Source organism: Oncorhynchus clarkii, chromosome 30 (genome assembly GCF_045791955.1).
Source record: "Oncorhynchus clarkii lewisi isolate Uvic-CL-2024 chromosome 30, UVic_Ocla_1.0, whole genome shotgun sequence".
Lineage (NCBI taxonomy): Eukaryota > Metazoa > Chordata > Actinopteri > Salmoniformes > Salmonidae > Oncorhynchus > Oncorhynchus clarkii.
In genome coordinates, this window is record NC_092176.1 from 27853276 (window position 1) to 27925364 (window position 72089).

Here is a 72089-nt window from a genome sequence, read left to right on the forward strand (position 1 = left end):
TCACAAAGAAAGCTTTTCTTCAAGACTTCCTAGTTTCCGCTTAGCTTATTAAGTGATCCTAGTAGTAAGAACACAGTAAAAACAATTAAGGAATTTCCCATGGTGCATTCAACAACTGTACCAACCTCTTTGTGTTAGTTTTACTGTGTCTTCCTCTTGTGACCCTATGATCAGGCAGAAACCATTTGAGATAACAGAATAATTAACAAAATCACTGTGGAAGTAAATGCTATTTATTCTATAATTAATCAGATGTAACATGATTGAACTCCATCAATGAATGAAAAACAAAATAATAGAATTCTATAGCAATTGAAACTGGCCCAAATTCCCAATACATCCTACTCGTCTAAAATACAATTATAGCTCTAAACCACATATCTACTGATAGGACTCTGGGGGGGGGGGTCCATAAAATTCTCTTTAATTGGTTTTGTTGATTAAAAACAACATTAATACAGTCATATGAAAAACAAAAAGGAAAAGATGTTCAGTAGGGATGACAAAAATAAAACAATAAATAGCCTCAAATTAACCTCATTGTTACACTACTGGAATGGTTTAGGGCCCCATGTGGGTGCTTTACAAATGTATATACAGGTATGATAACTATATACAAGCATGGGAGTTAACTCCTTGACCTCCCCAAAGCATGGCTGGTATTGTAACATTGGAGTGGACAGTGAGATGAGTTAAAACCCACAAGTAGTTAAAGAATACAGGTGGGCCTACCAAAAGCTACTATGCAAAGCTATGAGATGGCCGACAGTAGTCCTAGGAGCTATGACACTCATTTGGACCAGCAAGGGGAGTTGTTAGCTGTTCAATTCCACCTCTCTCACAACAGGTTGTCTGGAGTTAGCCAGAGTTTCCAAGGCCTGAGTACATGGACCATGAGAACCCACATTAAGTCATGACATGAGTTCCCGCAGTTTGTGTATGATGGAGTATCAGGTCATGGATAGAGGTCAAAAGGCTCTCATGCTTCTTCAGACTCTCTATTCCCTCTTTCTTTCACTATACCATTGCAGCTAAGTTCTCCCCATCTTTCAAAACAAAAAAACCCACTGACATCCTCTCTAGCAACCAGCTCAGCTAAAACACAACACAGTGGGGAAAAACATGACTAGTTTGGTCTTTTAGTAGGTTTGGGAAGTGGGGGAACAGGGGAGCTGGTTGGGATGACGCCAGTGCTGAGCAGTACGATGATGAGGATTATGACGAGGACAATGACCACGATCACCACCCACAGCTTCATGTTCTTCCACCAGTAGGAACGAGCCACCTTCTGGGACGTGTGCTTGAAGTCCTCAGCCTGAGGGAGAGATGAGACGCTACTAGGTACACGCTCACAGAAGTTCTACCATTTGCAACGTTTTGCAGTAATCAATGCTTTGTAAACTGCAGATATGTAGTCTACACATTTCAGAGAGTTTGTGGCCTGCAATTTGATTTTTTTTTTTTAAATACATTTTTTTTTAAATGTACACCTTGAACAAACCCACATCATGGTTCACTCTTTAGGTCCATTAAATACTTTAGGTATCAATAATTGGATGTACTATGACGTTATAGTAGATGTTAAGTGAGGACAAATGAATGCAGTGAGGAGCACATGATGAGGAGAGAGACAATGTAGAACAGAGATGTATAGAGATGTGGAGCAGTGTTGCAGGACTGACTGACCCCAGCCTGCAGGTCCTCTGACTTGCCCATCAAGTCGTCCAGCCTCTCTCCCCGGGCCAGGATCCGGTCCACGTTCTGGGTCATGATGTCCTTCACTCCCTCCACCTGAGACTGCAGGGTCCTCACCTTGTCCTGCTCCACCACCTCTCCCTGCTCCTGGACATCGACAGACAGCGACAGAGAGGCGAGAGAGGTCAATGACGAAAATACACTTCAGCAGTCATCCAGCACGTGTTTTCATAAACTGAGGATATCTGTGTGAAATATAGACCATCAAGACAATAGTAAAGGACTCAAGTACTCAAATGCTGCTAGTGGGCTGACTGGGGTTATGGTGTAGATTATTCCTACAAAGCTTTATCAACAATCCATTAACAGTAGTAAGAAGAGAACCCTGTGGGGAAGTTTTACACCTGTATCACTTCTCAAATAACCATTTACGGTCTAGTCAGAAGAATATCCATATCTTTATGTCATAGCTGCCTTTGAATGATCACGTAAGACCTGCACAAAAATAACAGATGCATACAAGATCCAATGAAAATCTATGTCAGGAATATATATTTTAAATAGGCACATTTAATTGATAGTACATGTCTGAACGTAAGCCAGGAAATGCTATTTTTGACATCCAGAGCCAGTTCGTTTTCTGAGGAACTTCACTACACTCAAAAGTGCAAAAGAATCGATTAGACGTTGCTGACGTGTTAGGCTTTGTATGCGAGACAAAGAGAAAGGAGTGAGTGTGCATGTTGCAATTATTTTCTTCTTTCTCCAAACCCCATGAGCAGGCTCACCGGCCTAAAAAACACAGGCGTCTCCAGGAAACGGTAAGCTTTGCTGCGTCACAACCTGGCTCCCTCCCTCCCCCTCTCTCCTCAGTCTCCGCCCTCGTTCCTTCACCACCTGCTTTCCCCTGACACAGGGCTTTGCCTGTATGAGGCCCACTAAATGGTTGACTGCTATCAAATGACAAGTCCCACCAAGAGAGAAACATTACATACTGACAAAGGAAGTTCACTGGCGTTAGAGAGTTTAGTAGACTACACACAGCATCTTATTCAAATACTTGAGAAACGGGCCTTTTGAAGCTTTGAAAGTCCTTCAACTGGCTAGAGATCCAAACTCACAACACACAGCACTACCTCGGCATGACGGCTGTCCTTGACAGAGATACATCAAACAGATAACCACTTTGCTGACATAAATGAGGAAATCATGTAGATTAATTATGGATCTTTGGTCAGTAAATAAGTGCCAATCTGTTTGTGATATGACAACTCCTTGGCATGCCAAACATGTTGAACAGGGGTTAAGCACTTGATTTGTGTTCCACTTTGCTCTAAAAAGTCCTTGTAAATACCAAGTCATTTCCCTCACATTTTGGTCAGTTACAATATGCAAATGAAAATGTATCAGGTTTTAATTTTTGTTCTAAAGTGCATCCTATGGATATTGTGGACGGACTCATGAATCCGACATTTATGTTTAAGTAATCACTGAACCTCAACCCAGAACCAAACTCTTGGGTACACGCTGGCCTGTGTCTAGCTAATGGATTTTGGATAAACTAATTCTGAAGAGCCTATCAAGTGGTCTGTCTACAATCTACCCTCCAAGACCATACAACCCAGGCAACTGACACCAGGCAAGCAATATTAGGCATACCAACCTGCCCACTTCCTTGTGAATGGTCTAAACTCAGCTCTAGCTCAGAAGTAGAAAATAGCCTAGGTTCCATCCTGTGCATATACGTTTCTTCATTTGGAGAGTATGATGAGTCAACAGGCTGATGAATTACCAAACAAATAAACCATTTACTGTAATAACTGTTTCATGTTAACAGAGATGAAGGGAAAGAACAATCCAGGTACAGGCAAGAAAGGCCAAATGTATGTTTGTGTTAGTTTAGCTGAAGTCCCCCCTGTAGTGGCAATTCAAAACTTGACATCCACTCCTGATGGGAAAGTACAGTACAGTAATCCACACTAAATTCATTACGGGTTTCTCCAAGTATTCCCCCATAGAGCCCATAAAAAGTAAGGTGTAGTATTTGAGTTTGGTATATTTGACTATCCTCCTATATTTTCCAGCTGACGACTCAAGCGAAAATCGTTGAAGTGTTACATAATGACTCTTTATATGCTCTGACAGGGGTATACTTTCACCAATTGTTGTCGTTATGGAATAGATAGGCTACAATTAGTGGTGATTATCAAAACAAACACCCAAAGTAACAATTGGTGCACAGGCGCCATGTCAAATACACAAACGTTACAATTTAAATAATTCAAACGCAATCTTCCTCAAAAGCGATACTGTTAGCGACCTCTTGGTCAGATACAATGTGCGCAATGAATGAAGGTAAAACAGAACAATTTCACAAACTAAGTAAGCAAAACAGGCGACTGTTGACCTGTTACATGTATTCTCAAGTGAGAAAGCTAGGCTATTAATGTGTGGACTCGATTGAGCCTGGTTCAACAACACATCAGAAAAGAACAGATCGTTCCGTGATCGGCACCTACCAAATCATTATCCATTGTCTTCGATCTTGGTTTATCGTAACCGGAGAGTTTATTTAAAATCCCGATGTATCCAATTTGTATAACTGTTCTTTATGGATAATGCGAGATTGATGTTCTTGCTGAACAGCCTACGTTGACTCCTACTGCTCATGAACTTTTTTTTTCTTCCTTAAAGTAAAGTCCTTCGCCTTGACCCACCTCTTCGGGTCTTCTGCTTCCACTTTGCATCCTCACGAGGGCGTTGGAGCACGCCGTTCTCTGGTGCACCTGCAGCAGGTAAGATAATGGACCCAAATCAGAATGTCGTTGTGCTGGTTAGCCCACAAACTTTCACATCAGGATTCTTGATCATCGTTGGCATGTGCTGGGTGCTACAGTAAGGAACGGTTTCCTTTTTACCTGTAACTTCTGTGTGCAAGAACTGTATAAAATACAGCAGGTCGATTGACGTCAGCACCTCTATCTGCCGTCTGGACCGATGCCGCGTTCATAACTGGGAACTCCGACTTCACTACGTTCAAAACAACTGGGAACTCAGGAAAAAAACGAGGTCAAATCATGACGTCAGCGATCTTCAGGTCGGAGCTCTGAAATTATGTCCTACATTTTCCGACTTGGAATTCAGAGTTAGATGACCATTAAACTACGCTTTCCAGTCGGAACTCCCCCCCCCCCCTAGTTGTTTTGAACACAGAATAATGTCCCAGTGAAAGATGGATCTTGTCTAAAAGGATTGATCTCACATGCTGACAGATACTACATATCTGATGCAGTTCAGTCTCAGACATGCCTTTAGGTCGACAGTATTGTGTGGTTGCTTGTAGGCAGTTTGCTGTAAGCTTTTGATGCCAAAATACAGTAGGCCTATATTATATGTAATACAGTGTTAATGCTGGGAGTGGACCTATGGAAAAAAATATCTGCTTTACATTCCAAATGTAGTGTGTCATTCAAGATAGGGAAGGGGGGGTGAGAGATTGAGGCGGTGTAACAACATACAATACATTCTCAGACAAGTCAGGCTGTATCAAGATGCAAACCTCCCTCTACAGCCACCAGATCAATAAGTGAGTGACTCCACCCATCCCAGCAGCTCCTGTTCTACCACTCATGCTGACGCGGTATCAACCAGCCCGCACACACTGTTAATAACCTTGACCAACTGGTTTAGCCTGCGTCTGCATCCCAAATGGCACCCATTCCCTTAGAGCTCTGGTAAAAAGGAGTGCAGTTTGGGACATTCGTGACAAGGCTGCAGGGAGTACACTACAATCCAATGACGCCAGTTGAATGTATAACAAGGTAGAGCATAAATAGCCATTACCTACTACCTTGTAGTTTGTTTGTACCGGATTCCTGTGTAATGTAGAAAAACAAACTTTTATTTATTTTTGGTATGTACACATTACACAGTCTTGAGGGAGGCAGGAGTGAAGCATTTATATTATTTACCAGTGGAGGCTCCTGAGGGGAGGACGACTCATAATAAATGTCTGGAATGGAATGGTATCAAGCACATGGTTTTCATGTGTTTGATACCATTCCAGACATTATTATGAGCCACTCTCCCCTCAGCAGCCTCCACAGTTATTTACACACAATAGATGTAGAACAAAAAAAAGGACAGGTTCTACTGAATGTACAGGTAAATATGTTAAAAACACTATTCAGGTAATAAACAGATGAGTCATTTTTAAGGGACACTTACTATATATTTCCTAGAAATAACATATTTCACCTAAATGTGATGGCGCCTTTGACACGAATGGCCGGGAATTCATCATATACCAAGAAAAAGTGAGAATAAGGAGTTTGAGGAGAAAAGGAAACAAGTCTCTGTTTAAATCCCATAGTTTAGCCCTTTTCATTGACCTTGCTTGATGAGGATATCTGACATGTCGTCCACCTTCACGAGCTCCAAATTCTTTTGAAAGAAAACAGACAATGAATGACAAAAAAAAAATTGAGTGGCGTGGTTAACTCTTCATTCACACTCAACTACCAAGTGGAAACAGTCTTGATACTGACGACTATCTGAAAGATTCATATCAAGTTTATATTTAACACAGACAAAATAAATAGTGCAGATTAAAAGGGTTTGTGAACCCTTCCACACACCCACTCAATTAATAAAAGCTCTAAATGTATTGAGTTAATAATGTAGATATGTACTACCACTACATGCCAACATAATAGCCATGTCTAGAACCAACTTATTTTAGTAATAACATGGTGCAATAGGTCAGAGAAGTAGCTACTCACCTTCTCATTGGCCAAGTGCAGCAGGGCGACGAACGCCAGGGGCACAGACAGGTTCTGAGCCATGGTGGGGGGCAGGCTGAAGTGACAGGAGAGGGAGAACAAGACATGGCTTTTATTACATTATTTATCTGCACGTATGTCCCATCCACATCCCTTTTAGCAAATGAATGTTTGGACCATCACCATCCAAAGTCCCTCAGTTGGCAGCAATGTATAAATAAATGACGCATGTCTATCTCGCTACTAGTTTAATGAAAAGAAGAAGCAAAACAACTAGAATTCTCTTCAATGGCAGCTGAGAAAACACTATAGCCATTTAAGAATGGGCCCAGCGGTGATACTAAGGCTTGGTACCTTTGAAGCAGGGTCTTTGTGGTCTGACTGAAGACTTTCTCCCCAGACACCACTGAAGTCTCAGCATTCTCCACCTCCTGCTGAGAACAAACATAACACTGTCAACCACAAGGATGCAGTCCTGGGTTCAAATACTATTTGAAATATTTTAAAATTTAATTTGTGGTAAATTAAGCTTGGCAGTTGGAATGGAACCAATCAAAAAGTGCAAACCTTGCAGACCTGGGACTCCTGGCAGACCTAAGCAAACGCTCAAAGTATTTGAACGATTTTGAATACTATTTGAACCCAGGGAAGATTCTCAATGGCGAAAGGTGCATAAAGATGGAGCAATTCAGATTAAGTTATTGTTTTAGCAATACCCACAGTTTAAAAAAAACTACGGCACACAACATGGTTCAATGTGCCAATAAATTTGCAATCTACTTTTTCGCTTTTTAAAATGGTCTTGGATCAAGAATCTGGATCAAGTTTACTGTGCTAATGCAGATACAATACAAGAGTAAATGGGGAGCACTGTATAACACAGTGAAATTAGGCATTTGTAGTAAGTACAGTGGGGCAAAAAAGTATTTAGTCAGCCACCAATTGTGTAAGTTCTCCCACTTAAAAAGATGAGAGGCCTGTATATTTTCATCATATGTACACTTCAACTATGACAGACAAAATGAGAAAAAAAATCCAGAAAATCACATTGTAGTATTTTTAATGAATTTATTTGCAAATTATGGTGGAAAATAAGTATTTGGTCAATAACAAAAGTTTGTCAATACTTTGTTATATACCCTTTTTTGGCAATGACAGAGGTCAAACGTTTTCTGTAAGTCTTCACAAGGTTTTCACACACTGTTGCTGGTATTTTGGCCCATTCCTCCATGCAGATCTCCTCTAGAGCAGTGATGTTTTGGGGCTGTTGCTGGGCAACACGGACTTTCAACTCCCTCCAAAGATTTTCTATGGGGTTGAGATCTGGAGACTGGCTAGGCCACACCAGGACCTTGAAATGCTTCTTACGAAGCCACTCCTTTGTTGCCCGGGCGGTGTGTTTGGGATCATTGTCATGCTGAAAGACCCAGCCACGTTTCATCTTCAATGCCCTTGCTGATGGAAGGAGGTTTTCACTCAAAATCTCACGATACATGGCCCCATTCATTCGTTCCTTTACACGGATCAGTCGTCCTGGTCCCTTTGCAGAAAAACAGCCCCAAAGCATGATGTTTCCACCCCCCATGCTTCACAGTAGGTATGGTGTTCTTTGGATGCAACTCAGCATTCTTTGTCCTCCAAACACGACGAGTTGAGTTTTTACCAAAAAGTTCTATTTTGGTTTCATCTGACCATATGACATTCTCCCAATCTTCTTCTGGATCATCCAAATGTGATTTTCTGGATTTTTTTTCTAATTTTGTCTGTCATAGTTGAAGTGTACCTATGATGAAAATTACAGGCCTCTCTCATCTTTTTAAGTGGGAGAACTTGCACAATTTTTGGCTGACTAAATACTTTTTTGCCCCACTGTACATGGGGGTCGCCATCTTTATGCATGTCAGCTATTGGGCAAGTCTGTCCACTCCTCCATGACCTGGAAACTCCATGGTCAAGGAGTGTGTCAAATTGTTAGTAGGCGAACAGAGGAGTGCTTACCTCCTTGATTAACTAGTTCAGCAGAGGATGCACAAGAGTATCCTTTCAGCTTCTATCACGGAAGTGTTTTAAAATCTGCCACACCCCCATTGAATCAGCTGTTTTCTCATATGAGAAAAGCATGCACACATTTAAAAACTATATGCTACTCATCCTTTTATCTATAAAATGTCTTTCACATCCAGCCACATTTGATGTTATCACAACACATTTATTTTGGCATTCCACCCCTGTATACACAATTTGCCCGATGAAACGTGATTGGAGCAGTCTCACTTCATACAAGAACATTTGTTTCTTCTCCTTGACTACCTTTGACCTTTTTCAAGAGCAGGTGAGGAGAGGACAGAAGTGATAGGAGTCGAGCAAAACCTATTGATATTCTACCCAGGTCTGCAAGGAAGAGGCACGGAGGGAAAAAAACAACATATTAGCCAACTATAGAAGTCAGTCAATGAGACCTCGGAGGGGAAAGAGAGGCATGAAAACACTTTAAAATTGACCTTGGCTGTTTTTTCCAGACTGCCAGTCAGAAGATTCCACATGATGTTCTTGAGCCTCTTCATGTCCATCTTCTTGGCTGTTTTGGCATAGTTTATCTCAATCTTGTTCACCTGAAATGAAAGGCAAAGCTGGGCTTTAACAACATTTCAAACATGATGCTGCCATTTCAGAGCATTTACAGTGGGGCAAAAAAAGTATTTAGTCAGCCACCATTTGTGCAAGTTCTCCCACTTAAAAAGATGAGAGAGGCCTGTAATTTTCATCATAGGTACACTTCAACTATGACAGACAAAATGAGAAAAAAAATCCAGAAAATCACGTTGTAGGATTTTTTATGAATGAATTTGCAAATTATGGTGGAAAATCACCTACAAGTCACCTACAAACAAGCAAGATTTCTGGCTCTCACAGACCTGTAACTACTTCTTTAAGAGGCTCCTCTGTCCTCCACTCGTTACCTGTATTAATGGCACCTGTTTGAACTTGTTATCAGTATAAAAAGACACCTGTCCACAACCTCAAACAGTCACACTCCAAACTCACAAGAACGGTGAGCAAAAATCCCAGAACCACACGGGGGGACCTAGTGAATGACCTGCAGAGAGCTGGGACCAAAGTAACAAAGCCTACCATCAGTAACACACTATGCCGCCAGGGACTCAAATCCTGCAGTCCCAGACATGTCCCCCTGCTTAAGCCAGTACATGTCCAGGACCGTCTGAAGTTTGCTAGAGAGCATTTGGATGATCCAGAAGAAGATTGGGAGAATGTCATATGGTCAGATGAAACCAAAATAGAACTTTTTGGTAAAAACTCAACTCGTGTTTGGAGGACAAAGAATGCTGAGTTGCATCCAAAGAACACCATACCTACTGTGAAGCATGGGGGTGGAAACATCATGCTTTGGGGCTGTTTTTCTGCAAAGGGACCAGGACGACTGATCCGTGTAAAAGAAAGAATGAATGGGGCCATGTATCGTGAGATTTTGAGTGAAAACCTGCTTCCATCAGCAAGGGCATTGAAGATGAAATGTGGCTGGGTCTTTCAGCATGACATTGATCCCAAACACACTGCCCGGGCAACGAAGGAGTGGCTTCGTAAGAAGCATGTCAAGGTCCTGGAGTGGCCTAGCCAGTCTCCAGATCTCAACCCCATAGAAAATCTTTGGAGGGAGTTGAAAGTCCGTGTTGCCCAGCAACAGCCCCAAAACATCACTACTCTCGAGGAGATCTGCATGGAGGAATGGGCCAAAATACCAGCAACAGTGTGAAAACCTTGTGGAGACTTACAGAAAACATTTGACCTCTGTCATTGCCAACAAAGGGTATATAACAAAGTATTGAGATAAACTTTTGTTATTGACCAAATACTTATTTTCCACCATAATTTGCTAATAAATTCATAAAAAATCCTACAATGTGATTTTCTGGATTTTTTTCCCTTCATTTTGTCGGTCATAGTTGAAGTGTACCTATGATGAAAATTACAGGCCTCTCTCATATTTTTAAGTGGGAGAACTTGCACAATTGGTGGCTGACTAAATACTTTTCCCCCCCACTGTATACCCTGAAGGCGGCACTGGGTCCCAGTGTCGGGGCAGGCCAGGGCAGAAGTTGGCTGTGTCGTTGGCGTTGTTGCAGTCTTTAATCCTTTCTACACAAATTTTAGAGCATGACACTTGCTGAACACTGGCTCCCCATAACCATTCCCCTTCCCACCCGGTGTGGTTCTGGCACCAGGTCGTCCTCGCCATAGGTGGACACGTAGTCATGGTCTTGTGAGGAGGCGAGGTTACTGTCTGCGGAAGGCTGGGTGTCATCTGCACCTCTACTGAAACCTTCACCATCATCACTGTCCCCACCCTATAGAGAGAGTCGGATAGATATGTAGAGAGAGGACGAGAAAGAGATTAGCCAAATAATTACAAAACCAGCTACTAACAAAATAGGGCTGAAGCTATAGAATTAGTGGCGGTAATGATACACTGGCAAGTTCGATATCTCTGTAGTGGTCTTATTGACACATAATGGAAAGTGTATAAGACTGACACAGGAGTTACAATACAGACCTGCAGGCCAGGGCAGAAGTTGGCTGTGTCGTTGGCGTTGTTGTAGTCGTATTCTCCGATGCCTTCCAGCTCTCCAGACAACCTCTCCTGGCCCTCTTTACACAACTGACATGGCGCACACACACGTTTACTGACATGGCGCACACACACACACACACGTTTACTGACATGGCGCACACACACACACGTTTACTGACATGGCGCACACACACACACACACACACGTTTACTGACATGGCGCACACACACACACACACACACACACGTTTACTGACATGGAGCACACACACACGTTTACTGACATGGAGCACACACACACACACGTTTACTGACATGGAGCACACACACACACGTTTACTGACATGGAGCACACACACACACGTTTACTGACATGGAGCACACACACACACACACACACACACACACGTTTACTGACATGGAGCACACACACAAGTTTACTGACATGGAGCACACACACACACACGTTTACTGACATGGAGCACACACACACACACACACGTTTACTGACATGGAGCACACACACACACACACACACGTTTACTGACATGGAGCACACACACACACACACGTTTACTGACATGGAGCACACACACACACACGTTTACTGACATGGAGCACACACACACACGTTTACTGACATGGAGCACACACACACACGTTTACTGACATGGAGCACACACACACACGTTTACTGACATGGAGCACACACACACACGTTTACTGACATGGAGCACACACACACACGTTTACTGACATGGAGCACACACACGTTTACTGACATGGAGCACACACACGTCAGTGGCATCACAATCTTCACTTTATCAGTTGCACCAGCATATCAGTTCCATTCAGCTATGGTGATGAAGCCTGACTGTATCTGGTGGCGGCTGCACATTGTTTTAGCACACCACTGTCCCCTGGTATCACCATGGAGACGCAGGACAGGGTCAACTAGTGTGTGTTACATTCATTTCACCCAAAATGTGTTTATTCCATGCTGGTTGTTGTGTACAGAAGGTCTTACTGTGCTGGCAGGTTTGAGGCTGAGTTGGGACAGGGTCTTAAGGGGGAACTGGAAGTCTGCAGCTAGAGTGGTTTTCTTGTTGCTGGTACTGAGGGCGGACTTGATGATAGTGGTAGCAGCCTGGGAGAACACATTAAGCAGAGGTGAGAGAAAGGTTTGAATCAATGTGTGAGCGGTGAGGAAACTCCTATAGCCACTAAAACCACATTTCCTCGGGTGAAGAAATTGCATAACTGTCTTATACATAGGCAGGGATTGTCAAGACACTTGACCCCTGTATTAGCATCAAAAGTGATTTACAGAAGTGACTAATACAGTAATTGACAACGGCTCAGAAAACGGGCACTTTAACTTTAGAATGTGACTGCCTACTAGTGATTATAAAATCAAATTTAGTCACATGCGCCGAATACAACCTTACAGTGAAATGCTTAAGAGCCCCTAACCAACAATGCAGGAAAACAAATAATTGAGTAAGAATAAGAAATAAAAGTAACAAGTAATTAAAGAGCAGCAGTAAATTAACAATAGCGAGACTATACATGGGGGTACCGGTACAGAGTCAATGTGCACCGGTTAGTTGAGGTAATATGTACATGTAGGTAGAGTTATTAAAGTGACTATACATAGATAAGAGAGTAGCAGCGGTGTAAGGGGGAGGGGGGGCAATGCAAATAGTCTGGGAAGCCATATGATTAGATGTTCATGAGTCTTATGGCTTGGGTTTTTTATTTCACCTTTATTTAACCAGGCTTGTTGAGAACAAGTTCTAATTTACAACTGCGACCTGGCCAAGATTAAGCAAAGCAGTGTGACAAACTGAGTTACACATGGAGTTACACATGGAATAAACAAACATACAATCAATAACACAATAGAGAAAAAGTCTACAAACATTGTGTGCAACTGAGGTAAGATAAGGAAGGTTGGCAATAAATAGGCCATAGTGGCAAAATCATTACAATTTCGCAATTAAACACTGGAGTGATAGATGTGCAAAAGATGAATGTGCAAGTAGAGATACTGGGGTGCAAAGGAGTAAAAAATAAATAACAGTATGGGGATAAGGTAGTTGGATGGGCTATTTACAGATTGGCTATGTACAGGTGCAGTGATCTGTAAGCTGCTCTGACAGCTGGTGCTTAAAGTTAGTCAGGGAGAAATGAGTCTCCAGCTTCAGTGATTTTTGCAAATCGTTCCAGTCATTGGCAGCAGAGAACTGGAAGGAAAGGCGGCCAAAGGAGGAATTGGCTTTGGGGGTGACCAGTGAGATATACTTGCTGGAGCGAGTGCTATGGGTGGGTGCTGCAATGGTGACCAGTGAGCTGAGATAAGGCAGGGCTTTACCTAGCAAAGACTTATAGATGACCTGGAGCCAGTGGGTTTGGCAACGAATGTGAAGCGAGGGCCAGCCAACGAGAACATACAGGTCGCAGTGGTGGGTAGTATATGGGGCTTTGGTGACAAAATGGATGGCACTGTGAGACTGCATCACATTTATTGAGTAGGGTATTGGAGGCTATTTTGTAAATGACATCGCCGAAGTCGAGGATCGGTAGGATGGTCAGTTTTACAAGGGTGTTTGGCAACATGAGTGAAGGATGCTTTGTTGCGAAATAGGAAGCAGATTCTAGATTTAATTTTGGATTGGAGATGGTTAATGTGAGTCTAGAAGGAGAGTTTACAGTCTAACCAGACACCTAGGTATTTGTAGTTGTCCACATATTCTAAGTCAGAACCGTCCAGAGTAGTGATGCTGGATGGGCGGGCAGGTGCGGGCAGCGATCGGTTGAAGAGCATGCATTTAGTTTTATTTGCATTTAAGAGCAGTTGTAGGCCACGGAAGGAGAGTTGCATGGCATTGAAGCTCCTCTGTAGGTTAGTTAACACAGTGTCCAAGAGAGGGGGCAGAAGTATATAGAATGGTGTTGTCTGCGTAGAGGTGGTTCAGAGAATCACCAGCAGCAAGAGCGACATCATTGATGTATACAGAGAAAAGAGTCGGCCCGGGTAGAAGCTGTTTAGAAGCCTCTTGGAACTAGACTTGGCGCTCCTGTACCGCTTGCTGTGTGATAGCAGAGAGAACAGTCTGACTAGGGTGGCTGGAGTCTGACAATTTTTAAGGCCTTCCTCTGACACTGCCTGGTGTAGAGGTCCTGGATGGCAGGAAGCTTGGCACCAGTGATGTACTGGGCCGTACACACTAAACTCTGTAGTGCCTTACGGTCGGAGGCCGAGCAGTTGCCATACCAGGTAGTGATGCAACCATGGTGCAGCTGTAGAACCTTTTGAGGATCTGAGGACCCATGCCAAATATTTTCAGTCTCCTGAGGGGGAACAGGTTTTGTCGTGGCCTCTTCACGACTGTCTTGGTGTGCTTGGACCAGGGCTAGGCGATATGATGATAAATATTGTGTGACGATAGAAAATCGTCTATTGTTTCATATTATGCTCTCGTTTATTCCGTTGTGTCGCAAATCACACTCTTTATGGCAATATTTGGACATTTGCAACACAAGCAAAACATGGAGGAGAGTGAACGTGATACAGAGCACGGAAACTGTACCTAAAAGAGAGGCTACTTCAGTCTCAAGGGCGTCGTTTGGGTATGTAAAGTCTGACACACACCAGAAAACCACCCTCTGCAAATTATGCCGCAGGCCGGTCCCGACAACAGGCTCAAACACCACTAACCTCTTTTACCACCTACGCAAGAATCATGTGAAACAGTATGGAGAGTTTACGGATGAGACCCAAAAAAGTACAGTTGAGTGCTCAAAACAAACCCCCGACTGACAAGAGGCTTTTGCCCGCGGCACACCATATGGCAAAGAATCACGAAGATGGAAGGAGGTAACAGCTGCCGTCATAACTTACATTTGCAAAGACATGGCCCTAATTTACACTGTCGAGAAACAGGGGTTTCGTGAGTTGGTGTTAACACTCGACTCAAGATACCAAATGCAAATACCTTTTATTTGTTGAGTATAATTAAAAATGTAATAAGAAATAGGCCTTTACACGTGGTCACTTTATATAAACTATTTATTCATTGAATTTACAGAATGTCTATCGTGATATGTATCGATATCAGGATATGAGATTTTGGCCATATCGCCCATCCCTAACTTGGACCATGTAAGTTTGTTGGTGATGTGGACACCAAGGAACTTGAAGCTCTCCACCTGCTCCACTACAGCCCCGTTGATGAGAATGGGGGCGTGCTCGGTCCTCTTCTTCCTATAGTCCACAATCATCTCCTTTGTCTTGATCACGTTGAGGGAGAGTTTTTTGTCCTGGCACCACCCGGCCAGGTCTCTGACCTCCTCCCTATAGGCTGTCTCATCGTTGTCGATCAGGCCTACCACTGTTTTGTCATCGGCAAACTTAATGATAGTATTGGGGTCATGCCTGGCAGTGCAGCCATGAGTGAACATGCAGTACAGTAGGGGACAGAGCACACACCCCTGAGAGCCCTGTATTGAGGATCAGTGTGTTGGATGTGTTGTTACCTACCCTTACCACCTGGGGTGGCCCGTCAGGAAGTCCAGGATCCAGTTGCAGAGGGAGGTGTTTTGTCCCAGGGTCCTTAGCTTATTGATGAGCTTTGAGGGCACTATGGTGTTGAACACTGAGCTGTAGTCAATGAATAGCATTCTCACATAGGTGTTCCTTTTGTCCAGGTGGGAAAGGGCAGTGTGGAGTGCAATAGAGATTGCATCATCGGTGGATCTGTTAGGGCGGTATGCAAATTAGAGTGGGCCTAGGGTTTCTGGGATAATGGTGTTGTGAGCCATGACCAGCCTTTCAAAGCACTTCATGGCTACAGACCTGAGTGCTACGGATCGGTAGTCATTTAGGCAGGATACCTTAGGGTTCTTGAGCACAGGGACTATGGTGGTCTGCTTAAAACATGTTGGTATTACAGACTCGGACAGGAAGAGGTTGAAAATGTCAGTTAAGACACTTGCCAGTTGGTCAGCGTATGCTCGCAGTGCATGTCCAGGTAATCAGTCTGTGAATGTTGATCTTAAGGATCCACCCCTATTTTTCAATTTTCACCTAAAAAGACATACCCAAATCTAACTGCCTGTAGCTCAGGCCCTGAAGCAAGGATATGCATATTCTTCGTTCCATTTGAAAGGAAACACTTTGAAGTTTGTGGAAATGTGAAAGGAATGTAGGAGAATAACACACTAGATTTGGTAAAAGATAATACAAAGAAAAAAAGTGTTATTTTGTACCATCATCTTTGAAATCCATAATGTATTATTCCAGCCTAGGTGCAATTTAGATATTGGCCACTAGGATGGTAGCAATGTATGTGCAACATTTTAGACGGATCCAATGAACCATTGCATTTATGTTCAAAATGTTGTATCAAGACAGCTCAAATGTGCCTAATTTGTTTATTAATAACTTTTCATGTTCAAAATTGTGCACCTCTCCTCACTCTTTCACTGTAATAGCTACTGTAAATTGGAGAGTGCAGTTAGCTTAAATTCTTGTTAATCTTCCTGACTATATCAGATATCTAAATTATGTTCTGGGAAATTCTTGTACTTAGAACCTCATGCTAATCGAATTAGCCTGTGTTAGCTCAACCATCCCGTGGAAGAAACACTGATCCCAAATAAGTTTTAAAGGTCTGACTCACATCGGCTGCTTAGAGCATGATCAGTCTTCCGGAACAGCTGGTGCTCTCATGCATGTTTCAGTGTTATTTGCCTCAAAGCGAGCATAGAAGTAGTTTAGCTCATCTGGTAGGCTCGTGTCACTGGGCAGATCTCGGCTGTGTTTCTTTGTACTTTAATGGTTTGCAAGCCCTGTCACATCCAACGTACATCAGCGCCTATGTAGTACAATTCGATCTTAGTCCTCCATTGACGCTTTGATGGTTCGTCGGCGGGCATAGCGGGATTTCTTATAAGCTTCCGGGTTAGAGTCATGCTCCTTGAAAATGGCAGCTCTGGCCTTTAGCTCAGTGCGGATGTTGCCTGTAATCCATGGCTTCTGGTTGGGGTATGTACGTATGGTCACTGTGGGGACGACGTCGTCGATGCACTTATTGATGAAGCCAATGACTTGTGTTGTGTACTCCCCAATGCCATCGGAGGAATCCAGGAACATATTCCAGTCTGTGCTAGCAAAACAGTCCTGTAGCTTAGCATCTGCTTCATCTGACCACTTTTTTATTGATCTTGTCACAAGTGCTTCCTGCTTTATTTTTTGCTTGTAAGCAGGAATCAGGAGGATAGAATTATGGTCAGATTTGCCAAATGGAGGACAAGCTTTGTATGCGGAGTAAAAGGTGGTCCAGAGTTTTTTCCCTCTGGTTGCACATTTAACATGCTGATAGAAATTTGGTAAAACTGATTTAAGTTTCCCTGCATTAAAGTCCCCGGCTACTAAGTGCACCGCCTCTGGGTGAGTGTTTTCCTGTTTGCTTATGGCGGAATACAGCACATTCAGTGATGTCTTAGTGCCAGCATCGGTCTGCGGTGGGATGTAGACAGCTACGAAAAATACAGCTGAAAAGTCTCTAGGTAGATAGAGTATCTCATGATAAGCTGTAGACCACACTACCTCAGGTGAGCAAAACCTTGAGAATTCCTTAGATATTGTGCACCAGCTGTTATTTACAAAAATACTCTGCCACCCCTTGTCTTACCAGACGCCCCTGTTCTGTCCTTCCGATACAGTGTATAACCAGCCAGCTGTATGTTGATGTCATCATTCAGTTTTGAATGACCCGTTGGGAGTTTAATCTTCCGCATAGTTCATTGATTTTATTTTCCAAAGATTGCACGTTTGCTAGCAGAATGGAAGGAAGTTGGGGTTTAGTCGATCGCCTACAAATTCTCAGAAGGCAGCCCGCCCTCAAGCCCCTTCTTTGCCTTCTCTTCACGCAAATGACAGGGATCTGGGCCTGTTTCTGGGGAAATTTCTATTCAATTTGGGCTTGTCGGGACTAGTTAAAAGAAAAAAAAGGATTCTGCCAGTCAGTGTTGAGTAATCGCAGTTCTGATGCCCAGAAGTTATTTTTGTTCATAAGAGACGGTAGCAGCAACATTATGCACAAAATAAGTTCAAAAATAAGTTACAAACAAAGCAAAGAAACAAACAAAAAACACAATTGGTTTGGAATACATTAAACGTCATCCATGTTCTCCGGCGCCATCTTATTTCCAGTTAATGCTCTTGGGTGCAGCTCAAACAATAATCAGAGAACTGGGGGGGTTACCAAGGGCTTACTCTAGTGGTGCAGAAGTAGGTTTCAAAGTTGACATGGTCGTTAAAGTCAATTGCAAAGGCATTCTTAGACTTCCTCTTGGGACCCTCCTTCTCAGGCATGTTGTCCTCTACACACACACACACACACACACACACACGAGCGAGACAGAGGAATGAACAGGTGATATTTAGTGGCCAATGCTGTTAAGGAATTCTCCCAAACACAGATAAACTACATATACAACATGGCTTTGTCCGTACAACCTCCACTCACTCTTGTGCAGAGGTTTGAAGCGCCAGTAGCCAGGACCTGCCCAGGTAGCCATGGTCCTAGGGCTGAAGTAGGAGTACTCTCTGGGCTGGTTGGACAGCTGCATACACATGGTGGCTATGTCCCCCTCTCCAATGGGAATCACATCCCTGTGGACAGTCAACCACACCACAGAATGACATTAAAATACATGGCCAGCAGCATACCACCCTGCATCCCACTGCTGGCTTGCCTCTGAAGCTAAGGGTTGGTTCTGGTCGGTCCCTAGATGCGAGACCAGATGCTGCTGGAAGTGGTGTTGGAGGGCCAGTAGGAGGCCCTCTTTCCTCTGATAAAAATAAATAAAAGCCAATCCCCCTGTGCAGTGATTGGGGACATTGCCCTGTGTATGGTACCATCTTTCAGATGGGACGTTAAATGAGTGTCCTGACTGTGGTCACTAAAGATCCCATGGCATTTATTGTATGAGTAGGGGTGTTAACCCCGGTGTCCTTGCTAAATTCCCAATCTGGCCCGCATACTATCATGGCCACCTAATCGTCTAATTGGCTCATCCATCTCTCCTGTAACTATTGCCCAAGATGGAAAAGAAACATCAGTTTCATTTTTAAACCTAGACTGGGAAAACTATGGATTTAATAAACATCTTCAGTTAATCCAATTACTTTTGCTCGAATAAGTAACTAATTCTAAAGCCTGCCTGGACATAAATTAAGGAGGTCAAAGTCATTAGTAGAGCTTTTTCTGTCGAGTCAAATTGTTTCCGTTCATTCATCCAGACATCTAAACTGGATATTTAAAGGGTTTGGGTGTGTTACCGTCATAACAGTTTTGAAACACTCAGGACATCATGGTACACACAACAACAAAACTAGAGACAGAACAAGGTCAATTACAACTACCGGACAGGTTTCCTTGTGGGATACCGTTCCTCATGAAACATCTCTGGGATCCTCCATGGCAAGTATTCCCAAACTGGGGTATGCATAATGCTGTCAGGGGTGTGTGTGTGTGTGTGTGTGTATATACAAAATATAAATTGGCTGTTTGAAAATGTGAATGTGTATACACACACACACACATAAAAATCTTCACATTTTCAAACAGCCAATTTATATTTACGAAAGGAACTACACATTTAGGTGAGGTTTTTCCCCCCCTCGTTTAAGTAGCCTCATTTCACTGCCGAAAAATCTAATTAAACCATCTAGGGTTCAGCGAAATAACAATGTCAAATACAGGTAGCCTAGTCAGAAAATGTACATATAATCAATCACATTAACCGTTGCTCTCCCATGGGTGAAACCTTCACTCTTGCGCAGATATTTAGAAACAAAACATGCCAATTAGAAAAATACACCACAGGAGTTTAAGCGAAAATTAAGATGACTTTCGAGTAGTAAGACGTGTATAAAAGCAACAGATACCATTAATAAGAAGGGGCTAGAAGCATCTTATATGGTGAGCTACCGAGTGGCTAGGACAGGCAAGTCCCATACTATTGTGGAGGACTTCATTCTTCCTGCTGCAATGGATATGGCTGGGGCAATATTGGGGGAAAAGGCAAATAAAACTATACAGACAATGCCTTCATCCAACAACACTGTTTCATGACACATTAGTAACATGGATGGAGATGTTTTGAAACAATTACTGCTTCGGCATACAAGCCAGTGAATCCTAAGCGTTACAGCTAGATGAGTCAACAGACATGGCGGGCCTGGCACAGCTTCTGGCATATGTCCGTTACGTTGACGGGGGGGGGGGGGGGGGGGGGGGTTCAATTAAGGAAGACATCCTCTTCTGCAAACCAGGTCAACAGGAGAGGATATTTTTAAAGTACTGGACAGCTTTGTGACATCAAATGGACTTGTGTTCAAGATGTGTTGGCATCTGTACTGATGGCGCAAAAGCCATGACAGGGATACATAGTGGAGTGATAAAACGCGTGCAAGCAGTTGCTCCCAATGTCACTTGGGAACACTGCAGTATCAACCGAGAGGCTCTTACTGCCAAGGGAATGCCTGACAGCTTGAAAGAACTTTTGGACACAACAGTGAAAATGACTAACTTTGTTAAAGCAAGGCCCCTGAACTTGTGTATTTTCTGCATTATGCAATGATATGGGCAGCGACCATGTAATGCTTTTACAACATACAGAAGTGCGCTGGTTATCAAGGGGCAAAGTATTGATATGTTTTTTAATTGAAAGGCGAGCTTAAAGTTTTCTTTACTGACCATCATTTTCACTTGTCTGACCGCTTGCCTGATGACGAGTTTCTCACACGACTGGCCTATCTGGGTGATGTTTTTTCTCACCTGAATGATCTGAATCTGGGATTACAGGGACTCTCCGCAACTATATTCAATGTGCGAGACAAAATTGAGGCTGATTAAGAAGTTGGAGCTCTTCTCTGTCTGCATTAACAAGGACAACACACAGGTATTTCCATCATTGTATGATTTTTTTGTGTGCAAATGAACTCAAGCTTATGGACAATGTCAAATAGCGAAGCAGCTGAGTGAGTTGGGTGCGCAATTATGCAGGTACTTTCCCGAAATGGACGACACAAACAACTGGATTCGTTATCCCTTTCATGCTCTGCCTCCAATCCACTTACCGATATCTGAACAAGAGCTTCATCGAAATTGCAGCAAGCTGTTCTGTGAAAATTGAATTTAATCAATCATAAGCCACTGCAGATTTCTGGATTGGGCTGCACTCAGAGTATCCTGTCTTGGCAAATTGCGCGGTTAAGACACCGATGCCCTTTGCAACCACTCACTTATGAGAGTGGTTGCTCGGCCCTCACTAGCATGAAAAGTAAATACAGGCACAGACTGCGTGTGGAAAATTATTTAAGAGTGAGACTCTCCAATTCAACATTGCAGAGTTACAGTGCCTTGCGAAAGTATTCGGCCCCCTTGAACTTTGCGACCTTTTGCCACATTTCAGGCTTCAAACATAAAGATATAAAACTGTATTTTTTTGTGAAGAATCAACAAGTGGGACACAATCATGAAGTGGAACGACATTTATTGGATATTTCAAACTTTTAACAAATCAAAAACTGAAAAATTGGGAGTGCAAAATTATTCAGCCCCTTTACTTTCAGTGCAGCAAACTCTCTCCAGAAGTTCAGTGAGGATCTCTGAATGATCCAATGTTGACCTAAATGACTAATGATGATAAATACAATCCACCTGTGTGTAATCAAGTCTCCGTATAAATGCACCTGCACTGTGATAGTCTCAGAGGTCCGTTAAAAGCGCAGAGAGCATCATGAAGAACAAGGAACACACCAGGCAGGTCCGAGATACTGTTGTGAAGAAGTTTAAAGCTGGATTTGGATACAAAAAGATTTCCCAAGCTTTAAACATCCCAAGGAGCACTGTGAAAGCGATAATATTGAAATGGAAGGAGTATCAGACCACTGCAAATCTACCAAGACCTGGCCGTCCCTCTAAACTTTCAGCTCATACAAGGAGAAGACTGATCAGAGATGCAGCCAAGAGGCCCATGATCACTCTGGATGAACTGCAGAGATCTACAGCTGAGGTGGGAGACTCTGTCCATAGGACAACAATCAGTCGTATATTGCACAAATCTGGCCTTTATGGAAGAGTGGCAAGAAGAAAGCCATTTCTTAAAGATATCCATAAAAAGTGTTGTTTAAAGTTTGCCACAAGCCACCTGGGAGACACACCAAACATGTGGAAGAAGGTGCTCTGGTCAGATGAAAACAAAATTGAACTTTTTGGCAACAATGCAAAACGTTATGTTTGGCGTAAAAGCAACACAGCTGAACACACCATCCCCACTGTCAAACATGGTGGTGGCAGCATCATGGTTTGGGCCTGCTTTTCTTCAGCAGGGACAGGGAAGATGGTTAAAATTGATGGGAAGATGAATGGAGCCAAATACAGGACCATTCTGGAAGAAAACCTGATGGAGTCTGCAAAAGACCTGAGACTGGGACGGAGATTTGTCTTCCAACAAGACAATGATCCAAAACATAAAGCAAAATCTACAATGGAATGGTTAAAAAATAAACATATCCAGGTGTTAGAATGGCCAAGTCAAAGTCCAGACCTGAATCCAATCGAGAATCTGTGGAAAGAACTGAAAACTGCTGTTCACAAATGCTCTCCATCCAACCTCACTGAGCTCGAGCTGTTTTGCAAGGAGGAATGGGAAAAAATGTCAGTCTCTCGATGTGCAAAACTGATAGACATACCCCAAGCGACTTACAGCTGTAATCGCAGCAAAAGGTGGCGCTACAAAGTATTAACTTAAGGGGGCTGAATAATTTTGCACACCCAATTTTTCAGTTTTTGATTTGTTAAAAAAGTTTGAAATATCCAATAAATGTCGTTCCACTTCATGATTGTGTCCCACTTGTTGTTGATTCTTCACAAAAAAATACAGTTTTATATCTTTATGTTTGAAGCCTGAAATGTGGCAAAAGGTCTCAACGTTCAAGGGGGCCGAATACTTTCGCAAGGCACTGTATGTGCTTCCTTTCAAGCACACCCTTCATTAACCCGTGGTGAGTTATTCACCATTTTTGATGAACAAATATGTTTTTATATGCAAGATGGCTAAATAAAGAGCAAAATTATTGATTATTATTCTATAATTATTTGTGCCCTGGTCCTATAAGAGCTCTTTGTCACTTCCCACGAGCCGGGTTGTGACCAAAACTCACACTCATTCTTATGTTTAATAAATGTATCGTATAGTGTGTGTGTGGTAGGCTTATCATGATGGCAAAAAAACAACATTTGAGAATGTTATGCTATGCTATGCAACTGGAGGTTGAATGTTTGAAGGGGTACGGGACTATAAAGAGTTTGGGAACCACTGCTCTACAGGTATAAACAAGCAGAGTACCAACAAACACCCCCAGGTTGTTACCACCCTGTAACAAACACCCTCAGTACACTCACCTTCCTCTCCCCGGCCCTCCAGCCTTACAGCCATCCTTGTGTTCCTTGGAGCCCTCTCCACCATAATCCCCCTGACCCTCCTCATAGTCTCCATCAAAATTATCCCCAAAATCCTGACACTCCTCCTCAGCGTTCCGGTCAAACACGTGATCCCCCTGCTTCATCTTCTCCAGCATCTGGGTCATGGTCTGTAATAGAAGAACGATTTATATAGGGCTATATGTAGGGCTATATATATAGGGCTATATGACTACTGTATCAAAACAATACCTCCAATCTGTATCATTTCCAAACTAAAATAAAGACGTGTGCTTCCCAAATGGCACCCTATTCCTTATATCGTGCACTATATTTGACCAGGGCCCATAGAGTCCTGGTCAAAAGTAGTGCACTATATAGGAAATAGGGTGCCATTTGGAATGGAAGCTGTGTATATTGCAAGTGTATGTTGCGCTCACCTGGTCAGGGTTCCAGCTGGTGAAAGAGAAGTCTGCCAGGGAGGGGCAGATGGAGCTCTTCTCCTGGGTCTGCTGGAGACCACCTGTCCAATCACACATTTCATGAATGATACCATTAAATTGGAATATGTAGGCCAACTGCCAATAATTTACAGCATCGTTTCTTAATCCTGGTTCTGGGTGGGTGCACATTTTTGTTTTGTCCTTGCACTACATACCCGATTCCACTAACAGACTCATCGTCATACCTTAGATTAGTAGAATCAGGAGTGTAGTGCTGGGGCAAAACAAACATGTGAACCGTTTTGGGTCCCCAGGACCAGGATTGAGAAACACTGCCTTACAGCATCACTCAACAATTAACACAACCAGGCTTTGAGAAAATCTAGAGATACTATGCCAGACTACAGCAAAAACAGCCCAGGGGTCATATGTATTCATGTGTCTCAGAGTAGGAACAGTGCTTAATTTAATCTGGATTCTGCTGCAACAGGATCTGGCACTTCACCGTTTCGTTTCGGAACCTATTTGCCGGGATTCAGTACCTGTCGTGGCATGAAAAATTATTTTCACTGTTTTCAATGTAAAAATTAAAGTTGACTCCACCAGATTTATTCTGCCCCCTAACATATGTGATGTGAAAACATGCCTGATATTCTAAGAATTGATTTGTGTGGGCCAGCCTGGGTTTTTGCGCAACATTGTAGCCTATATAGACCAACGCACGTGGCCATTGCTGTGGTGAGAGAAAGAAACACGCCTGTATCTTGCACTACATTATTTATTTCCTTATAGAACCATAGCCACAAGAATTGTGCTGGAGGTGCCGCAGCACCCCTGATAAATGTCCATATATTTACCAAAGTTATGGAATTATTGCCGTCCGTTCAGAAATAAGGAGTAGGCCTATAATTTAGCTACAGAGGATCAATAACTTTTTTTGTTTGTTTAATAGCCTAGCTGTGGATTGTGTGTAGCTCAATCACAACTCAAGCCAAAAGACTGCGGAACAGTTCATCAAATGGCTATCCGGACAATTTACATTGACCATTTTATTTATTAATCTTAATTGTTTTGCACCGGCTCTATGCACACTCTATAGACTCTACCCACACACGTTCACATGCATATTGATGCCACACACACACACACGCTGCTGCTACTCTGTTTATTATATATCCTGATTGCCTAGTCACTTTTACCTCAACCCACATGTACATACTGTATTACCTCAACTACCTCGTACCCCTGCACATTGGCTCGGTACTGGTACTCCTTGTACATAGCCCTTTTGTTGTTACTATTTTCTTTTTATTTAGAAAATATATTTGTCTTACTTTTTAAGTTTTGCATTGTTGGTAATGGGCTTTTAAGTAAGCATTTCACTGTAAAGTCTACACCGGTTGTATTCGGCGCATGTGACCAATAAAATGGGATTTGATGACTACAGTCGGGAACGAGCAGTAAATCTGTAACTGAACAGCATGCAGCCAAAACAGGCCTTTAGCAATAATTTCAAATACAATCTCGGGAAAACACAGGTTGTAAAGCAAATGGATCCTGCTGAAAAGACTAATATGTCTACCAAGTTATCAACTTCCAAATGGACCTATTGAACTTCATTGTTTTACAAAGTAAAACGGGAGAGATAAGCTTTTGGCACGAGCACATCAACCATCACTGGTGAGTGAGCTGCACATCATTGGGTGAGTCAGTGAAACTGGAAAGCTTTTTAAAGACTCATTTCCTTTTCATATTGTCATATTCATATTGAACAATATGTTTGTCTCCACACACCTAGGCCATTCTTAGTTTGTCAGTGTCATCCAGAAATTCCGATTACTTGTTGGGTATTAAAAAAGATTCTGCTAAAGTCTCGAGTCATCTAAAATGATATAGAATTGCATGAAATTAGTTTATGCAAGACCAAATTTTCCTCGGATCCCAGGCTACAAAAAGGTCCCCCATGAGTGCAACTTCTACAAATCGCCTCTACTGCGCTATGCCAGTACGCAAAAGCGATAATGCATCCGATGCTTTATTATGAAGGTGAAAGCATTTTTTATACGCTCCGGTACCTCAGAGCCCCCAGGTCACCCCTCTCTCAGGCTCACTTTGTTCAGGCACCTCCCAATTGACAAAGTAAGCACTGAGTAGGAGTGCTGTTCTAGGATCAGACTCCCATTGTACACAATCATATACATTGTGATCTAAAAAGGCAAAGCTGATCCTAAATCAGAACTTCTACTCTGGGGTACTTGCTACATATGTCCCGGGTCAAAAAGTGTGATGCTGACGTGACCCAGTCAGTGTTACCTGTGAAGGGCAGCGAAGGGACGTGCTGCAGAGGAGACTGGGAGCAGGAGTGAGTGGAGTGCAGCAGGGTCATGTGGGAGGGGAAGAGCAGCTCACAGCTACTGTCTTCACTGAACAGCACCGACAGGAATACGCCTGCTGTGCTGCTCTCATCGAAGGACGACGCCATGCGCTGGAACATGGGGTCGACCTGGAGTTGGAGGGGTGGGATGATAACGAGGAGAATATTGGTGAGTTTACCATGTGTGAGCTTTATAGGAACTGTAGGATCCATACTCTCAGTAAATATCATAATAAGTCCTCTGGCTTTGTATTTATTATGGATCCCCATAAGCTGCTACCAATGCAGCAGCTACTCTTCCTGGGGTCCGGCAAAAGGCAGTTATACAATTTTAATAACATTACATTCATAACAGATTACACAAATCAAATTTCATTGGTCACATACACATGGTTAGCAGATGCGAGTGTAGCGAAATGCTTGTGCTTCTAGTTCCGACAGTGCACGAATATCTAACAAGTAAACAACAACTACCTAACACACAAATCTAAAGGGATGGAATAAGAATATGTATATATAAATATATGGATGAGCGATGACCGAGCAGCATAGGCAAGATGCAATAGATTGTATAAGATACAGTATATACACACATGCGTTGACTTATGTAAGATAATGTAAACATTCCATTGGCATTATTTAAAGTGACTAGTGATCCATTTATTAAAGTGGCCAATGATTTGAGTCTATGTAGGCAGCAGCCACTGTGCTACTGAGGGCTGTTTAGCAGTCTGATGGCCTTGAGATAGCTGTTTTTCAGTCTCTCGGTCCCAGCTTTGATGCACCTATACTGACATCGCCTTCTGGATGGTAGCGGGGTGAACAGGCAGTGGCTCGGGTTGTTGTTGTCCTTGATGATCTTTTTGGCCTTCCTGTGACATCGGGTGCTTTAGGTGTCCTGGAGGATATGTAGTTTGCCCCCGGTGATGCGTTGTGCAGACCGCACCACCCTCTAGAGAGCCTTGCGGTTAAGGGCGGTGCAGTTGCCGTACCAGGCGGGGATACAGCCCAAAAGGATGCTCTCAATTGCCCATCATTAAAAGTTTGCCAGTGTTTTAGGTGACAAGCCAAATTTCTTCTGAGGTTGAAAAGGCACTGTTGCGCCTTCTTCACCACACAGTGTGTGTGGGTGGACCATTTCAGTTAGTCTGTGATGTGTACGCTGAGGAAATTAAAAACTTTCCACCTTCTACACTGCTGTCCCGTCGATGTGGATAGAGAGGTGCTACCTCTGCTGTTTCCTGAAGTCCACGATCATCTCCTTTGTTTTGTTGACATTGAGTGAGAGGTTGTTTTCCTGACACCACACTCCCGAGTGCCCTTACCTCCTCCCTGTAGGCTGTCTCGTCGTTGTTGGTAATCAAGGACACTACTGTGGTGTCGTCTGCAAACTTGATGATTGAGTTGGAGGCATGCATGGCCACGCAGGTAAGGTGGAGATGATCCTTGACTAGTCTCTCAAAGCACTTCATGATGACAGAAGTGAGTGCTACGATAGTCATTTAGTTCAATTATCTTTGCCTTCCTGGGTACAGGAATAATGGTGGACATCTTGAAGCATGTGGGGACAGCAGACTGGGATAGGGAGCGATTTAATATGTCCGTAAGAACACTAGCCAGCTGGTCTGCGCATGCGGCTAGGGATGCTATCTGGGCCAGCAGCCCTGCGAGGGTTAACACGTTAAAATGTCTTACGTCAGCCACGGAGAAGGAGAGGCCCGCAGTCCTTGGTAGCGGGCCGCGTCGGTGGCACTGTATTATCCTCAACGCGGGCAAAGAAGGTGTTTCGTTTGTCTGGAAGCAAGACTGTGTCCGTGACGTAGCTGGTTTTCTTTTTGTAGTCCGTAACTGCCTGTAGACCCTGCCACATACGTCTCGTGTCTGAGCTGTTGAATTGCGACTCCACTTTTTTCCCTATAACAACATGTCGGTTGTTTGATTGCCTTGGAGGGAATAAATACATGGTTTATATTCAGCCATATTCCCAGTCATCTTTCAGACAGCAGCTCACAACACACCTAGTGTGTGCCCTCAGGCCCCCACTCCACTACCACATATCTACAACACAAAATCCATGTGTACTTGTGTGTATAGTGCATATGTTATTGTGTGTGTATGCATGTGTCTGTGCCTATGTCTGTGTTGCTTCACAGTCCCCGCTGTTCTATAAGGTGTATTTTTATCTGTTTTTTAAAATCTGATTCTACTGCTTCCATCAGTTACCTGATGTGGAATAGAGTTTCATGTAGCCATAGTCGGTTCTGGACTTGGACAGTGAAGAGACGTCTGGTGCCATGTCTTGTTGGGTATGCATGGGAGTCTGAGCTGTGTGCTAGTCATTTAAACAAACTGATTGCTTTCAACATGTCAATACCTCCCACAAATACAATTAGTGATCAAGTCAATCTCTCCTCCACTTTGAGCCAGGAGAGATTCATGTTTGCTCTCTGTGTACATCCAAGGGCCAGCCATGCTGCCCTGTTCTGAGCCAATTGCATTTTTTTTTTAAACTCCCTCTCCGTGGCACCTGACCACACGACTGAACAGTGCAACAAAACTAGGGCCTGTAGGACCTGCCTTGTTGATAGTGCTGTTAAGGTAGAGCAGCTCTTTATTATGGACACACTTCTCCCCATCTTAGCTACTGTTGTATCAATATGTTTTAACCATGACAGTTTACAATCCAGGGTTACTCCAAGCAGTTTAGTCACCTCAACGTGCTCATTTTCCAGTGGCATGTCGTTAGTAAAGATTGAAAAAAGTAAGGTGCCTAGACAGCTGCCTGTGGAATTCCTAATTCTACCTGGATTATGTTGGTGAGGCTTCTGTTGAAGAACACTCTCCATGTTCTGTTAGCCAGGTAACGGTTTATCCACAATATTTCATTGGGTGCAAAGCCATAACACAGACGTTTTTCCAGTAGCAGACCATGATCAATAATGTCAAAAGCACACTGAAGTCTAACAAAGCAGCTCCCACAATATTTATCATTAATTTCTCTCAGCCAATAATTTGTGTAAGTGGTGTGCTTGTTGAATGTCCTTTCCTATAAGCGTGCTGAAAGTCTGTTGTCAATTTGTTTACTGTAAAATAGCATTGTATCTGGTCAAACACCATTTTTTTCCAAAACTTTATTTAAGGGTTGGTAAGAGGCTGATTGGGTGGCTATTTGAGCCAGTCATTCCTCTATTCTTAGGTGGCGGAATTACTTTTGCTTCCCTCCAGGCCTGAGGGCATACACTTTCTAGTAATACATTAACAACAATTATTTCACCTATTCCACACTCACTTTACAAAATTCAAAAGGCTTTCTGCACCAATTCCATTTATATTCAGAGTTTGGCTATGTGTCTCAAAAATGTCCAGGTGACTCCACATCAAACCTCACAGGCATAGCTTGGTCCTTTACCTCAGGCTATTCCTGGAGCAGGAAAACCATCACTTACCTCACACTTCCTCTCCGACTCAGAGCTGTCGATGTTGCTCAGGTTCTGCTCCACAGTCTTTTTGGGAGGCCTCTTCTTCTTCTTCACCACCTGCTTGGCAGCCAGCTCTCCTGCAGCACCCTCCGCCATCTCTCCCCCATCTCCTGCTCCATGCGCATAGGAAAAGGTCAGAGCCTGATTATCTTTTATTGACAGCAAAAAAATTACAATTTTTTACAACAGAGCAAGTCACAGTATGGCACCATAGAATAGTTTGCCATTTGGGACACACAGACAGTGTATGGATGTTATAGTTAAGAGGCTCTCACCTTCCCCAGGCTTGGTCTCAGCACCCAGTCCTCCCAGTACTCTGTAGGCATCAGCATGGACAGCATCCACTCGGACTGCGTAAATCTTGGTGCTGGCGTCCAAGGTACCCGCTGCCACCTTGGCAAGGACAGAGAAAAACACATCATCTCATACAGCCAACAGATGCTAGGCCCATAAAGTGAAATGACCAGTCTGTCATCAATATACTCCATTAGTTTGAAATAAGCCTATAAAAACAAACAAACAATGTATATCTTAAGTGGTTGCGCGACAAGTTTATTTCTTCATTAGTAGATTACACTTTAATCTCCTCAATTTGTAGTGGAAATCTGAAGAGAGTTTTGTGATGAGTAAATTTAAAGAGATATAAGAAACAGAAACTACAATAAAAGGAATAATTATTGTATCAAGCCATACCTTGAAATTTGTGAGCTCAGAATCCTTCTGTTTGAGGATGTCAGCCATGTAGTCAATCAGGTGGAGACCAAAGGCATTTTTGGTGGTAATTTTCTACAAAAATAGGACAAGGCTTTGTGAATCTGAGACGTCAGTTTCCAATAACCTGCATGGCTGGAGATACAGTGCCTTCAGAAATTATTCACACCCCTTGACTTTTCCCACATTTTGTTCTGTTATAGCCTGAATATAAAATTGATTAAATTGAGATTGTGTGTCACTGGCATGCCTACAGACAATACCACAATGTCAAAGTGTTTTTATTTTTGCAAATTAATAACAAAAATTACAGCTGAAATGTCTTGAGTCAATAAGTATTCAACCCCTTTGTTATGGCAAGCCCAATGAAGTTCAGGAGTAAGAATTTGCTTAAGCAGTCACATAATAAGTTGCATGGACTCACTGTGTGCAATAGTGTTTAACATGATTTTTGAACGACTACCTCAATCTCTGTACCCCACACATACAGATAACTGTAAGGTCCTTCAACCGAGTAGTGAATTTCAAACACAGATTCAACCACAAAGACCAGGGAGTTTTCCAATGCCTTGCAAAGGGCATTTATTGGTAGATGGGTAAAAAATAATATCCCTTTGAGCATGGTGAAGTTATTAATTACACTTTGGATGGTGTATCAATACACCCAATCACTACAAAGATACATAAGTCCTTCCTAACTCAGTTCCCGAAGAGGAAGGAAACCACTCAGGGATTTCACCATGAGGCCAAAAGTGACATTAAAACAGTTAGAGTTTAATGGCTGTGATAGGACAAAACTGAGGATAGATCAACAACATTGTAGTTACTCCGCAAACACTAACCTAATTGACAAAGTGAAAAGAAGGATGCCTGCACAAAATAATATTCCTAAACATGCATCCTCTTTGCAACAAGGTACAACTGCAAAATATTTGGCAAAGAAATTAGCTTTATGTCCTGAATATAAACTGTTTTGTTTGGGGCACATTGAACACAACATATCACTGAGTAGCACTCTTTTTTTTCAAGGCTGTATCATGTTATGGGTATGCTTGTCATTGGCAAGGACTATGGAGCCTTTTAGGATAAAAAGAAACAGAAGAACTAAGCACAGGCAAAATCATAAAGGAACAGAGCTGAAAAATAATAATGTGCAAATGTTGTACAATCCAGGTTTGCTAAATTCTTAGAGATTCTTCCAGAAAAAGACAGCTAAAATTGCTTCCAAAGGTGATTGTAACATGTACTGACACAGGGGTGTCATTAAAAAAAACTTTGTCATTATGAGAGTGTGTAAATGGGTGAGAAAAAAATGTATGTTATTTATTTTGAATTCAGGCTGTAACAAAATGTGGAATAAGTCAAGGGGTATTAATACCTTCTGAAGGAAACACATGATGCCATAAGCGATGACTCGGAGCGAGAACATATTCTGCCCCTCTTAGAAGAGTGCCTTTTAATGGCAGTATATGCATGCACATGCTGCTTACATTTTCAGTGGAGAGCTTGATGCAGGTGGAGTAATGCTCTGAGATCTGTGCATTTGACAGTTTGGGCACAGCAGCAGGGGTCCCCTTGGTGCTGAACACAAACACAAGGATTGTCTCTTACAAAGGTCTAAATCAACAGAACACCTGTCAAGATGTAGTACTAAAGGAGATTACTGGCAGAGAGAGGGCTTGTCCTACCTATGAGAGGTAGATTCATTAAATGAGGAGTCAGCGGCAGCTTGCAGGCCAATGACCCGGGACCTGCGCCTCTGACGCCGCTCTAGCTCATCATTGTTTCCCTCAAAAGATGCGAAGAGCGGGGTGCTGCTCGCGACAGGAGAGGCGCCCCTGTGCTTCAGGGACGGTGAGGCCCACTGACGCACCCGGGAAAGGGGTGAGGACGATGAGCTCATCGTGACTGCCTGTGGGGAGAGGGGGACACAGATGCACATTAAGTTCTTTATTCCTCTCTGCTTCCTAAAGTTACATTTATTAAAATTAGTTATACTGTCGGTAGCTAACAGTAACGTTAGCTGTTGGATATTTGATCATAGGAGCATAGCTATCTAACGTTACCAAAGGAAAGGCGGCTTGATTTTTTTCAAAGCAATCCTAAATTAACACAACGTTTTTGTTATTGGCCACCTGTAAACAAAGTAATTTTAGTTGGCACTTGGGCTGGCAAAGCTCAACCTAGCTAGCCTAAATACAGGAAGGTATCGTTTGATTGTCGGTAGCTGTGATACTAACGTTAACGTTACCTAGTTAGCCAACTTTTTAGCTAGCTAAAAACACAACTGGATTAGATAACTTGCTACTCTAGTTAACTATATCTGATATCAATAAACTAGTCAAGTTAGCTAAAGTTAGTGAAGGTTGGGTGGGTATGTTTTGTGTAACGTTCCAACAGGAATCCGTTCCAAAAACTTCGTAAATAACAAGGATGCCAACAACAAACGCATAGAACGTAAGTTAGCATGATCAATTCACCTAGCTAACTAGCTGCCGAATAGGCATCAACTCACCACGTAGTTTATTCTTAATGTTCTTAATGACAGACCTATTTCGGAATAAACGTGGTGAATGAAAAATTTAACAAAATTGCCCAATCCCTACCCGGTATCTTATTCTACCGCTATACAACATTGTATGCGGTGTTTGTTGGCAACCTTGTTGTTTTTGGAACAGATTCCTGTTGGAAAGTTCCACAAATTATACCCACCCGCCTCCTGTCTCAGCCTCCAGTATTTATGCTGCAGTAGTTTGTGTTGGGGGCTAGGGTTAGTTTGTTATATTTGGAGTACTTCTCCTATCCTGTGTGAATTTAAGTATGCTCTCTCTAATTCTCTCTTTCTTTCTCTCTCTTGGCGGACCTGAGCCCTAGGACCATGCCTCAGGACTACCTGACATGACTTCTTGCTGTCCCCAGTCCACCTGGCCGTGCTGCTGCTCCAGTTTCAACTGTTCTGCCTGTGATTATTATTATTTGACCATGCTGGTCATTTATGAACATTTGAACATCTCCACCCTGCACAGCCAGAAGAGGACTGGCCACCCCACATAGCCTGGTTCCTTCCTAGGTTTTGGCCTTTCTAGGGAGTTTTTCCTAGCAACCGTGCTTCTACACCTGCATTGCTTGCTGTTTGGGGTTTTAGGCTGGGTTTCTGTACAGCACTTTGAGATATCAGCTGATGTATGAAGGGCTATATAAATTAATTTGATTTGAATTAAAGGTTAACTAAAATGTGCTAACTTGCCATCCCCAGATTTTGTTTATGCTAGCTAACGAGTATGAAAACAAAAGCTGTAAATAGATTGAATTCGTACATTACCTCGATTATTTCCAGCTTCTTTATATATAGCTACATTAAAATGAAAACAAAGCGTATTTTGCTTAGTATGAATGCACTTTTGTTCCTGATCAGATTTGAACATGTGCGCCGAAGGGTTTTACGTAACGACAGTGGGAATTACCATGTTGAATCGACCCCGCCCCATTGAGGTAGCTCCGGCCATACCAGATTTTGTGTTTAGACACCCGATTAGCCACCAATCACCCAATTAAAAGGTGGAAACATCTTACCAATCACACCATTGTTTCCACCTTTTAATGGGGTGATTGGTGGCTAATTGGGTGGTTTAGAAGATGACAAACTGGGGGAGTGTTACCGAGGTGCCGAAAAACTTTGAGGTGACATTTCTTCCATTACATATTTTCTCTGGTGTTTTATCTCCAGAGTGGGTGACCCACCTGCGGTGCAGAGTCCTCTCTCTAATTAAAATATTTGACCAAGTTGTGTCCCAAATGGCACCAAATTCCAGAGCATATTCACCCTTTAAACAGAAGAGATAAGGTCTTTCAAATCAAAATAAAATTGTATTGGTCACATACATGTGAGTAGCAGATGTTATTGCGGTGTAGCGAAATGCTTATGTGATTGTGACAAGTCTGTTTATATTTGGCTTGGCTAGCTAGCTATCTTGCTAATTGTGATTTGAATGATGCAGCAACACCAGATAAAGAGCATCTGCTTTTTGGCCCCCTGCCCCAGTTTCTCGAGGGAAGTGGACTGCAGTGAGGAAATGCTTCGGCTCTTCTGGACCGCTGCTGATGTGTACTACCGCTTTCTCTCTCCTCTCAAGATAGTACCTTTCTCAACTGCTTATCATCTAAAGCTGTGCAAGACCATCAACCAAGAACTGCCATATTCCTTTGAAGCGACTTTGAGATTCTACTTGTAAAGAAAGCGCTATATTAAAGAAATGGATTATTTATTTTTAAATAATTTAGAAAAGATCTATTCAGAAAAGATAAAGGTCCCTGGTTTAGACCAGAACCTTATCATTGTAATTGAGTTTAGGTTTGCATATTTAAATATTACCCTATTTCCGTCATAAAAACATTGGTAACCTATGAAAGAATTGCTAGACTTATTCAAACATTTTCAAATAGTGTACTGATGATTTATCCATAAATGACACTAGATGGCGGTAAATAGGTCTAGAAGAGAACAGAATCATTGCATTGGGTAGGTTTGTGGCCTTTCCAATATAAGTATTTTATAGTTCTGTATCAAATGGTGATCAGGACTATGTATTATGATGTAGTAATAGTTAGTGAAATTGTGTGCACAGATATTTGGTTTTAACATTTCACCCCTTATGAATAAACACACAGCCATTGCACATGTGTACTCTTTCAACAAACCCTATTTCCTATCAATGAGTCTCACCATATGTAGTCTATTTGTCTATTCCATTTGATCTAAGCTACTCTAGTGCCAATTATCTCTCCGTCAGCATATAATCTCTATGTTGTTTTTCTCAGCCAAAGCCTACCTATTCCTGGAATACCTGCATTGAGGAAGCATTCACGCCTTCATTGTTTACTCCCACAGTCAGTCTAAATGCCCTGGCTTGCACTACTCCCTTGCCCTCCCTCCTCCTGGAGAGATGTGATGTATAATCTGGCTAATGCATCTGCAGAGAAGTGCCCCAATGATATATGGTTATGGTCTATAGAGGAAACTGGAAAATAAACACACACACACCATGAGTAGAAAGCGGATAGAGTGCCTGGGAGGATGGGATGAGGGGGAGAAAAAGAGGCCATTTATCTTTCCAACGGATATTTGAATCCACCCCTATTCTTATTATTGAGTGTTGATGTTCTTGGGAGTTCATATAGTGATTACATGTACTGATAGTTAAGTCTACCATCCCCGTCTGTGTACACCACTGTCATTAGTTCACTATATCAGCAGTCATCGGCTGACTATCTCCCAAACAGGGCAACCAGCAGCAATGGGGATACTGGCACTTTTCTCCCAATAAAATTGCAAAACTGGCTGGTACGATGTATTGGTAAGGACTTTTCTATTGTCTATGTATGTATGCTGGTCCTACGAGCAAGGGCTTGCATCCCTATATCAATTTCTCTCATTCTCCTGTCATCATTTCATCTGTAACAAATGACCTGTGGGACACTCCAATCACCTGCTTGGGCACTTTGTTGACCTTATAAAAGGTTGACATCCAGATATTATTGGGTATTTTTGGTAAGCCCATCCTGCTGTTCCATTGGCCATCAGAGAAAGGCCTTTGGAAAAGGACAATGTTGGGGAGTGTGGGTTATACAAAATCTTATAGCCTATGAAAACATTTGTTTCAAACATACTGTATATACAGTAGACTATCTTAAGATATGTTCTTCCATATTTTAAGAGGGATACTATTCATTACACATACAGCAAGAGTAAAGAGAGACATCTTAAAAAATATGAGAAGCTATAATTGTAGTAAGGAGCTCCGTACCCACAGGGAAGCCATTACTTGGCAGGAGCTTGCATCCATGGAAATGTAAATTACTTACATTTAATGCATAAAATCCTTTATACTGTTATACTGTTATTTACCAAAGGGAAAGTTAAATCAGGTAGTCACTGCTAAATGGCCCAGCAGTGTTGCCACACCAACATTTTGAATTTCCTTGTGGCAAATATATGAATACTGATAGCAATTACTGAGAAGGTGGGACTTTAAATATTTGTTTCATTGACTTTTTCTTGGACAAATTCAGTAAAAAAATGTGTGATTAGCAAGACTGACATCCACTTATTTACTATGGGAGCCCAGGAGAGCCCATATGATCTTCTTAATGGACTAGCTACAGGCCAGAAGATATGGGCTTGGCCTTCAGGGTGTGAGACTTGTTGATTTTTTGACAGATGTATGATAGAAATCAATACTCTATATTGGATATTAAGCCTGTCTGTGTAAGGGTAAATACTCTTGCAGACAAAATGTTACCAACGTTGATTGCTTTCATTCAGTAGACTGCTCCATTCACAGGTTCTCATTTGATGTAGTCATGTGAACAGTCACGTAGTATCAAAGATAAACTGCTGGTCTACTTAATACGAATATAGCCTTGCTATCCGTCTACTGTATGTAGCTTTGCTAAGACCAAAATTGCACACTTGGAATCTGACTCCCCTGCCAGTTGGTTTTGGAATTTAACAGTGACGGAATATATTTCACAGCTGAAGAGGTGAATGAAGAGAGGGATGCCCCCCGGGACTATGTAAAGGGTTTGTCAAAAACTAAAGGTGGGAGTGAGAGAAGGGGGAGAGAGAGAGAGAGAGAGAGAGAGAAGGAGGAGATAAGGTTGAGAGAGATACAGAGAGCGAGAGAAAAAGGGAAAGAGAGGAACGGAATGGAACAGGTGGCTTGTGTGGAGCCACAACCACAGACATAAACAATGCCTTTGTCTCGTTCAGCAGAGAGGTTTTAATTCACCACAGGGCTTGCATGCATTGTTGTGTTGCTGCCATTACATATTTTCTCTGGTGATTTATATGCCCAGAGCGGGGTGATCCACCTGCGGTGCAGTCTTCTCTCTAAATTAAAAGATTTGACTAAATTTTTGTCCCAAATGGCACCGTATTCCCTACAGGACCCATAGGATAGTAGTAGTACACTATATAGGGAATAGGGTGCAATTTGGGACGCTGGATAATTTAATGGCCAAAAGAAAGAAGACTGTTGATTAAGATAAGTATTCATTAGACTGCTGCTGCACTGGTGGTCTGTGTGTTGATTGGTATGGTAGGATGCCTGCCTCCTTCCTGTGTGTTTCTCTCTCCGTGGTGATTTTAGTATGTAAATATTGGTGGGGCAGCATAATTTTTTTTTAGATGCATGGCAGTGATGGAAAAAGTACACAATTGTCATACTTGAGTAAAAGTAAAGATACCTTAATAGAAAATGACTCAAGTAAAAGTGAAAGTTACCCAGAAAAATACTACTTGAGTAATTCCATACATTATTCTATACTATTCTACGGTATCTTAGTCACTTAATGTTTACATATCTGGCATTGCTCATCTCATATGTATATACTGTTTTCAATACTCTTCAACGGTATCTAATTCACTTCATGATGTTTACATAGCTTGCATTACTCCTCTCATATGTTTATACTGTATTCTATACTATTCTACTGTATCTTAGTCCGTTCCGCTCTGACATCGATCGATATGTATATAGTCTTAATTCATTCCTACTTAGATTTGTGTGTATATGTTGTGTAATTTGTTAGATATTACTTGTTAGATACTACCGCACTGTCGGAGCTAGAAGCACAAGCATTTTGCTACACCCACAATAACATCTGCTAATCACGAGTATGTGACCAATACAATTAGATTTGATTTGAAGAGTTACAGGGTGTGTTACGTGGTGGTGTCCCATCCTTTCCGGTTGTTGGTCTGAAATAGGACTAAATATATTTAAGTAGTGGAGTATGGCAAGCGGTACCGGGGTGCAAAGTCTAGGACAAAAAGGCTTCTCAACAGTTTTTACCCCCAAGCCATAAGACTCCTGAACAGGTAACCAAATGGTTACCTGGACTATTTGCATTGTGTGCACCCCCCCAACCCCTCTTTTACGCTGCTGCTACTCTCTGTTTATCTTATATGCATAGTCACTTTAACTATACATTCACGTATACTATGTATACCTAAATGGCCCGACCAACGAGTGCTCCCGCACATTGGCTAACCAGGCTATCTGCATCGTGTCCCACCACCCGCCAACCCCTCTTTTTACACTTCTGCTACTCTCTATTCATCATATATGCATAGTTGTCACGACTTCCGCCGAAGTTGGCTCCCCTGCCTGTTCGGGCGGTGCTCAGCGGTCATCGTCACAGTCCTACTAGCCGCTACCGATCCCTTTTTCGTTTGTCTGTTGGTTTGGTCTTATTAGTTTCACCTGTGTGTATTTTGGTTTAATTAGCTTCCCTATATGTAGTAGTTTAACCCGCCCTTGTTTTGTGCGGGATTGTCTTTTGTTACGTGTGTACATATTAGGTCGTAGTGTATTTTATTTTCTATACTGGACACCCTGTGGTTTTGGGTTGTCTGGTATAGTGTCCTGCGCCCTGTATTGTATTGGGCTTATCAGTTTGGATGTGCAATAGTAAAGCACTTCACTCCGTTACTCTCTCTCTGCGTCTGATTCCTGCACACACACCTAGTCCCGTGTGACAATAGTCACTTTAACGATACCTACATGTACATACTACCTCAATAAGCCTGACTAACAGGTGTCTGTATATAGCTTGCTACTCTTTTTTCAAATGTCTTTTTACTGTTGTTTTATTTATTTAGAATAGTATAGAATACAGTATATACATATGACCATTATGGATTCATTTTCCTTGAGAAAGCCCTAAAGGCTGAGCTTTTGGTGCTAGTCAGGGAGGGTTTAGTGAGAGAACTAATTTTCTCATTGCAAGGAGAGGAGACTGGTAGACTCTATGCAAACTGGCAGCTCCTTGCAAACTGGCAGCTCCTTGCAAACTGGCAGCTCTATGCAGACTGGCAGTTCTGAACAGGCGGGAGACTCCGGCAGCGCTGTAGAGAAGGAAGGCTCTAACAGCGCTAAACAGGCGGGAGACTCCGACAGCACTGGAGAGGAGGAGGGCTCCGACAGCGCTGGACAGGCGAGGCGCACTGTAGGCCTGATGCGTGGTACTGGCACTGGTGGTACTGGGCCAAGGACACGCACAGGAAGCCTGGTGCGGGGAGCTGCTACCGGAGGGCTGGGGTGTGGAGGTGGTACTGGAAAAACCGGACCGTGCAGGCGCACTGGAGCTCTTGAGCACCGAGCCTGCCCAACCTTACCTGGTTGAATGCTCACGGTCGCCCTGCCAGTGCGGCGAGGTGGAATAGCCCGCACTGGGCTATGCAGGCGAACCGGAGACACCGAGCGCAAGGCTGGTGCCATGTAAGCCGGCCCAAGGAGACGCACTGGGGACCAGCTGCGTAGAGCCGGCTTCATGGCATTAGGCTCGACGCTCAATCTAGCCCGGCAGACACGCGGAGCTGGAATATACCGCACCGGGCTATGCACCCGCACTGGAGACACCGTGCGCACCACTGCATAACACGGTGCCTGTCCGGTCTCTCTAGCCCCCCGGTAAGCACAGGGAGTCTGCCCAGGTCTCCTACCTGGCGTAGCCATACTCCCTGTTAGCCCCCCCCCAAGACATTTTTGGGGCTGCCTCTCAGGCTTCCATCCGCGTCGCCGTGCTGCCTTCTCATACCAGCGCCTCTCTGCTTTCACCGCCTCCATTCTACGGTAACCCTCCTCGCACTGCTCCAGCGAATCCCAGGCGGGCTCCGGCACTCTCCCTGGGTCGGCTGCCCACCTGTCGATCTCCTCCCAAGTAGTATACTCCATACTGTACTCCTCCTTGGGCTGTTCCTGTTGTTTCTTCTCCCGCTGCACCTTAGTGCGGTTACACTCCCCTGAGGATTTCCTCCCACCGATGCCACACGCTGCTTGGAGGACAGGAGAGTCGGAGGAAGGGGTTGCTCAGCCTATCCACATAGACAGGAACAATTGAAACCCAGGCTACATTGCTCCAATGACGAACACCTGCCTCGATCCTTTATCTTCTGCTTCAAAACATAGGTAAACTATGGTCAGGACGTGACAGGTAGACGATGCCAAGTCGGAGGACCGGAGGAAGGGGTTGCTAGCTCCGCTGCTTCAAGGTGAGGCTGGCCCGTTTAGAAATGGAGCAAAAAGATAAAGAGAGACAGATGAATTTTGAACATGAAATTAGGAAAATAGAAGCCGACAAGGAGGTGAGGATCCGACAACTGGAGCTAGACGCTGGCTCCAGTGCGACTCCACAAGCTGCTTATCATCACGTCCACTCATCACGTCCACTTTGATGTAAGTAGAAATATAGCTTTAGTCCCTCCATTCCGAGAGTCGGAAGTTGATGCCTATTTCTCTGCGTTTGAGCCGTGGCCGCTGCACTGCATTGATCACTCGAGGTTTGGCCGCTCCTGTTGCAATGTAAATTGTCTGGGAAAGCCCAGAAAGTAGTAGCTGCTCTCTCCCTGGAAGACAGTTTACACTACGATACAGTTAAAACTACCGTTTTGCGGACTTATGAGTTGGTGCCTGAAGCTTATAGGCAGGGCTTCAGGAACCACAAGAAAACATCTCACCATACTTTTGTTGAGTTTGCAAGGGACAAAGAGTCTCTGTTTAATCGCTGGTGTTCAGCCAGCAAAGCTAACACCTTTGCTGATATTCGGGAGTTGATGCTGTTGGAGGACTTTAAAAGCAGCCTCCCAGGTAGAATTGTAGTTCATTTGGCAGATGAGTACGCTTTGACACACAAGACTGTCTTTGGTGCGCCTCGTTTTGAAGGCCAGACGATTACGTCATCAGTTCCTCGTTCAGGTCGCTTTTCCTCTGACAACCCTAAGCCTTTCCTTGAAATCCGTGAATGTTTTTACTGTCACCAAAAGGGTCACGTGATTGCGGACTGCCCAGTTTTGAAAAATAAACCGAAACAGTCCCCGTCACCGTCCCCAAAAATGAAAAGTTTGAGTTTAGTCAATCAAGTCTTAGGCTCATCCATTGGATCGAGTTATTGATTCAGCATTTGAGAAACCGGATCCTGTCTATGCTCCGTTTATCTCTGCCGGTTGTGTTTCCTTAACAGGAGAACAAGCTGATCAAAAGCCTATCCAAATCTTACGAGACACCGGGGCGGCGCAGTCAGTAATCGTTACTGATGCTTTACCCTGGTCTCCTGAAACGTATTGTGGCTCGCATGTCATATTACAGGGGATAAAGACAAAAATCGTACCTGTACCATTACACTGGGTCCACTTAGTGTCAGACTTGGTATCAGGACGTTTCCGTGTTGGTGTAGTGCCTACGCTGCCAGTAAAAGTAGTCACATTGCTACTAGGGAATGATATTGCTGTTGGTAACGTCACTCCTGTGTTAGAGGTAGTAGACAACCCAGAAATCAGAATTGCAGATGAGAAATTGGTTCAAGCATTTCCACATGTTTTTCCTGCTTGTGCGTTAACAAGGGCACAATCTCGCAAGCTAAGAGATGTGGTGGATTTGGCTAGTTCCATTTTTGAGAATGTTGAGGTAGAAGACAATGCACAGAGTATTCCTCCTGCAAGACCGACAGTTTTTAGCCTCGTAAAAACTAAGGCAGGGGAAAGCGAAATCGCGCCCCAATTACATGACATTCTTTTGTCTGTCACCCCCGAGAAGGTGATTGAATGTCAAAAGGGAGACACCCGTCTTTGAAGTGTTTTGCTTCGATAATTTCCATGAGGAAGCTAAAACTAAGGAGACTGCCTACTTTATGGAAGCAGGAGTTTTGATGCGGAAATAGGCAGCTCATGACACCGTTAATGACTGGAGTGAAGTGTGTCAAGTGGTTGTTCCTACACCGTTCCGACAGCAGGTGCTGTCACTCGCCCATGACCAGGCGTGGTCCGGACATTGGGGGATCACCAAGACTTATAACCGAGTCCTTCGTTATTTTTTTCTGGACGGGTTTGAACTCTGACGTGGTCCAATTTTGTAAAACATGTCAACTCACTGGGAAAGCGAATCAAACAGTTCCTCGAGCGCCGCTCTGCCCGATTCCTGTGGTGGGGGAACCGTTTGAAAGAGTGATAATTGATTGTGTAGGTCCATTGCCGAAAACCAGGTCAGGTAACCAGTTCTTACTAACAATAATGTGTAGTGCTACTCGATACCCAGAGGCTATTCATATTCCCTACTATAACGGCTAAGACTGTGGTGAAGGTTCTGCTCTACGTTTGGACTCCCTAAAGTAACCCAAACTGATCAGGGATCCAACTTTATGTCCAAAATGTTTTCAAATGTGCCAAAGACGCTGTGTATTTCCCATCAGGTCTCTAGTTCGTATCATCCAGAGAGTCAAGGGGCTCTCGAACGCTGGCATCAGACACTGAAGGCAATGCTACGCAAGTATTGCATGGATACCAGTACCGATTGGGATGAGGGGGAGCCCTTTGTCCTATTTGCTATAAGGGAAACGATACACAAGTCCTTAGGGTTCAGCCTTGCTGACCTTGTGTCCGCTGACACGGGGTCCGCTGAAAGTTTTGAAGGAGCATATCCTATCTCCGACACCCAGTAGAGACCCTAAAAATGTTTTGGATTATGTCAGTAAGATGCGGGAGAGACTGCACGCCGCCTGTGCGTTAGCCCAAAAGTCTCTCGTAGTCTCAAAAACGCATGAAGTTGCATTATGACAAAAAGGCTGTTGGCCGTTCTTTTGCACCAGGGGATCAAGTTTTAGTTTTGTTGCCAAACCCTGGCTCGTCTCTGTCGGCACGTTTTTCTGGACCATATCTTGTGGAAAAGAAACTCAGTGACACCAATTATGTGATAAAGACACCAGATCGAAGGCGTTCTTCCCGTGTGTGTCATGTTAACATGCTGAAAGCATATTATGTGCGTGATTCTCCAAACAGTTCCTCAGGTAAGCCGGTCCAGCCCGCCGTTTCCAGTGTGCCTGCGGTGGTGCTGACGCCTGGCTGGGAACTAGAGGAGGATAAGGAAGACAGGTTGGAGTTACGCCATACGTTATAGCAGTGTGAATGCTTATTTTATTCGGAGATGCTGAAAAAGTGACCCTCTCAAACGTAACATTTGGATAACGATCAAACTAAGGATCTTATCCTATTGATAAACAGTTTTCTCAATGTGTTTCAGGACGTTCCAAGTCGCACGTCCATCTTTGAACATGACGTGGATGTGGGCAACGCTGTTCCTATACGTCAGCATCCGTATCGGGTTAATGCAAAGACAAGGGAGGTAATGAAAAGTGAGGTAGCTTATTTATTACAGAATGACATGGCAAAACCCAGTAACAGCTCCTGGAGTTCCTCATGTATTCTTGTTCCTAAGCCTGACTGTACGTCCCGCTTATGTATGGACTATCGTCGAGTAAATGAAGTTACAAAGTCTGATTATTTTCCTCTACCTCGCTTAGATGACTGCATTGATAGACTTGGCTCTGCTGCTTACGTTAGTAAGTTAGATTTGCTAAAAGGTTATTGGTGCCTCTGACCTCTCGAGCTTCTGACATATCGGCCTGATAACTTTGTACAATACACTGTGATGCCCTTTGGCATGTGTAATGCACCTGCTACTTTTCAGCGGCTAGTTAACATTGTGTTTGCAGATGTGCCAAATTGTACTGCTTACCTAGACGATGTGGTGATACATTCGTCTACTTGATCTGATCATCTCTCCACTTTGAGAAGTGTGTGTCAGCGGTTGGAGAATGCTTCTTTAACCCTCAATTTGGCCAAGTGTGAGTTTGGGAAGGCTACTCTGACTTACTTAGGGAAACAAGTGGGACAAGGTCAAGTGCACCCAGTAACTGGAAAAGTAGAAGCAATTGTTGCCTTTCCTGCTCCCACGACTCGCCGCCAGTTGTGCAGATTCCTAGGGATGGTAGGGTACTATCGTACGCTCTGTAAGAATTTCTCGACAGTAGTAGCTCCCCTTTCATCTCTGCTTAGTCCCAAGGTACCATTTAAGTGGTCCAAGGACTGTAACTATGCTTTTGAGTCTGCTAAAGCACTACTTTGTAGTGCCCAAGTGCTTGCCGCCGCCAACTTTGACAAACCTTTTAAGTTGGAGGTAGTTGCTAGTATAGTGGGGGTGGGTGCGGTTCTCTTACAGGAAGATGAAGACGGAGTGGATCGGCCCGTCAGTTTCTTCTCCCGTAAGTTCAACTCGTGTCAGTCAAGGTACTCTACAATTGAACAAGAGACGCTGGCTTTATTTCTTGCCTTACAGTTCTTTGAGGTATATGTGGGCTCCAGTGCCTTTTCTGTAATGGTCTTCACGGCCCACATATACCTCTAATATGCATATGGTGTTTTGAATTAATCCTCACCTTAGAAAACACTGTCCATTTCATTGTGTTAAGCTTTGAAACAACACCACAACAATCCGGTTTTACACTGTTTCAAACAGCTGTTGAACTTGTTCCTTTAAATTGATCATCACAGTGAGGTGAGTTTTAAAATTATGATAGGCCTGGAGCCACATATACCATATTAGAGGTATATGTGGGCTCCAGTGCCTTGCCTGTAATGGTCTTCACGGACCATAATCCATTGGTGTTCTTGAAGCAAATGTACAATCAGATCCACCGCCTTATGCGGTGGGCTCTGATTGTCCAAGGATATAATGTACAGATAGCTTATGTGAAGGGCTCGGCGAATGTGGTTGCCGACGCTCTATCACGGGTTTACTAACTGGGGATGTGTTGGTTTTTGTTATTACAAATTGTATGTTTGCAATTTTTGTGGTGGGCGTGTTATGTTCCCCAGTTTCTGTGTTGTAGTTTGTGTATTTGAGTGTGTGTTTCAGGAGATGGCTTCCTGAAATCCCCCAAGCAGCTGATTGCTAGACTCCACAGCTAATTGGAGCTGACCCCGCCCCCTCGTCAAGTTACAGCTGTATCCCTTTAGACTCCTTCTCCAGTTATAAAAGCCAGGGTTCTGTTGTTCAGGAGAGAGATCATTTCTGGGAGGTCATTGCTGAGAGATGATTGCTGAGAGATGATTGCTGAGAGATGATTGCTGAGAGATGATTGCTGAGAGATGATTGCTGAGAGATGATTGCTGAGAGATGATTGTTGAGAGATGAGTGCTGAGAGAGGAGGCTGATGGCTGATGGTTATAGCATATGTTGGTTGTTTCTCAGGCAGTTGGTATGTACTATGTTAGTTATAGATGGGAGCAGCTTTGGTATGTTCCGTGTGCATTTGTTGCTCAGTCAGAGCCTATTTGATGTCCTGTGTTTCTCAGTGTGTTTGTGACATTGTTAATAATATTCTGTTTCATTTGTTCCCAGGGGGGAAGGGGAAGGCACCTAGGGAGTGCTTAGGCAAGAGGCCCGCGGGCATATATATATATATATATATATATATATATCTCACTGTCTAGGCACACTAGTTAAGACCTGGGTGGACCACCCCCTGTATTTTGGTTAGGGCACCAGGTGGTGCTAAATTAGGTAAGTAGTGGTTAGGCAGGTAAGATAGGAGAGGCTTTGAGATTTACTTTCTTTGCTTTGGTTCCGTCCAGCCCCTTTTCCCCATATTACCGTGTGACGGAATACATTCCTAGTAAACGGTAAATTCTCTGCCTTTTGTCATCCTTACTCGCACCTATCTCTTTTGCTTCACGGAGAGTTTAGTTGTAGCTGGGTGTTTTGTTCCCTCTTCAGAGGCCTGCGTGACAACCTACACACACACCTTTTTTTTCCGCACCATTGGGGGCACGTGACAAATAAACTTTGATTTGGTGGTGTGAGTGTAGTGTTAGATTTTAGGTTATTTGTTTATTTTTCAAGCAAAGTGTAAAGAGTTATACTGCAGTCTAGTATGTGGCGGTAATGCAACATTTATTGGATGCCAACCGCAGTTAAAAATCATTGAAGAAGAAGCTTTTTTTTCAGCAATGCTACACTTGGCTATCAGCGGAGCTTTATCTGGCAGTGAAACAGTTCATTCAGCCTCATTTACTGCCTTTCAAAAAAAGCATAGCTGATATGGCTGACTTGCTTAAACAAATGTGGTTTCTACTGACAATTGAGATGTACAAACTATGGTATATTTAATTTTAAAATGTAACCTTTTTAACTAGGCATTTAATAGGACGATGAGCAGAAACGAGGCAATCCGTAATCGATTAAGACATTAATGAGCGAGCTAGGACGGACATAGTCAATATAACTATTTTTTCAGCACTTTGGAAATGTACAGTGACAGAATTCAGAACATGGGCCATTCTTACAGTGTTCTCTCTGTACACCAAGTCAGAACCATAGGATTAATAAAGGTGGCATATAAGCAGACAATGAAAGCTCTTGCAATATTCTATGATTACATTTATCTAAAACAGGCTATAGGCTGCATTGGCACCACCAAGTCAGAATAGTAGGCTAAGTTATGAGGGGGAAAGGGACCAAATTATTAGGGTGAGGCACATTGGCTACTAACAGCTTACTACACAACATAGTATGAATTTCTTAGCAACGGTATACATATCTTGCAGGCATATTACATTGTTTATGCAGCAGCATACAATACATTTTTGGAATCACCTTGTGCTGTGTTCACTTGAACAGGAAGGTGGCGCGACGGTCCTTCGTGGGCAAATTTTGTCATTAAACGTCATCAGTCTGGCATTCTTTGGATTTATGGTGCTTTCAAGACAACTCGGAACTCAGAAAAAACAAGGTTGAATTATGATGGCAGTGATCTTCAGGTCAGAGCTCTAGAAAGAGACCCCAAGTTCCCGACATGGAATACCGAGTTGGATGACCATTCAAAACTTATTTTCCTAGTTGGAGCTCTTTTTTTATTCATTGTCTTGAACTCACTGAAGTCTGAGATTTTGCAGTTCCGAGTTTCCAGTTGTTTTGAACGCTGCAAAAGTCATGCTGGATTGGCAGTATGGCCAATGTATTCAATCTTTTATAGCCCATGGTGTTGAATGTTCAACCTTTTAAGCTTGAAAAAGAGACCCTTAAACCCAGACTTGAACCCCACACCCACTCACCTGAATAGCAGGATAGTGATTGCTTGCAGTTAGCCACTGATTCCTTTCAAACCACTGATTGTTGAATTTGTGATTTCCAACTTGTGTAATGTTTATGTCCAATGGCCGATGAGCACCGATACATTTGATCTATAATTTCTCGTTATATGACAAGGATTGAAAAGGATTTGCCAGTAGATTGTCGACTTGATTCATGATGATGATTGCTAGCTTGCTAGCTAAGATTTCGAAAGTATGTCCAATTAAAGCTACGGTAGATATAATGTGATTTGACGTAATTTTATCTGTGGGCAATGACCTTGAGCCATCTTGGATGGGCACTTCTAATGTAACTCTATGGCAGCACCCAAAGGGCTTGAATTTTCGGGTTCTACTAGTACATTTTGCAGTGATGTAGGCTCTGCCCTACCTGCCCTGAAAGACGGGTCGCCACTGCCCTCCCATTTCCCCATGGATTCCCAGTGTTAATCCGTTAGAGCTGGTGTTTCTGGAGGAAGACAACATACTGGCTGTGACTGGGGCTGTTGCAGTAACCTTACTACCACCACACCAGTCATGACCGCAGTAAAATTCCACGTAATCACGGTAGTCTCCTTTTATGCATTCTGAACATGCTTTGGTAGTACCCAATTTGCTAATGACCATCAGATCCTAATGGCCTACTGTCCCTCTAACCATCAATGCAAATGCAATCGAAAGTCACATCAAACACTTATTGTCAAAACAGTAGGCCTATCATAATTTTAAAACTCACCTCACTGTGATGATCAATTTAAAGAAACAAGTTCAACAGCCGTTTTTGAAACAGTGTAAAACCTGATTGTTGTGGTGTTGTTTCAAAGCCTAACACAATGAAATGGACAGTGTTTTCTAAGGTGATGATTAATTCAAAACACCAAATGCATATTAGAGCTTATGCATATTCATACATAATTGGTCTAGCCTATACTCCAAAATTAAACTAATTTGAGTAATAGTTTTTGAGTGTGGACTGTATTATTATGCATACGGGATGGACTGGTTACCTTATGCTACACTCCAAAATGTGTATCCATAAATCTGGGAGAGAACGCATAGCCTTAGGCCATGCTGTTGTAGCCTAATAATAGGGAATTGTTAATATTTTCATAATGAAATGGGTGACACATTACCTTTAGCGATAAAGAATATCTCACCACCATGAGTTTCCATCTCCTTCTCGGTCTCCATTATTCCTTTCTCGAGCGTGTTAACGGGATGTGAACAGTTTAGTGAAATATGTTTTGTTGCGATTTTCCTGAATAGATTTCACTTGGTTTCCCAAATTAAGCATGGGTAGCTGCAGGAACAAGTTTGGAGAGCCATGACATACAGAGTTGGGGCGGAATATCACCTGTCTGGCAGCGAGAGCATGCTCCTCAAACAGTGGTTGATGCATGGGGCGAAAAAAAGTGTTCTTATGCACTACATGACCAAGAGTATGTGGACACCAGCTTGTCGAACATCTCATGGGCATTAATAAGGAGTTGGTCCCCCCTTTGCTGCTAGATGTTGGAACATTGCTGTGGGGACTTGCTTCCATTCAGCCACACCATTTTACTGCTAATGTTTGTCTATGGAGATTGCATGACGGTGTGCTCGATTTTATACATCTGTCAGCAATGGTTGTGGATGAAATAGCGAATCCACAAATTTGCAAGGGAGTCCACATACTTTTGTATATATAGTGTATTTATTTCTCAGCTGCTCATATTAAGCACATGATCGCTATAAAACCACAGTAGCCAACAAAACGGACCGATGGAAAAGCACATGGCCTCAATTCACTATTCCAGTGCATACAGATGACATGTCTTTTTCCCCCTACCCCTGTACATTTTATGGGCTGCGTGGCACGACTATAGGCTATTGATGGTTTGCGCTCTGTTCCTTGCCTCAGGCTGCACAGCTGTTCTCATCAAGTGATCATATTTTCAGACTGTTCTCAATTTAATCTTGTCTTTACTAATATGCAAAAAAAAAAAGAACAAAAAAAAAGGAGAATGGCCCATATATATATATTTGTATTATTCACAACTAAAGCTGCCAAATATCTCAATCTAGCATAGGCCTGTTTCAAACTTTTACGCTCAACATAGCCACTTCAAATTCTCACTCTCTCCATAATGAGAAAAATATCCTTTCTATTTTATTTAGCTACATTCAATTATACTGAACAAAAATATAAATGCCACATGTAAAGTGTTTTCCCCATGTTTCATGACCTGAAATAAAAGATTCCAGAAATGTTCTATATGCACATAAAGCTTATTTCTCTCAAATGTTGTGCACAGATTTGTTTACATCCCTGTTAGTGAGCATTTCTTCTTTGCCTATATAATCCATCCACCTGACAGGTGGGACATATCAAGAAGCTGTTTGAGTTTATTTTATTTTTACAGGGACAGTGCTCATTAATCAACATTTCAGTAAAAGTGATGGTTTTAGCAAGCTGGCTAATTTGCAACAGCAGTCCCTGGGCAGGTTATTAAAAACGATTACAATACAGACAATCAATGAGCAGTGAGCACACGCAGAGCAACATAGAACAGGCAAGACATAGCATACAGACAGAGCAACATATCGCAACAAGACAAAATCCATAAAAGCAACAAAGTGTTTCCACACCTCACAAGCTACAGACAACAGACAACATGGAAAGCGGCAATACACAATTAAACAGCATGCAATTAAACAGCATGATCATTACACAGGTGCACCTTGTACTTGAGACAAAAGGCCACTCTAAAATGTGAAAAATGTTTTGTCACACATCACAATACCACAGATGTCTTAAGTTTTAAGGGAGTGTGCAAATGGCATGCTGACTGCAGGAATGTTCACCAGAGCTGTTGCCAGAGAATTTAATGTTCATTTCTCTACCATAAGCCACCTCCAACGTTGTTTTAGAGAATTTGTCAGTACGTCCTACCGGCCTCATAAATCAAATTTTATTTGCAGACACATGGTTAGCAACCACGCCAGCCCAGGACCTCCAACATCAGTCTTGCACAGTGTGAGGGGATAAAGAATATGTACATAAGGATATATGAATGAGTGATGGTACACCTGCGGGATTGTTTGAGAAGTATTTGTTGTAAACAAAGTGGCATAGTATTTCCATCTGTAATTTTGTATGCCTATGGAAAAATGCATACGTATATCTGATTTGCCTGGCCTGTGCAACCACGCCAGCCCAGGACCTCCACATCAGTGGGTGGGCCTGGCTCCCTGGCCTGGCTCCCAAGTGGGTGGGCGTATGCCCTGCCAGGTCCACTCGTGGTTGCGCCCTTGCTAAGTCATGTGATATCCATAGATTAGGGCCTAATTAATTTATGTAAATTGACTGATTTCCTCATATAAACTGTAACTGAAATTGTTGCATGTTGCTTTTGTATTTTTGTTCAGTATTATGTTCTTCTTACTATAAAATCATATAAAAGAAAAATGATGGTGCGGACTTATAAGCATATCTTGTCAGCTAAATGAACAAGCCTACAGCCTATGTGTCACGCCCTGACCTTAGTTCTTCGTTTTCTTTAATATTTTGGCTAGGTCAGGGTGTGACGAGGGTGGTATGTGTGTTTTTTCCTGTCTAGGTTTTTTTGTAATTCTATGGGGTTTTGGTATGTCTAGGTATATGTAGGTCTATGGTGGCCTGAATTGGTTCCCAATCAGAGAGAGATGTTTATCGTTGTCTCTGATTGGGGATCCTATTTAGGTTGCCATTTTCCATTTTGGTTTTGTGGGTTATTGTCTATGTGTAGTTGTCTGTCAGTACTCATGTCGCATAGCGTCCCGGTCATTTTGTATAGTTTGTTCAGTGTTTATTCTTCATTAAAGAAGTATGTATTCTTATCACGCTGAAAAGGAGGAACAGCGCTTAATGGGGAAATGGACCTGGGAGGAGATACTAGATGGAGCAGGACCCTGGGAGTATCACGTTCCGCTTTCGCTGCCTCCAACTCTAGGATGGCATACTCCCCCGGCTGTGTCCACTACGAGGAAAAATACCGGAGAATAGAGGAACCCCGACGACATGAAGGTACACGGAAGCCCGAGAGGCAGCCCCAATATTTTTTTTGGGGGGTGGAAAACGAGGAGATTGGCTGAGTCAGGTAGGAGACGTGAGCCAACTCCTCGTGCTTACTGTGGGGAGCGTGTTACTGGTCAAGCACCGTGTTATGCGGTGTCTCTAGTGCTATTCTAGCCCGGTGAGCTCTTTTCCAGCTCCTCGCATTGGCCGGGCTAGAATGGGCATCCAGCCAGGAAGGAGGGTGCCGGCTCAGCGCTCCTGGTATCCAGTGTACCTCCTTGGACCAGGATATCCTGCGCCGGCATTGCGTACTGTGTCTCCGATGAGTCTACACAGCCCAGTACGTCCTGTGCCAGCGTCCTGCATTTGTAGGGCGAAAATAAACATCCAGCCAGGACGGGTTGTGTCAGCTCTACATTCCAGACCTCCAGTACGCCTCCACAGTCCAGTACGTCCTGTTTATCCTCCCCACACTCGCCCTGAGGTGCATGTCCCCAGCCCGGTACCACCAGTGCCGGCACCACGCCCCAGGCCTCCAGTGCGCCTCTAGGGTCCAGTACGCCCTGTTCCTCCTCCCCGCACTTGCCCTGAGGTGCGTGTCCTCAGCCTGGTACCACTAGTTCCGGCACCACGCACCAGGCCTCCAGTGCGCCTCCAGGGCCAGTACGCTCTGTTCCTGCTCCTCGCACTCACCCTGAGGTGCGTGTCCCCAGCCCGGTACCACCAGTTCCGGCACCACGCACCAGGCCTATAGTGCGCCTTGGCAGTCCAGTATGCCCTGTTCCTGCTCCTCGCCCTGAGGTGCGTGTCCCCAGCCCGGTACCACCAGTGCCGGCACCACGCACCAGGCCTACAGTGCGCCTCGGCAGTCCAGAGCGTCCGGCGACAGTACCCAGTCCAGAGCATCCGGCAACAGTACCCAGTCCAGAGCGTCCGGCGACAGTACCCAGTCCAGAGCGTCCGGCGACGGTACCCAGTCCGGGAACCTCCAGCGACAGTCCCCAGTCCGGGGTCTCCAGCGACCGTTCCCAGTCCAGAACATCCGGCGATGATCCACGCAGCGAGGGTCCCCAGCCCGGGGCCTACGGCGAGGATCCGCAGTCCAGAGCCTCCGACGATGATCCACGCAGCGAGGGTCCCCAGCCCGGGGCCTACGGCGAGGATCCGCAGTCCAGAGCCTCCGGTGATGATCCAGGGGTCAGTGCTACAAGAGCGGACTGAGGGTAAAGAAGGGGGGCGGCGTCCAGAACCAGAGCCGCCACCGAGGTTAGATGCCCTCCCAGACCCTCCCATATAGGTTTAGGTTTGCGGCCGGGAGTCCGCACCTTTGGGGGGGTGGGGGGTACTGTCACGCCCTGACCTTAGTTATCTTTGTTTTCTTTATTATTTTGTTTAGGTCAGGGTGTGACGAGGGTGGTATGTGTGTTTTTGTCTTGTCTAGGGTTTTTTGTAATTCTATGGGGTTTTGGTATGTCTAGGTATATGTAGGTCTATGGTGGCCTGAATTGGTTCCCAATCAGAGACAGCTGTTTATCGTTGTCTCTGATTGGGGATCCTATTTAGATTGCCATTTTCCATTTTGGTTTTGTGGGTTATTGTCTATGTGTACTTGCCTGTCAGTACTCGTGTCGCATAGCTTCACGTTCGTTTTTTTGTTTTGTATAGTTTGTTCAGTGTTTATTCTTCATTAAAAGAAGTATGTATTCTTATCACGCTGCTCCTTGGTCTCCTCGTTATGACGAACGTGACACTATGGCATGGAGCATAGCCAGATAACTAACATACAGTAGGCCAACTCATATTCTGATCTCCTGAAATACATTTTCTTAATATCATGTTTCTTTAGACCTGACTAAAATAAATGATGGATTTATTATGATGGCGTATATTAAATTGATTCATTAGACTTTTTTTTAAACGTAGGTGTCCCAAAGGCATGCATCACTGGCTTGTATGCGTGGATGCCTGGAGATGCTAAACATGTTTATGTTAATTAACCGTCAATTACCGTGAGGCCGGCTGCCAAAATGTCTCAGCCCTAGCTGTGACATGGAATTTTAGGGGAGATCAGATGGTAGGAGGCAGCAAATAAGAGGTCTCTTAGGGAGAGAGAAAGGACAGAAGAGGGGAAACAGTGAAAAGGACAGAGTGAGATAGCAGTAATGACATTAACCTTGTATCTTTATTGATCTTTTATTTGTAGTTTTGTCTCTATGCACATCCACTTGACCCTGCACACTCACACACATACTCACTCCATCTGCTCACTCCAGTGGCGGTTAGTGCAGTTTAAGATGAGGGAGGACAATTTTTCTTCATGAGCATGGCTTTATTTCTATTACAACATATTGGATGACTGTCATTCATATTCCATTCACCCAGTTCAATGTAACAGCGATAGGTTTAGGCTGCTACATGATACTACAATTTCCCTATACCCATAAGGTTGCTACAACCTAGGCTATGAATCAAAGTATACAACGTAGGTGCACACAGGTTGAGAGACAAATTTGAGGTGACAGACAGTGACGTTCAATACCGCCTTGCATCTAGCTGATATAGGATGTAATCGTTAGTCCAACAGTTGCAAACAAGAGTTTCTATTGGACAAATTAAAGTATGTTTATCCCTGTTTTGTTCCATTTTCTTCCGTTTAAGAAACGTTTTTCAACAGAATCGGTGGATTGAATACACCCATGACCACGCGTAAACACACAGCCATGTTGTATTCCTTCTTGCATCCATGCACTCTCCTCTCACGTCTTCCCTCCGCTTGTGGACTTCAATGCACAACAAAACAGCTGTATGTGACAAGTCGATAAAACCTTTCCAAGCCAAACCGCTACACACAGCCTACATCGTGGTTACCATATTAGCTAAAGTAATGTCATAGTCAGCATAGCTAATAGAACTAACGCGTTAGTAAACCCGCTACAAGCATACAATAACATTACAGTGTACAGTCATTTAGCAGTTACACCGGTGGGCCCCGGTGGCAATAAATTAGTCAAACCAAAAGTTTACCTTGCCTTGGAAGAGTTCCAGTGTTGTGTTGGATAGTCACAGCCAGCTAGCTAACATAGCATCCCTCTGTTTGATCAGGCTAAACTAGCTAGCTGCATTTGCTAGCTAAGTAAGTGAAACTGAAAAAATTACAATTTCTCTATATTTATATTGCTTTCTTGCTTCTTCATTTTGGAAGAAATTAATTTGTTCAAAACAGTTAAACTATTGTCTTTCGCCCTCTTTGAGTCAACTACTCACCATATTCTATGCAGTGCAGTGCTAGCTAGCTGTAGCTTATGCTTTCAGTACTATATTAATTATTTGATCCTTTGATTTGGTGGACAACATGTCAGTTTATGCTGCAAGAGCTCTGATAGTTTGGAGGATATCCTCCGGAAGTTGACATAATTACTGTGTAAGTCTATGGAAGGGGGTGAGAACTATGAGCCTCCTAGGTTTTGTATTGAAGTCAATGTAGCCAGAGGAGGACAGAAAGCTAGCTATTTGGTGACGTGATTATATTTAGTATAGTTTTATCTAAAAAGGATAACTATTTTAATGTTTTACAATTTTTGTTATTATGAAATCCACTGAGGAGGATGATCCTCCCCTTCCTCATCTGAGGAGCCTCCATTGGCTCCTTCAGACATAAATATGCACATACATTACTGACTCAACACACATATTTGAAAACATTTCTAAAAACATGTTTTCGCTTTATCATAATGTTATTGTGTGTAGATTGTTGAAGAAAAACAAATTTGAGAAGAAGGCTGTAATGTAGCAAAATGTGGAAAATGTCAAGGGGTGTGAATACTTTCCGAATGCACTTTACCTCCATCACTCCAGTATCCCTGAACATTACAATATGGTATTGGAACTGACCCTGTATATAGTATGATTACCCACTTAGGCCTACTTATTGTGTTCTTCATGTTTCTTTTTATTTCTCGTGTGTTTTTTTCTAGTATTACATTTCTATTCATCATTGTATTGTTGGATTTTGAGTTTGCAAGAAAGGCATTTCACTGGACTTGTGCATGTGACATTAAAACTTGAAACTTCAGAGGGAATAAATAAATGGCTGATGTTAAAAGGATGTTGTTGGTGGGTGTCGTGTCATTATCGTTGTTATGGTGTTGATGGTACAGGTTTGTGTGTCCAGTTACCCGGGAACATATACCCAAAGGCTCCAAAGGGAGTTTGTGGCCATGCAGTTGTGATTTATACCCAGAGATTGACAGTGGTAGTTTAAGCGTGTGTGTGTGTGGTTACTCAATCATGGCTTCCTGAATGGTAGAGGCAGTTTAAACCAACATGAAAACACACAAGAACACGTCAGTCAGCATGACTGGGCTGCAAACTAATTTGTTGTAAAATTCATGGCATGTTATCTGTCATTTTAAAGGCAACAATTGGTGTGGTAATGGTGCAAACGGGGGGATATTTGAAATAAGGTATGTTTGACCAATAAATAAATGCTTTGGCTGAGAGTTTAATTTTGTGAGGGTGGACCGTGTAAACTCCCAATTTCTAACATGTATAGACCCAGAAGTTAATCACGCAGCTGACCAAATTATGCAAGATTTTACTTCATTTTTCGACAAAAATGACGTACCCAAATCTAACTGCCTGTAGCTCAGGCCCCGAAGCAAGGATATGCATATTTTGCATAGTTTGTGGAAATGTGAAAGGAATGTTGGAGAATATAACACAATAGATATGGTAAAAGATAATACAAAGAAAAAAACAACCATTCTTTTGTATTTTTTTTGTACCATCGTCTTTGAAATGCAAGAGATAGGCCATAATGTATTATTCCAGCCCAGGTGCAATTTAGATTTTGGCCACTAGATGGCAGCAATGTATGTGCAAAGGTTTAGACTAATCAAACAAACCATTGCATTTCTGTTCAAAATTTTGTATCAAGACTGCCCAAATGTGCCTAATTTGTTTATTAATAACTTTTCATGTTCAACATGTACCAGGCCCTGTGTATGCAGATAAAGATAAAGTGACTGTAACACTTCCTTTCAAGGGATCCTTATTACATTTTAATTACACTGTAACAAGTATTATAATTAACTGTAACAACTCTATTTCTAAGCATAGTACATGTCATGTTTGCCTAAGTACAATGTAATTACTAGTTGTAACACAGGATTCAGCTAATTCAAGTGTATCTTGCAGGGTACTTACATGTAACTAATGTGTACTTATACAGTACATTACCCATCCTGACAACCTGGCCGTCATTTTTTAAGTTTCTGGAAGTGCCATCCAAGTGGGAGAATAAACACATTAGTACACCTCAGAGTACATGTTTTTAGTGATTTATTTATCCGTTATTTTACCAGGTAAGTTGACTGAGAACACATTCTCATTTGCAGCAACGACCTGGGGAATAGTTACAGGGGAGAGGAGGGGGATGAATGAGCCAATTGTAAACTGGGGATTAGGTGACCGTGATGGTTAGAGGGCCAGATTGGGAATTTAGCCAGGACACCGGGGTTAACACCCCTACTCTTACGATAAGTGCCATGGGATTTTTAATGACCTCAGAGAGTCAGAACACCGGTTTAACGTCCCATCCGAAAGACGGCACCCTACACAGGGCAGTGTCCCCAATCACTGCCCTGGGGCATTGGGATATTTTTTTAGACCAGAGGAAAGAGTTCCTCCTACTGGCCCTCCAACACCACTTCCAGCAGCATCTGGTCTCCCATCCAGGAACTGACCAGGACCAACCCTGCTTAGCTTCAGAAGCAAGCCAGCAGTGGTATGCAGGGTGGTATGCTGCATGTAATATTTGCATAAGTACAATGTAATTACTAGTTGTCACACAGTATTTAGCTAGTTAAAATTAAGTGTATCTTGAGGGGGACTTACTTGTTAATATAGTGTACTTACAAAGTACGTTACACATCCTGACAATCTAATCGTTAGCTTCTGAAAGCGCCATCCAAGTGAAAAATAAACACACGAATGCACCACAGAGTACATATAATATCTGCATAAGTAATTACTAGGTGTTACACAGGATTTATCTAGTTAAAATGAAGTATAGCTTGAAGGGTACCGACTTGTAAATATAGAGTACGTACCTGTAAAGTACGTTACCCATCCTGACAATCTAATCGTCAGCTTCTGAAAGCGCCATCCACGTGAAAAATAAACACACTAATGCACCACAGAGTACATGTAATGTTTGCATAAGTACAATGTACACAGGATTTAGCTAGTTAAAATAAACTGTATCTTGAGAAGTACTTGTAATTATAGTGTACCTACAAAGTATGTTACCCATCCTTACAATCTAATCATCAGTTTCTGAATGTGCCATCCATGTGAGAAATACACACTCTAGTAGTTTCTGTCTTCATGTGTTTCTTTCTTGTAAGCATTTTCCATCCTGGAGTCTGAGACCTTGTGGAAATCTGTGGTATAGAAGAAGAATGTATGACAATTTAGCCTTAGACACTACATTACTCTATACTAGTTATCATCATCATGCTTTCTATATTTTAGGCCTATAGATAGCTAGGCCTAACTAGCTACCTAGCTAGTATAGGTAGGCGACCGACGGTTTGATGTTTTGTCTGCCATCCATTCCGTGTGTAGCCTATGTGCTTCGTCCGCTTTCTGTCATTCAGTTAGAAGGACAAAGTATTTGAAGCCTAGTATTAATATAGGCTCTTTGAAGTCCCTTCTCTCACCTCCAGAGGAAATCAGAAGAGAATCCTTGATACAGAGAGGTCTGTTGCTTAAAGTCTGAGAGAGAATAAGGATGTGATGTTCTTGTAAGGACCGACGCTGGAGTATAGGAGCAGGTACGAGGAGTCAAACATTTAATTGGAACAGATATGGAACAAGACAGGAACAGTGTCAGCACTGTATACAAGGGTATACAAGGACATATGACAATCAATGCTGAAGTAGGGAACACAGCGGTGGAACAGACAGATATAGGGGAGGTAATGACAGAGGTTTTTGAGTCCAGGTGAGTCCAATAATCACTGATGCGCGTGATGGGGAAGGCAGGTGTGAGTACTGATGGAGGCAGGAGTGCGTAATGCTGGAGAGCCTGGTGTCCTCAAGCGCTAGGGGGGAAGAGCGGGAGCAGGCATGACAGTTTGAGCTTCGTTTACCTCTATAAGATTTGATAATCTCAATGAACGAAGAGCTGTCAGTCTAGACACTACTCAGAAATGACAGTAAATGTCATAGTTTTAAAACCTTTATAGTCTGTTAGTCTGCTCTGGAGCACCAGACATTGTCTCAGCTCCTTTACCTCTCAGAGAGATCTGTTGTGACCCAAATGGCATCCTATTCCCTATTTAGAGCACTACTTTTGACCAAGGCCCTTGAGTGATGATCAGTCTTGCCACTTCTATGAATGTTTTTATTTTACCTTTACTTAACTAGGCAAGTCAGTTAAGAACAAATTCTTATTTTCAATGATGGTCGAGAAACAGTGGGTTGACTGCTAATAATCACTGATGCGCGTGACGGGGAAGGCAGGTGTGCGTACTGATGGTGGCAGGAGTGCGTAATGCTGGAGTGCCTGGTGTCCTCGAGCGGGAGGAGGCGTGACAGTTTGAGCTTCTTTACCTCTATAAGAGTTGATAAGGGGCAGATTTTTACCTTGTCAGCTCTGGGATTTGATCTTGCAACCTTTTGGTTACTAGTCCAAAGGTTTACAGTTTTTTTCGATTGCTAAACGACAGTGGGCACAACTGGAGTCACATGTGCAAAACTCTAACTACAGTCTGCACTACCAACAGTCACCTGAGCTAAACAGTTCATATCACCTGCAAAACTCATTCCAAGCAACACAACTCTTAACACATGGCTCAAAACACGCTCAGTGCAGCCAAACACTATGCACAACCCTCACTGAGATAACACACACTGTCACTCAGAACACACTGAGAGTAAAAACACTAGCATCAAACACCAATACAGAAAATACAAACTTTTCATCTTTACAGTTTGAACAATTTCAGTGACTTCATACAAAGTAATATTTTCTTCAAAGAAAAGAGTGACATTCTTTCACATGATTTATTACAATTTTTAGAACATAACAATTCTTTAAGGTAAATAAAAATGAGCAGTTTGCTTCAATAGTCTGTAGTAATTTACGGAATTACAGTAATGAGAAAAAAAAGGTAGAAACTAAAAGTACATACTGTAATTTGAACAAATAATTGAGGGGCTAATCCTGCCTCTCTCTAGCATCAGGCCACAGGTTTTCTTCAACATCACATCTAATGTTTTCTCTTGCCATGCACCTGGGGAAGAACCTTCTGGAGTGCCTTATCCATCCCTGGCAGTCCTCTGGACTCGTGTCCTCACATCCGGCACGCATGGCTTCCAAAAGAGACATTTGGTCATGTGGGTGGTGACCAAACACTTTCCACCACCAGGCAGAGAAAAACTCCTCTATTGGGTTGAGGAAGGGTGAATATGCAGGCAGGTACAAAACCATAAATCTGTGATGTGCTGCAAACCAATCTGTGACAGCTGCAGAGTGGTGAAAAGCAACGTTATCGCAAACTATGACAAAAACTTGGGGGTTTCTTACTGGCTCCCCCTGTTCTGCTGGCACTAGCTGAGCATAGAGCTGTTCTAGGAAAGCTATACGCCTTTCTGTGTTGTATGGGCCAATGAGTGGTGTGTTGAGAAGCAAACCATCATTGGCCATTGCAGCACACATGGTGATATTTACCCCCCTTTGGCCTGGAACCTCCACAATGGCCCTTTGACCTATAACATTCCTTCCTCTGCGCCGTGTTTTGGCAAGGTTAAATCCAGCTTCATCGATAAATACAAATGAATGTGGTCTTTCCAGTGCTTCCACCTCCATTACTCTCTGAAAAACAGTAAGTGCACAGTTTTACTGTAGAAATGCTAGTGTTTTTTTTTACTGTAAATATTTTGTATAGCTGTGTACGTAACCTCAGACGTCTTACCTGGACATATTGGTATCTTTGCTCTTTTACCCGTTCACTGTTTCTCTCGAACGGTACAGTGTATAACTGTTTCATTGTAACTTGGTGTTTCTTTAGGACTCAAGCAATAGTTGTTGTGCTGACAGAATTAACATTTTCAAATATATCATTATCAGCCAGCACTCTATCTTGAATCTCCCGCAGTTTTATTGCATTGTTGACAACAACCATGTCAACAATAGCATTTTCCTGCGCATCTGAAAATATTTTTCCTCTTCCCCCTGTTGGGGGCAGCCTTTGGGTCCTGTTGTAAAAATATATTTTACAGTCAAACTTACTGTAATATATATCTGTGTAAATATTCTATAATTGCAATACAAAATAGATTCCTGTAATGTTTTCATTTACTGTAAGGATGTAACTCTCACCTGTTTGCATGATGGAAAATTCGCATTACAGATGCCACTGTGGATCTTTGCAGATTGGGTTGCACCCTCAACCCTGCCTCTCTCAATGAGAGACCATGGTTCACGACATGGTCTATAAGTGTAGCCCTTATTTCATCTGAAATAACAGCTCTTTGTCTTCTTTGTCTTCCTCCACGCATCCGCCCTCTCCCTGCCACCCTTCTCCCTCCACGAACCCATCTTCCTTGTTCTATTTCCAAAATGAGTCTTTCTGAGCTCTACCTATATATACTGTAATATGTGTGTGTGTTCAGTAACAAGTCTAAAACAAGACACCTGCTTAGCCTTTCAGCTGAAATTGCAATCAGCAGTGTTTGAAAGGCACAAGGCTGAAATCTAGTCCGTTTTGAATGTGTGGTTCACAGTTTTGACAGCAGTGTGTTAGCATTTGAACAAAGTGCTGTAAATCCACAGTGTTGTGCAGGTTGTGGTTAAAGTCATGGGATAAGTGTGTAGAGTTTTGAAAACTGTGTTCAAGCAATGAAAAACGAACTAGAGTTTGGTCCACATGAACTGCTGCTGTGCAGACTGTAGTTAGAGTTTTGCACATGTGACTCCAGTTGTGTCCACTGTCGTTTAGCAATCGGAAAAAACTGTAAACAGTAGGCTACCTGCCGCCCCAACAATAGTTGTTGCTATATATATGGAGTTTGAATTGACAAGATATTGTGCTTTCAATGTGCAAATACACAACTTTATATCAGCCACAATATTTTAATGAAAATTTAATAGCTCAGTTTCAGTCCAACAAGTTTGTGCACATTTCTCAAAACGTCAAATTTCGAAGTTGTTTTTGACACCCTGGGATGAATCCTCCTGCTCAGCATCTTTCAATTTCTCCAAACGTCAAATTTAGAAGTTAAGGGTTAAGGTTTTAGATAGGGTTAAAACATTAAGTTTAAGCATTCATTCGGAATGGTTAAGTTAAGGTATAAGGTTTGGTATAGATAAAAAATAAAACAATTAAAGTAAGTGTGCACAACTGGGATTGAACATGTGCATTTCTGATCTGGAGTCATGAGATTATGGAATCATGGGATTACACCCTTCCACTATCCCCGTCCACAACGTCCTAGCAAAACCCAAGCCTACTTGATGTTAACAGCGCTCACTGTTGCCCCTAGTGGGCGATTTTGAAGGTAGTTCCCAACATTTTTAGCACATGGACAGACGCCCAATTTCAAAGTCAATCTTGAATGATCTGCCTGTTTGTCCAGCCTTCTTACTTTATTCAAATAAAATTCATCCCTTTTTCTCTGTCATGTAGCTTTTGAATTTCATTTTCTGTTAAAAAGGGTGAAATATTGATACTTGCAACATGTTTCTCATCATTTGCTGATGAGTTGTTTTAACATAAGCGATATTTGGTTGGAGGGCCCCCCCAACAAAGCGGGCATATTTGTTTTGCGGCCCCCCTCTTGAAGGCGGAGAGAAAAATGTTAATATCCTACAATCCTACCCATTTTGCCATTGGGTAGAGAGCCTTTTGCAGTTTTAAAGCTAATTTCCTGCAATTCTAAAGACCTTGCTATGACTTATGCCATATTACAGTTTTTCTCAGTCGCTTTGGTGCATGTTTCACATCATCCCTAACATGTGCAAAATAATAAGTGCATTTCTCAGAACAACTTGTACAAACTGCAATATACAATAGATATGTTTCTAAAACTAGTCAGTCACTAAAAATTCTTAGTACATCTCTCAAAAGTAAATATTCATGCCAATGATTATGTCAGTGTCATCAGAATGATAAGTCATTGGGTCATTGTTCACGAACAAGGTCGTCAAAATGTTTAGACATGTTGTCAATGTAACTGTGTACTTTGACAGTATTACCTGATGTAAACTTAGGCTACAGTTTGGATGACAGTTACTGTATTGAAAATACACAAGGCTGCACTTCTATGGCATATATCAATTTCAACAGTACTATTTACATATTACTGTATGTGGGTTATTGATTGAAAGAGACTGGACAACCCAAGGGGCACAAAGGAAAAATAACTAAATTAGAAAGAAACACAGGAAACCACCCCTAAGGCACAACTTTGCCCGCAGCACTGTTGTGCTGTCTCTACACATCCAGACGTTCCTGTCTGTCGGCCCACATATTCTCATTTACATCACACCGGATATTTTCCCTTCCAATGGAACGTGGAAAGAATCTTTTGGAATGCCTTATCCATCCTCTGCAGGCGTCTATTGTGATGTCCTCACATGCTGCATCCATTGCAGCCAGCAGGGTCATCTGTGTGTGTGGCTGACGACCGTACACCTTCCACCTCCATGCTGAAAATAACTCCTCAATTGGAAGGAATTCCTCAAAGGTGGGAGGAATTCTATGAGCATCCTCGGGTGGGTCACAAACCATTGCCTTATGATGTTTGATCGATGGAAACTCACATTATCACAAATGACCACATACTTTGGCAAATCCTCTCTAAACAGACCCCTCTCATCATCAGGGATGAGAGCCCTGTAGAGAGTCTCTAAAAAGTTGAGTAGATGCTGGGTGTTGTATGGCCCTATAAGGGGGATATGGGTTAGGACACCATGCTCCGAAATAGCAGCACACATAGTGATATTTCCTCCCCGTTGGCCTGGCAAATCTACAGTAGCTCTGTGACCGTTGATATTCCGACCCCGCCTTCTGCATTTGGTCAGGTTGGAGCCAGCCTCATCCACGTATACAAAGTTGTGAGAGGTTTCACTTGATTCCAACTCCATTATACGCTATATCCCAGAACACATAGATGAATTTGTTTTGGTAAGGAAGAGTGACAAAACATGTAGATATATTGTATGTTCCTTCCACAGCAATGGAAATGTGTGCAGTTTATGCTTACTGTACTATGTATCACTATAAAATGTTGCAGTAAAGTAGTTCCATAGATATATGTTTTACCTGTACATACTGGTACCGTAGCTGGTACCGTAGCTCCTTAACTTAACTTCCTTTGGAATGGTACAGCTGTTTCATACTCATCTGGTTTCTATGCAGCACCCTGTCGATGGTTGAGATGCTAACTGTATGGATGTTTTCAAAGACATCGTTGTCTTCTATAATGGTCCTTTGTATTTTCCTGAGTCCCATGGCATTGTTTGCTCGAACCATGGTGCAAATAGCCTCCTCCTGTTGAGGTGTGAAAAGGCATCCTCTGCCACCGGTTTGAGGTAATCTTGCAGTCCTATGTGGGGGAAAATGCAGTGATGCATCGCACACTTTCACAGAGACAAAAACTATGCGAACACACATTTTACTGTAAAACATACAGGTGGGTGCATGTAAGGTGCAGTATGTATCTGTAATATGAAGCATTGTAGGAAGTATACAGTATACTGCTTATATACAGTAACAGTGCACTGTACATTGGTGGACATACCTGTTCTCTCTTCGAAACATTTGAACTATTGAGGACATGGTTGATCTCCCAATATTCGGCTGTACCCTTCGACCCGCCTCAGCCATTGTAAGGCCATGATTGACAACATGGTCTACAATAGTGGCCCTTATGTAATCAGATATGCGCCTATGTCCTCTTCTGCCTCTTCCTCTGTTTTGCCTTCCACCATGCATCCTTGCTCCTCTTCTTCCTCCTCTTGGCTGTTGACCCTGTTAGTTTCCTGGTCCATCCATTATTGGAAAATTGCAACTCTGTGTTGTGGTCTGTCTATATATGCTTGCCAATTGATTCTTCATGAGAATGCACCTTTGAGCAATTTAGACAACTGGTTGATTGTTGGTTGAACTAACACTTTACATTCCTTCATGAGTGAGGGTCAATTTCACCTGCACGATTGTAAGACTATTCAACAGGGAACCATTTACTATATTTTGATCAACATGACATGAGCAATTGATAATGTGGAAAAAGCTGACACTTGTACATTATCAATTGCAATTTTTTAAAAGGAATAAGAAATTGCTTTAATGATGTGTACAAGTGACTAGATGATTTGGAATTTGTACAAGTAGTATCAAGAATTGCACTTTTGATCTAAGAAATGCACCAAAGCGACTGAGAAAAACTGTAATGATTTCTGAGTGAGAGTGACAAACAAAATCAATTGAGGCCCCCTGTAGGTCAGGGCCCCTGGGCACATGCCCTGCGTGCCCAGTTGATATTTGGCTATGATTACTACAAGTTTAAATAACTTGCTAGACTAACTTGCCAATCAAAAAATTGTTAGCCTACATTGCTATTTGAGTGATTATCAGTGACTGACAAAACAAGAGAAAAACTGCTGATGCACAACTACATTTCGAACTTACACCTTGTGTATTCTACTATTCTGTAAGTCGAGACCCGACTGAGTTCCTAAAAAACTTGGGGGGCCCACTAGTGGCGGGAGGTTATAACTGGAGCCGGCCCTGTTGGTGGAGAATATGTTTTATGTGTCTCTCATTTTATTTGCTAGCAAGCAGGGTGTAATTTGTGTCAATCATCCCCTCTCTGTTAATAATAATGAAGACTCTGGAGTTGGTCGGAGGACAGCTGCTGCTCTGTGCTTTTTGAAACATTAATCTCTGCTTTCTCCTCACACACACTATGTCTCTGTCTCCACCTTTGTTTCCCAAATGGCACCCTATTCCCTATGTAGTGAACTACATAGGCAGTAGGGTGCTATTTGGGACACACCCCATACCCACTAGTGTGGTTTGCTTTCCAGTGGTGCCTGGTGGGGAGCTTTTCCAATGCTCTTTGATTACATGGGTGTACGACCAGGCTTCTCAACTCAATCACACTCAGAGTCAGACCAGAGGAGTCCTCTAGGATGTGAGTGAGGCGAGTGGCAGAGCAGATGTTAGGTAGAGAACAGTCATGCACGCACCCGTCAAACTCTCCCTGCTGCTGCACTGACCAATCGATCAGACTTTTGTATGCAATTCTTGAACCTTGGCGTGGAGGGAGCACATGTAGAAAACAAGTAAAGGAACATAGATGTCCTGCATCAAAGCTGCATGAGAGGCTACTCTTAGCTACTTAGTGGAGGGCAATGAACTTCAGAGAACAGGAGTCATGAGAGATGTGATTATAAAGAGTGGGGGCTTGTACGAGTGATGAGAGATGTGGTTATAGAGAGTGGAGGCTTGTACGAGTGATGAGAGATGTGGTTATAGAGAGTGGGGGCTTGTACGAGTGAGGAGAGATGTGGTTATAGAGAGTGGAGGCTTGTACGAGTGATGAGAGATGTAGTTATAGAGAGTGGGGGCTTGTACGAGTGATGAGAGATGTGGTTATAGAGAGTGGGGGCTTGTACGAGTGATGAGAGATGTGATTAAAGAGAGTGGAGGCTTATACAGGTGCTTGGTCTATCGCTCTTTATTTGATCTGCTCATAATAACACCACTGCCCCCTCTTTATGGCTGCATACATCTATCTCTCACCTTTCTCTCTCTCGCCCCCACCCTCTCTCTATCTCTCTCTCTCTCTCAAACATTTTCATTTACTGTTCCATATTTTATTGAACTAATATTTGTTAGTTTGTTTATGCATTAAAGTCTCGTGTCTTGTAGAGGATACTATCCTAGTAGCAGTCAGATATTTACAATGTGCCATGAATACTATGCTAGTTTTTTGCAAAGAAGCTAGCTACCTAGATGATGTAAGCAACATACCCTTATTATACTGGATCTTCTTCTCCTTCAGCTGGTGGAGGTTTATATTTAATCCCTTGTAATTTCTACCAACTATATGAACGAGGTGAAATCTATTTAAATTCATGGTGTCAGAATGCATTGCTGTATTACAGTTTTTCTCAGTTGCTTTGGTGCATTTCTTAGATCAAAAGTGCAATTCTTGATACTACTTGTACAAATTCCAAATCATCTAGTCACTTGTGCACATCATTAAAGCCATTTCTTATTCCTTTGAACAAATTGCAATTGATAATGTACAAGTGTCAGCTTTTTTCCACATTATCAATTGCTCATGTCATGTTGATCAAAATATAGTAGATGGTTCTCTGTTGAATAGTCTTACCCCTCAAAACATCTAGGCATTAGTTCCTTGCATAAGCCATTACATGCAAAATTGTTGAACTATTTGTCATAAACTGTCAAGCATAGTTTTACACATTTCTATTAGACCTTTTGTACAAAAACATGAATTGATGAATCGTGCAGGTGAAATTGACCCTCACTCATGAAGGAATGTAAAGTGTTAGTTCAACCAACAATCAACCAGTTGTCTAAATTGCTCAAAGGTGCATCTCATGAAGAATCAATTGGCAAGTATATATAGACAGACCACAACACAGAGTTGCAATGTTTTACAGTAAAATGTGTGTTCGCATAGTTTTTGTCTATGTGAAAGTGTGCGATGCATCACTGCATTTTTCCCCACATAGGACTGCAAGATTACCTCAAACCGGTGGCAGAGGACGCCATGAGACTCAAGGAAATACAAAGGACCATTATAGAAGACAACGATGTCTTTGAAAACATCCATACGGTTAGCATCTCAACCATCGACAGGGTGCTGCATAGAAACCAGATGAGTATGAAACAGCTGTACCGTGTACCATTCCAAAGGAATGAGGACAGAGTTAAGGAGCTACGGTACCAGTATGTACAGGTAAAACATATATCTATGTAACTACTTTACAGAAACATTTTATAGTGATACATAGTACAGTAAGCATAAACTGCACACATTTCCATTGTTGTGGAAGGAACATGCAATATATCTACATTTTATGTCACTCTTCCTTACCAAAACAAATTCAACTGTGTGTTCTGGGATATAGCGTATAATGAACCCTCAAGTGAACCCTCTCACAACTTTGTATACGTGGATGAGGCTGGCTTCAACCTGACCAAATGCAGAAGGAATATCGGAATATATCGGAATATCATCGGTCACAGAGCTACTGTGGATTTGCCAGGCCAACGGAGAGGAAATATCACCATATGTGCTGCTATTTCGGAGCATGGTGTCCTAACCCATATCCCCCTTATAGGGCCATACAACACCCAGCATCTACTCAACTTTTTAGAGACTCTCTACAGGGCTCTCATCCCTGATGATGAGAGGGGTCTGTTTAGAGAGGATTTGCCAAAGTATGTGGTCATTTGTGATAATGTGAGTTTCCACCGATCAAACATCATAAGGCAATGGTTTGTGACCCACCCGAGGATGCTCATAGAATTCCTCCCACCTTATTCACCATTCCTTAACCCAATTGAGGAGTTATTTTCAGCATGGAGGTGGAAGGTGTACGATCGTCAGCCACACACACAGATGACCCTGCTGGCTGCAATGGATGCAGCATGTGAGGACATCACAATAGACGCCTGCAGAGGATGGATAAGGCATTCCAAAAGATTCTTTCCACGTTCCATTGGAAGGGAAAATATCCGGTGTGATGTGGATGAGAATATGTGGGCCGACAGACAGGAACGTCTGGATGTGTAGAGACAGCACAACAGTGCTGCGGGCAAAGTTGTGCCTTAGGGGTGGTTTCCTGTGTTTCTTTCTAATTTAGTTATTTTTCCTTTGTGCCCCTTGGGTTGTCCAGTCTCTTTCAATCAATAACCCACATACAGTAATATGTAAATAGTACTGTTGAAATGTATATATGCCATAGAAGTGCAGCCTTGTGTATTTTCAATACAGTAACTGTCATCCAAACTGTAGCCTAAGTTTACATCAGGTAATACTGTCAAAGTACACAGTTACATTGACAACATGCCTAAACATTTTGACGACCTTGTTCGTGAACAATGACTCAATGACTTATCATTCTGATGACACTGACATGATCATTGGCATGAATATTTACTTTTGAGAGATGTACTAAGAATTTTTAGTGACTGACTAGCTTTAGAAACATATCTATTGTATATTGCAGTTTGTACAAATTGTTCTGAGAAATGCACTTATTATTTTGCACATGTTAGGGATGATGTGAAAAATGCACCAAAGCAACTGAGAAAAACTGTAAAGCAATTCAGAACTAACTTGTTGACATATTCTGTTGCCGAGTCAAAGCCAGATCTCTCTCTCACCTTCTTTCCTCTCTCTCACCTACCTCTCTCTCTCCTGCGCTCTCACTCTCTCGCTACCTATTTATCAGGTCTTAGATTCCTAATGCGGTCTGCTTATTAATGTGAGAATATTGCTGCCCATCCTCTCGACATTTGAGCCGGCTGCTTGTGAATGCAATCGCTCAATCACCCATCATCCTCTCTTTTATTCCCCGGCCTGCGCCTCTGGCTCTGTGGCTGGTTTGTCTCGGCTGAGGCATTTATTTCCTTTGGCTGTCAGCGGCCCTACATTTAATTTGCGAAAGCTGCTCTGTCAGACTGGGAATGGCAGGACAAAGACACATAACCCTGCTATACACTCATATTTGAGGTCCTTAGGAGCTGTCAACTTAATCACACAGAAGAAAGCTCGCTCTGTCATAAGGGAAGAAAAAGAGGAGCTTCAAGTTCCTTAGTGTCCACATCACCAACAAACTATCATGGGCCAAACACACCAAGACAGTCGTGAAGAGGGCATGACAAAGCCTATTCCCCCTCAGGAGACGGAAAAGATTTGGCATGGGTCCTCAGATCCTCAAAAAGTTCTACAGCTGCATCACTGCAGAGGGTAGTGTGTACGGCCCAGTACATCACTGGGGCCAAGCTTCCTGACATCCAGGACCTCCATACCAGGCGGTGTCACAGGAAGGTCCTAAAATTCCAGCCACCCTAGTCATAGACTGTTCTCTCTGCTACCACACGGCAAGCTGTACCGGAGCGCCAAGTATAGGTCCAAAAGGCTTCTTAACAGCTTCTACCCCCAAGCCATAAGACTCCTGAACTGCTAATCAAATGGCTACCCAGACCCCTCTTACACTGCTGCTACTCTCTGTTATTATCTATGCATAGTCACTTTAACGCTACCTAAATATACATATTGCCTCAATTATCTCGACTAACCGGTGCCACCACACATTGACTCTGTGCCGGTACACCCTGTATATGGCCTCGCTTGTTATTTTACTGCTGCTCTTTAATTATTTGTTATTTTTACTTAACACAAATATTTCTTAAAACTGCATTGTTGGTTATTAAGGGCTTGTAAGTAAGCATTTCACTGTCAGGTTGTATTCGGCGCATGTGGCAAATACAATTTGATTAGATTTTTTTTTTTACACATTCCGCCCCTGGGTTTAGATTATTCGCTGATGTCAATTGTTATCCTGTTTGTTGCTGTGATAAAGAACGATATTGACATGGTTCTTCTAAGCTGGAGACACTCTGCAAAGGCAAACTGGTGATCACTATTCAGAAATTGGCTAGAGAAAACAAATTCACATACTGGCACTCAAATGCTGTCATGAAATGACAACCACACATAGTCACTGTAGTAGTCTACTAAATTTTTCACATTTATTTAACTAGGTAAGTCAGTTAAGAACAAATTATTATTTACAATGACAGCCTAGCCCAGCTGACACTGGGCCAATTGTACACCATCCTATGCGATTCCAAATCACAGCTGGATGTGATGCACCGTGGATTAGAACCAGGTACTGCAGGGACACCTCTTGCATTGAGATGCAGCCTCTTAGACAACTGCTCCACTCGGGAACCCACTTGGGAGCACTGAATCCAGTACCCCTGGATTCCTTGTTTTCCCTAGTTCAGCCTGAAGTGCGTGTTAAGCCTGATATCATCTCTGAGTTGAGGGGTGGCCAGGAGTGCGTCCCAAATGGCACCCTATTTCCTACATAGTACATTACTTTTGACCAGAGCCTTGGTCAAAAGTAATGCTCTATATAGGGAATAGTGCGCCATTTGGGATGTTCACCGAAAGAGTGTATTACACAGAAAATGGGATAGTCCAGTTGAAGGCGTGAGGGTCAGCCTCTCAACCTCTCAGCCTCTCTTTCTCTTTTTTCTATCTCTCTCTATTTCATTTTAATTGCGTTATTGACATGACAAAACAATGTACATTGTACTTTGCAAATGGAATGATTCCTGAACAATATAATATCACAATATCACAAACAGGGAAATCAGTAACAACATTAATGAAGGGTGGGGGGATGATGGGGTTAGACATGGAAATCAGTAAGTAAATAAATAAGTACAAAGACATGCAGGTTGTTTGGTCTGTCAGAAACTGTCACTCAGGGTGGCAGGTAGCCTAGTGGTCAGAGCATTGGGCCAGTAACTGGAAGGTTGCTGGTTTGAATCTCTGAGCTGACAACCCTCTGTTGCTGTGCCCTTGAGCAAGGGACTTGACCCTAGATGCTCTGGATAATTGACTAAAATATGTAAATGTAAAATAATATTATGGCAGGCAACAATGTAGTGTAGTCGCCCAGCAGGATGGGTAACCTATTCTCAGCCGAGAGGTCTTGGAAACCTTCAATGATGATTTCAAATTTGGGGAAATTAAACTCTATTTGCTTTATATTTTTAACATTTGATCAAGAAATCCCTCTCTCTCTCTCCCCCCCTCTTTAATTTGCTCTCCCACCCAGTCATCTTCCACCTGCGCTTCTCTGCTGCCCAGACAGCCAGTCCATAACAAGACTAGTCATCTGCTACAGCACCTTGGCTGACCCAGCTCATAATAAGAGGATAGCCCGTCTTCCCAAAGCAAAGCACATCCGTCTTCTCTCAGAAGGTGTTTTCAGATAATGCCTGCCGTGTCACGAAACAACCTCATCTTAGTCCAGAGCGTTGACTTAAATTAAACATTGCTCAGTCACAGAACCCTTAAACATGTGTCCACCCCCTATTGTACAGCTGGGAATGATCCCACATGCATCTCCGTCTTCATTTCAAGCACCCTCCAACAGCATCCCCAAACTTGGATACACACACAACACAGACAAGTCTCACTGTCATTCACCACTCCAAGTTACTTTGACTTTATCCCCTCTTCTCTCTCATTTTTTTCTCACTATATTAAACTCACATTTTATTTATTTATTTTTCACCCAGCCTCTCTCCACACACACACACACACACACACACACACACACACACACACACACACACAATACAAATGATAACACCATGACTGACTCTCTTGGCTCTGATTAGCAACTTTTCTTTCCCACCCAATCTCTCTATCCAATCTAAATT

General features: G+C 42.8%; 1 protein-coding gene across 1 annotated transcript; it reads right to left on the reverse strand.

Moving 5' to 3' along the window:
* Positions 1–218: 218 nt before the first annotated feature.
* On the reverse strand, positions 219–32992 carry LOC139389926 (condensin complex subunit 2-like). Its single transcript, XM_071136961.1, has 18 exons — positions 32260–32992; positions 32062–32152; positions 30554–30646; positions 30136–30253; positions 29828–30009; positions 26321–26510; positions 24005–24087; positions 23547–23734; positions 18600–18745; positions 18347–18453; positions 12092–12211; positions 11047–11151; positions 10697–10840; positions 8978–9088; positions 6831–6910; positions 6477–6552; positions 1687–1842; positions 219–1315 (listed from the first exon to the last, which is right to left on the reverse strand). Exons 1-18 carry the CDS (start codon positions 32511–32513, stop codon positions 1127–1129), a joined length of 2433 nt encoding a protein of 810 aa, XP_070993062.1. The 5' UTR covers positions 32514–32992; the 3' UTR covers positions 219–1126.
* Positions 32993–72089: the final 39097 nt, after the last annotated feature.

Coding starts and splice junctions, on each gene's coding strand:
- LOC139389926 (XM_071136961.1), bottom strand. CDS start 32,513: ATGTGCATCTGTGTCCCCCTCTCCCCACAGGCAGTCACGATGAGCTCA. Junction 30,254..30,553: donor CTGAGCTCACAAATTTCAAG/GTATGGCTTGAT, acceptor GTCCTTGCCAAG/GTGGCAGCGGGTACCTTGGA. Junction 1,843..6,476: donor TGCACTTGGCCAATGAGAAG/GTGAGTAGCTAC, acceptor GTCGATGTCCAG/GAGCAGGGAGAGGTGGTGGA.